Consider the following 70,180-nt stretch of genomic DNA (forward strand, 5'->3'; position numbering starts at 1 on the left):
GCCACTCCAGGACCTTGAAATGCTTCTTACGAAGCCACTCCTTCGTTGCCCTGGCGGTGTGTTAGGGATCATTGTCATGCTGAAAGACCCCACGCTTCATCTTCAGTGCCCTTGCTGATGGAAGGAGGTTTTCACTCAAAACCTCACGATACATGGCCCCATTCATTCTTTCCTTTACACGGATCAGTCGTCCTGGTCCCTTTGCAGAAGAACAGCCCCAAAGCATGATGTTTCCACCCCCATGCTTCACAGTAGGTATGGTGTTCTTTGGATGCAACTCTGCATTCTTTCTCCTCCAAACACGACGAGTTGAGTTTTTACCAAAAAGTTCTATTTTGGTTTCATCTGACCATATGACATTCTCCCAATCCTCTTCTGGATCATCCAAATGCCCTCTAGCAAACTTCAGACGGGCCTGGACATGTACTGGCTTAAGCAGGGGGACACGTCTGGAACTGCAGGATTGAAGTCCCTGGCGGCGTAGTGTGTTACTGATGGTAGCCTCTGTTACTTTGGTCCCAGCTCTCTGCAGGTCATTCACTAGGTCCCCCCGTGTGGTTCTGGGATTTTTGCTCACCGTTCTTGTGATCATTTTGACCCCACGGGGTGAGATCTTGCGTGGAGCCCCAGATCGAGGGAGATTAGCAGTGGTCTTGTATGTCTTCCATTTTCTAATAATTGCTCCCACAGTTGATTTCTTCACACCAAGCTGCTTACCTATTGCACATTCAGTTTTCCCAGCCTGGTGCAGGTCTACAATTTTGTCTCTGGTCTCCTTTGACAGCTCTTTGGTCTTGGCCATAGTGGAGTTTGGAGTATGACTGTTTGAGGTTGTGGACAGGTGTCTTTTATACTGATAACGACTTCAAAAAGGTGCCATTAATACAGGTAACGAGTGGAGGACAGAGGAGCCTCTTAAAGAAGAAGTTACAGGTCTGTGAGAGCCAGACATCTTGCTTGTTTGTAGGTGACCCAATACTTATTTTACCGAGGAATTTATAATGAATTCATTAAAATCCTACAATGTGATTTCCTGGATTGTTTCTCATTCTGTCTCTCATAGTTGAAGTGTACCTATGATGAAAATTACAGGCCTCTCATCTTTTTAAATGGGAGAACTTGCACAATTGGTGGCTGACTAAATACTTGTTTGCCCCACTGTAGATAATTATGAAATGTTTGTAGTTGAGACTAAACTTCAGGAGGGCTAACATTCAACTTATCACACCCTGCAGGTTCAGTCGGGGGACATTAATGCTCCTGATTTACAGAGGCGTGAAGACTTCAGATTTGACAGAACAGGTGTGTTTTTCTCATCCCTGAAGGAAGCTGGTCTCGTGTTCCTCGCAGGTTCTTCAGGTTCCTGTAGTCCAGGTGTTCCTCTTTAACAGGGGCCCCTCGTTCGGTTTGGCCCCCGGCCTCCAGAGACCTGAGTAACTGTGGTTTGTCTCTGAGGTGTGTGTGAGGTTTGTCTGAGCACTACGTTGCGATGTGTGTGTGCTGGTGTAGAGTTTCAAGGGGGGGGGGGGGGGGGTTCTAAGACAGAATCCTGAATTTAAGTTCTGAGTAAAAATGAGTCTCAGTTCAGGGTCTCAGTTCAGGGTCTCAGTTCAGGGTCTCAGTTCAGGGTCTCAGTTCAGGGTCTCAGTTCAGGGTCTCAGTTCAGGGTCTCAGTTCAGGGTCTGAGTGTACTGCCGAGTGTGTACTGCTGAGTGTGTGTACTGCTGAGTGTACTGCTGAGTGTGTACTGCTGAGTGTACTGCTGAGTGTGTGTACTGCTGAGTGTACTGCTGAGTGTGTACTGCTGAGTGTGTGTACTGCCGAGTGTACTGCTGAGTGTGTACTGCTGAGTGTACTGCTGAGTGTGTACTGCTGAGTGTACTGCTGAGTGTGTACTGCTGAGTGTGTGTACTGCCGAGTGTACTGCTGAGTGTGTACTGCTGAGTGTGTACTGCTGAGTGTGTGTACTGCTAAGTGTACTGCTGAGTGTGTACTGCTGAGTGTGTGTACTGCTGAGTGTACTGCTGAGTGTACTGCTGAGTGTACTGCTGAGTGTGTGTACTGCTGAGTGTGTGTACTGCTGAGTGTACTGCTGAGTGTGTACTGCTGAGTGTACTGCTGAGTGTGTGTACTGCTGAGTGTGTGTACGCTGAGTGTACTGCTGAGTGTGTACTGCTGAGTGTGTACTGCCGAGTGTACTGCTGAGTGTGTCTGAGTGTACTGCTGAGTGTACTGCTGAGTGTACTGCTGAGTGTGTACTGCTGAGTGTACTGAGTGTACTGTGAGTGTACTGCTGAGTGTACTGCTGAGTGTGTACTGCTGAGTGTACTGCTGAGTGTACTGCTGAGTGTACTGCTGAGTACTGCTGAGTGTGTACTGCTGAGTGTGTACTGCTGAGTGTGTACTGCTAGAGTGTACTGCTGAGTGTACTGCTGAGTGTTGTGTGTACTGCTGAGTGTGTGTACTGCTGAGTGTACTGCTGAGTGTGTACTGCTGAGTGTACTGCTGAGTGTACTGCTGAGTGTACTGCTGAGTGTACTGCTGAGTGTACTGCTGAGTGTGTACTGCTGGTGTACTGCTGAGTGTACTGCTGAGTGTGTACTGCTGAGTGTACTGCTGAGTGTACTGCTGAGTGTTGTACTGCTGAGTGTACTGCTGAGAGTGTACTGCTGAGTGTGTGTACTGCTGAGGTGTACTGCTGAGTGTGTACTGCTGAGTGTACTGCTGAGTGTGTACTGCTGAGTGTGTGTACTGCTGAGTGTACTGCTGAGTGTGTACTGCTGAGTGTACTGCTGAGTGTACTGCTGAGTGTACTGCTGAGTGTACTGCTGAGAGTGTACTGCTGAGTGTGTGTACTGCTGAGTGTACTGCTGAGTGTGTACTGCTGAGTGTACTGCTGAGTGTACTGCTGAGTGTACTGCTGAGTGTACTGCTGAGTGTGTACTGCTGAGTGTGTACTGCCGAGTGTACTGCTGAGTGTACTGCTGAGTGTGTACTGCTGAGTGTACTGCCGAGTGTGTACTGCTGAGTGTGTACTGCTGAGTGTGTACTGCTGAGTGTGTGTGTGTGTGTGTGTGTGTGTGTGTGTGTGTGTGTGTGTGTGTGTGTGTGTGTGTGTGTGTGTGTGTGTGTGTGTGTGTGTCCTGAGGCTGCGTGGTGTGTAAACAAGTGACACACTTACACTATTTATAACTTCATTCATTTATCTCTCTCTCACACACACACACACACACACACACACACACACACACACACACACACACACACACACACACACACACACACACACACACACACACACACACACACACACACACACACACATACACACACACACACACACTTCTCAGGCTGTGTAGAAACACACTATCAGAGTCTTCATTGATCAGCTGATCTGACAGAGTGTGCCGCCTGTTTACTGTCACACACACATCAATGATGATGTGATGGGTAAACACACACACACACACTCACCCACACACACACCCACACCCACACCCACACACACACACACACACACACACACACACACACACACACACACACACACACACACACACACACACACACACACACACACACACACACACACACACACACACATTTAAACTAAGTCCATTGAGACTGCAGAACACTCAGTGTTGATTAGCCTCTGTCTTTGAGCTGCAGCTTCACATGTTCATGATTGACGGAGGTTATTTAAACCAATCAGAACATCTTCTCTCACGGTGTGTGTGACGCCATAAATAACATGTGCACTCAACAGGAAATCCAGTTTGAGCCGGAAGTAAATCACATTTAATCCATTCCTTAATATTTAGTTGATTTCCTTTTTATTCCCTGGAGGTTTTACTGTATTTGTGACAAACCGACCAAGCCTGATGCCAGAGAGTGAACGTGAGGGAATGAACCTCTGACTGAGAGCGTTACGGCACTGACACATGAAGGAAAGGCTTTTTAATCCCCTATGTAAAACCCTTTGACTTTAACCCAGAGGAAGCCCTCTGACTGTCAGGAGATCAGAGGTTTCATTTCTGACCAGAATCACCTGCCATTGATTCGTCTAACCAGCTAACTAGTTACCTAGCCTCAGCAGCAGTCCCCGCTGTGCAAACACTGTTTTACATCCTGCTCTGGACTGTGTTTATCTCTGTTGATCTGGACTGTGTTTATCTGGACTGTGTTTATCTGGACTGTGTTTATCTCTGTTGATCTGGACTGTGTTTATCTGTTATCTGGACTCTGTTTATCTGGACTCTGTTTATCTGGACTGTGTTTATCTCTGTTTATCTGGACTGTGTTTATCTCTGTTTATCTGGACTGTGTTTATCTGGACTGTGTTTATCTGGACTGTGTTTATCTCTGTTTATCTGGACTGTGTTTATCTCTGTTTATCTGGACTGTGTTTATCTCTGTTGATCTGGACTGTATTTATCTCTGTTTATCTGGACTCTGTTTATCTCTGTTTATCTGGACTCTGTTTATCTCTGTTTATCTGGACTGTGTTTATCTGGACTGTGTTTATCTCTGTTGATCTGGACTGTGTTTATCTCTGTTTATCTGGACTGTGTTTATCTGGACTGTGTTTATCTCTGTTTATCTGGACTGTGTTTATCTCTGTTTATCTGGACTGTGTTTATCTCTGTTTATCTGGACTGTGTTTATCTCTGTTTATCTGGACTCTGTTTATCTCTGTTTATCTGGACTCTGTTTATCTCTGTTTATCTGGACTCTGTTTATCTCTGTTTATCTGGACTGTGTTTATCTGGACTGTGTTTATCTCTGTTGATCTGGACTGTATTTATCTCTGTTTATCTGGACTCTGTTTATCTCTGTTTATCTGGACTCTGTTTATCTCTGTTTATCTGGACTCTGTTTATCTCTGTTTATCTGGACTCTGTTTATCTCTGTTTATCTGGACTGTGTTTATCTGGACTGTGTTTATCTCTGTTGATCTGGACTGTGTTTATCTCTGTTTATCTGGACTGTGTTTATCTGGACTGTGTTTATCTCTGTTTATCTGGACTGTGTTTATCTCTGTTTATCTGGACTGTGTTTATCTCTGTTTATCTGGACTGTGTTTATCTGGACTGTGTTTATCTCTGTTGATCTGGACTGTGTTGATCTGGACTGTGTTTATCTGGACTGTGTTTATCTCTGTTTATCTGGACTGTGTTTATCTCTGTTTATCTGGACTGTGTTTATCTGGACTGTGTTTATCTCTGTTGATCTGGACTCTGTTTATCTGGACTGTGTTTATCTCTGTTTATCTGGACTGTGTTTAACTGGACTCTGTTGATCTGGACTGTGTTTATCTGGACTGTGTTTATCTGGACTGTGTTTATCTGGACTGTGTTTATCTCTGTTGATCTGGACTGTGTTTATCTCTGTTGATCTGGACTGTGTTTATCTCTGTTGATCTGGACTGTGTTTATCTGTACTGTGTTTATCTCTGTTGATCTGGACTGTGTTTATCTGGACTGTGTTTATCTCTGTTGATCTGGACTGTGTTTATCTCTGTTGATCTGGACTGTGTTTATCTCTGTTGATCTGGACTGTGTTTATCTGTACTGTGTTTATCTCTGTTGATCTGGACTCTGTTTATCTGGACTGTGTTTATCTCTGTTTATCTGGACTGTGTTTATCTGGACTCTGTTGATCTGGACTCTGTTGATCTGGACTGTGTTTATCTGGACTGTGTTTATCTCTGTTTATCTGGACTCTGTTTATCTCTGTTTATCTGGACTGTGTTTATCTCTGTTTATCTGGACTGTGTTTATCTCTGTTTATCTGGACTCTGTTTATCTCTGTTTATCTGGACTGTGTTTATCTCTGTTTATCTGGACTGTGTTTATCTGGACTGTGTTTATCTGGACTGTGTTTATCTCTGTTTATCTGGACTGTGTTTATCTCTGTTTATCTGGACTGTGTTTATCTCTGTTTATCTGGACTGTGTTTATCTCTGTTGATCTGGACTGTGTTGATCTGGACTGTGTTTATCTGGACTGTGTTTATCTCTGTTTATCTGGACTGTGTTGATCTGGACTCTGTTGATCTGGACTGTGTTTATCTGGACTGTGTTTATCTGGACTGTGTTTATCTCTGTTGATCTGGACTGTGTTTATCTCTGTTGATCTGGACTGTGTTTATCTGGACTGTGTTTATCTCTGTTGATCTGGACTGTGTTTATCTCTGTTGATCTGGACTGTGTTTATCTGTACTGTGTTTATCTCTGTTGATCTGGACTCTGTTTATCTGGACTGTGTTTATCTCTGTTGATCTGGACTCTGTTTATCTGGACTGTGTTTATCTCTGTTTATCTGGACTGTGTTGATCTGGACTGTGTTTATCTGGACTGTGTTTATCTGGACTGTGTTTATCTCTGTTTATCTGGACTGTGTTTATCTGGACTGTGTTTATCTGGACTGTGTTTATCTCTGTTGATCTGGACTGTGTTTATCTGGACTGTGTTTATCTCTGTTGATCTGGACTGTGTTTATCTGGACTGTGTTTATCTCTGTTGATCTGGACTGTGTTTATCTCTGTTGATCTGGACTGTGTTTATCTGGACTGTGTTTATCTCTGTTGATCTGGACTGTGTTTATCTGGACTGTGTTTATCTCTGTTGATCTGGACTGTGTTTATCTCTGTTGATCTGGACTGTGTTTATCTCTGTTGATCTGGACTGTGTTTATCTCTGTTGATCTGGACTGTGTTTATCTCTGTTGATCTGGACTGTGTTTATCTCTGTTTATCTGGACTGTGTTTATCTCTGTTGATCTGGACTGTGTTTATCTGGACTGTGTTTATCTCTGTTTATCTGGACTGTGTTTATCTCTGTTGATCTGGACTGTGTTTATCTGGACTGTGTTTATCTCTGTTTATCTGGACTGTTTATCTGGACTGTGTTTATCTCTGTTGATCTGGACTGTGTTTATCTGGACTGTGTTGATCTGGACTGTGTTTATCTCTGTTTATCTGGACTCTGTTTATCTGGACTGTGTTTATCTGGACTGTGTTTATCTCTGTTGATCTGGACTGTGTTTATCTGGACTGTGTTTATCTCTGTTTATCTGGACTGTGTTTATCTCTGTTGATCTGGACTGTGTTTATCTCTGTTGATCTGGACTGTGTTTATCTGGACTGTGTTTATCTGGACTGTGTTTATCTCTGTTTATCTGGACTGTGTTTATCTGGACTGTGTTTATCTGGACTGTGTTTATCTGGACTGTGTTTATCTCTGTTGATCTGGACTGTGTTTATCTCTGTTTATCTGGACTGTGTTTATCTCTGTTTATCTGGACTGTGTTTATCTGGACTGTGTTTATCTCTGTTTATCTGGACTGTGTTTATCTCTGTTTATCTGGACTGTGTTTATCTGGACTGTGTTTATCTGGACTGTGTTTATCTCTGTTGATCTGGACTGTGTTTATCTGGACTGTGTTTATCTCTGTTGATCTGGACTGTGTTTATCTGGACTGTGTTTATCTCTGTTGATCTGGACTGTGTTTATCTCTGTTGATCTGGACTGTGTTTATCTGGACTGTGTTTATCTCTGTTGATCTGGACTGTGTTTATCTGGACTGTGTTTATCTCTGTTGATCTGGACTGTGTTTATCTCTGTTGATCTGGACTGTGTTTATCTCTGTTGATCTGGACTGTGTTTATCTCTGTTGATCTGGACTGTGTTTATCTCTGTTGATCTGGACTGTGTTTATCTCTGTTTATCTGGACTGTGTTTATCTCTGTTGATCTGGACTGTGTTTATCTGGACTGTGTTTATCTCTGTTGATCTGGACTGTGTTTATCTGGACTGTGTTTATCTCTGTTGATCTGGACTGTGTTTATCTCTGTTGATCTGGACTGTGTTTATCTGGACTGTGTTTATCTCTGTTGATCTGGACTGTGTTTATCTGGACTGTGTTTATCTCTGTTTATCTGGACTGTGTTTATCTCTGTTGATCTGGACTGTGTTTATCTGGACTGTGTTTATCTCTGTTTATCTGGACTGTTTATCTGGACTGTGTTTATCTCTGTTGATCTGGACTGTGTTGATCTGGACTCTGTTTATCTCTGTTTATCTGGACTGTGTTTATCTGGACTGTGTTTATCTGGACTGTGTTTATCTCTGTTGATCTGGACTGTGTTTATCTCTGTTGATCTGGACTGTGTTTATCTGGACTGTGTTTATCTGGACTGTGTTTATCTCTGTTGATCTGGACTGTGTTTATCTCTGTTGATCTGGACTGTGTTTATCTCTGTTGATCTGGACTGTGTTTATCTCTGTTGATCTGGACTGTGTTTATCTCTGTTGATCTGGACTGTGTTTATCTCTGTTGATCTGGACTGTGTTTATCTCTGTTGATCTGGACTGTGTTTATCTGGACTGTGTTTATCTCCGTTCTGTTTTGCTTTCTTTGATTTATTTATTATTAATATTCACATATTCATTTATTTAGCGCAAACTTTTCATTCTTTCTTTTGTTATGTTTGACTTTATTTGCTGTGTTAAATAGTGAAAAGGTTTACTATAAAAACTCAAACCCAATTCTGTTTTGTTTATTTATATTAGATGTTTTTAATGTAATTTATCTGAATTTTTTGGACTCATTTTTTTCAAAATCACATTTTGATTTGTTTAATTTTACCACAAGCTTCAGGGGTCAGGGGTCAGGGGTCAGGGCCCCCTGACTTTATACTTTATGTTCTTTAAATGTTCTAAAACATTGACGTTCGATGAGTTAATTTATGAAAAACAGGATCAGGTTTTTTTGGAAGTTTTTTATTCCAACAAAACATTCACTCCTTTTTTACGTTAATGAAAATATAAGTACACGTTCCGTACCGCTCCCAAAAATAAATAATTAAAACAACAACAACAACAACAATAATAATAAGGATGGTCCGGGCGTCTCAGGGCTGGAGCCCCGGGGGGTAAAGGGGGAGTTGGTCAGAGAACCCGCCTGGAAACAGGGCCTCGCTCTGGGCCTGCAGCAGCTGCTGCACCTCCTGCAGGTCGGGCAGCAAACTGCACGCCTGCAGCTCCGTGTACAGCGGGGGGGAGGAGTCATAGAGGGGGCGGGGGGAGCTGCAGGAGTTATAGAGGGGGGGGGAGGAGCTGCATGTCTCCCACTGTGGCACCACCGCGCCGGGGGGGGAGGCCGGCAGGTAGAGCGGGGGGACGTAAGATGGCATCGATTGCTCCTGCAGGAAGCTGCTCAGGTGGGGGGGGGGCGTCTGACACAGCAGGGACGCCATCGCGGCCGCTGCAATGCATCTTGGAAAGTTTGGGGCAGGGTTCAGAGGAGAAGGAGGAAGAGGAGGAGGAGGAGGAGGAAGGGTTCTCGTCAGACTTCCTCTTCCTCTTACGCCGGAAGTTCCCGTTATCGAACATCTTCTCACAGTTTGGATCCAGAGTCCAGTAGTTCCCTTTACCTGGAGAGGAGGAGGAGGAGGAGGAGATATTATAACCACTGTTTTCTAAACCTCAGCCCTCAAACCCTCTCTGTTCTGCTCAGATATTCCTAAAGCTGAGCTTTAAAGTTGAGTTTATCCCTCCGACACACTGCACCTGATAGGCGGGACATCTCTAAGAGGTTGACCAATCACAACGTAGCTGGCTCACCTGGATCGCTGCTGCTGCGCTCTACCTTCCGGAAGCAGTCGTTGAGGGACAGGTTGTGTCGTATGGAGTTCTGCCAGCCCGCCTTGCTGCGGCTGTAGAACGGGAAAAGCTCGCAGACGAAGGCGTAGATCTCGCTGAGGGTCCGGCGCTGCTGGGGGGCGCTCTGGATCGCCATGGCAATCAGCGCTGAGTACGAGTAGGGGGGTCGAACCGACAGAAGTATGGCATCCGAGAACCAGGGGCCCTGCATGGGGTACATGGGGGGCAGGAAGAGGGTCCCCGACCAGGTGTCGCTGCTGGGGGACCACGGTGAGGCCTCAGGGTCGGGGGGGCCGTAGAGGCTGAAGTCGGAGGGGTCGATGGCCAGAGAGGTGAGCTGCTGCTGGGGCAGGGGCCCTCCAATCAGGGTGTGGGAGGGGCCACGCTCCTGGATGAAAGACGACATCATCGAATCGATTCTTCTTCTGCTGTGTAAACCTGAGAGTGTGTGAGAGTGTGTGTCCTGTGACTCTGCTCACCTGACCTCTTATACTCTCACCTCCACTGTAGCCCCGCCCTCTGGGCAGCTGATTGGCTGCTGTCTCACACACACATTTACATGCGTAAGTGTGTGTGTGTGTGTGTAAATGTGCAAGTGTGTGTGTGGTGGGGCTGATTTGAATAAAACAGGTTGTTGAATTCCTCCCCCGGGCAGATTAGAGCCTGAGGATTTAATGCTGAGATATGACACACACACACACACACACACACACACACACACACACACACACACACACACACACACACACACACACACACACACACACACACACACATCACAGGAACGTGAAAAGTAGGAATTTGCAGTTTCTTTATTATTTACAATAAATATAATGAAATGTTCTGAAGCTCACTTTGTATTAGTTCCCATCACATGACCTTAGCATGTGATCATGGATCAGTCTAGGTCTATCACCATATCAGATGTTCACTCCACGAAAATCGTGGCAAAATAATTCACGATAGCGATATAATCTCGATATCTACAGGAAATAACAACACAATAATAATAATAATGCTATCAGTCAAATTCATCTCAAGTTCATTGGGTTATTGTGCATTTTGTGTCGAGCGTCCAAAAACAGCAACACAAACTGTTGTCTTCTTGGGGTTTTGTATTTTGGAGCAACTGTTGTCCTCAGTGCTTTAAACCCTGGCCTCTCTATAGGATTTAGTGATGGCTTCATTCTGACATGCACTATCCATGTCTGCTCTCCTTTTCTTATCCATTGACTCAAACACCGTCAGCTGACCTGAATCCCTGGCTCTGTGTCGCTTCTCTGACGCTGCCTAACAATAACCAGGGGAGAAAATACTATTCAGTCCAACGCCGTGATAACCAAGCTTTAACACAACAAAGACCGTAGCATCTACCGTCTCTGGGCTAGCAAACTAACTGCAGCTTACTCTCTCTACCGGGGAGAAGTCTGCAGGGGGATCGACGTGAAGGTGGGTGGTAGGGATGAGCGGATCGATACTGCGGGATTGATACTTCGATACCCACAAGCTACTCATTTGGTATCGATTCCTTAAAAAAAAATATCGATAATAAAGTTATACAAATACATAACGTGGGTGGCTGCATCAAACGCTTTCAGTACTTTTCAGCCCTTGTTTTGTTCTTTGTTCCAATAAAGAATCTTTTTTTATATTACTCTATTAAGTCCGAGCTGGTTCTAGCTTGTATCTGAGATTTCTTACTCTGCGTAAGCATGAACTAACTTATATCTAATTTAGTACATTACTGACAACTAATGACAGAGATTGGTACTACGAATCATCACAGCCCCTTTCCGAGAACCAGCACCTTATCGTGGTGGAGAGGTTTGTGTGCCCCGATGAACCTGGGGGCTGTGTTGTCTAGAACCTTGTGTTCCTGGTAGGGTCTCCCATGGCAAATTGGTCTCAGGTAAGGGGCCAGACTAAGATTGGTTCAAAAAGACTCCATGAATGAACACACTTGGAAGCAAAGATACCCGGCCCGGAGGAAGCCTGGGGTCCCCTTCTGGAGCCAGGCCCAGAAGGGGACTCGTCAGCGAGCGTCTGGTGGTCGGGCACAGCCCGAATAAGCAATGTGGGCAACACCTCCGCTTCCCCGTCCCGCGGGCCCACCACCTACGGGAAACAGCGATGGGGTCGGGTGCGCTGCCAGAAGGGTGGCAGTGAAAGCAGAGGGTCTCGACGGACCAGACTCAGGCGACAGAAGCTGGCTTTGGGGACGTGGAATGTCACCTCTCTGGGGGGGAAGGAGCCGGAGCTTGTGCGGGAGGTGGAGCGTTACCAGTTGGATCTGGTGGGGCTCACCTCTACGCACAGCGTCGGCTCTGGAACCTTACTTCTGGATAGAGGTTGGACTCTATTCTTCTCCGGAGTTGCCCAAGGTGTGAGCCACCGAGTGGGTGTGGGGATACTCACAAGCCCCCAGTTGAGTGCCGCTTTGTTGGAGTTTACCCCAGTGGACGAGAGGGTCGCCTCCCTACGCCTGCGGGTCATGGGGGGGAAAACTCTGACTGTTGTGTGTGCTTATGCACCAAACAGCAGCTCAGAGTATTCGGCCTTCTTGGAGACCCTGAAAGAAGTCCTGTATGGGGCTCCTGAAGGGGACTCCTTAGTCTTGCTGGGAGACTTCAACGCACACGTGGGCAATGATGGAGACACTTGGAGGGACGTGATTGGGAGGAACGGCCCCCCTGATCTGAACCGGAGTGGTGGTTTGCTACTGGACTTCTGTGCTAGTCATGGATTGGCCATAACAAACACCATGTTCGAACATAAGGATGCTCATAAGTGTACGTGGTACCAGAGCACCCTAGGCAGAAGGTCCATGATCGATTTTGTTATTGTATCATCGGACCTGAGGCCGCATGTTTTGGACACTGAAGAGAGGGGCGGAGTTGTCAACTGATCACCATCTGGTGGTGAGTTGGGTCGAGTGGCAGTGGAAGCCTCTGGACAGACCTGGTAAGCCCAAACGTGTAGTGCGGGTGAACTGGGAACGTCTGGAGGAGTCCCATGTCCAGGAGGCCTTCAAGCTTTTCAGGCATCCCTGTGGAGGCTGGGGACATTGAACCAGAGTGGGCAGTGTTCAAAGCGTCTAATGCCGAAGCTGCGGCGGGGAGCTGAGGTCTCAAGGTCTTAGGTGCCTCAAGGGCCGGTAACCCTCGAACCTCCTGGTGGACACCGGTGGTCAGGGAAGCCGTCCGACTGAAGAAGGAGGCCTTCCGGGATATGTTATCCCTTGGTACTCCTGACGCAGTTGCAAGGTATCGACAGGGCCCGAAGGGCAGCAGCCTCAGCCGTGGCCGACGCAAAGCAGCGGGTGTGGGAGAAGTTCGGAGAAGTCATGGAGAAGGACTTTCGGTCGGCACCAAAGTTGTTCTGGAAAACCGTCCGTCACCTCAGGAGGGGAAAGCAGGGAACCATCCAAGCTGTGTACAGTAAGGATGGGGCGCTGTTGACCTCAACTGATGTTAGGGCGGTGGAAGGAACACTTTGAGGAACTCCTGAATCCGACAACTCCGCCCTCTATGTTAGAGGCGGAGCTGGAGTATGAAGGGGGATCAACTCCAATCTCACGGGGGGAAGTCACTGAAGTAGTTAAACAGCTCCACAGTGGCAAAGCCCCGGGGGTGGATGAGATCCGCCCAGAAAGGCTGAAGGCTCTGGGTGTTGAGGGACTGTCATGGTTGACACGTCTCATCAACATTGCGTGGAAGTCGGAAACAGTACCGAAGGAGTGGCAGACCGGGGTGGTGGTTCCTCTTTTTAAAAAGGGGGATCAGAGGGTGTGTGCCAATTACAGAGGCATCACATTACTCAGCCTCCCCGGGAAAGTTTACTCTAAGGTGCTGGAAAGGAGGGTCCGACCGATTGTCGTACCTCAGATTGAAGAGGAACAATGCGGTTTTCGTCCTTTACCGCACCGTTGTGACGAAAAGAGAGCTGAGCCAGAAGGCAAAGCTCTCTGTCTACCGGGCCGTCTTCGTTCCTACCCTCACCTATGGTCATGAAGGATGGGTCAGGACCGAAAGAACGAGATCGCGGATACAAGCGGCCGAAATGGGATTTCTCCGCAGGGTGGCTGGCATCTCCCTTAGGGATAAGGTGAGAAGTTCATTCATCCGGGAGGGACTCGGAGTAGAACCGCTGCTCCTTCGCGTTGAAAGGAGCCAGTTGAGGTGGTTCGGGCACCTAGTGAGGATGCCACATGGGCACCTCCCTAGGGAGGTGTTCCAGGCACGTCCAGCTGGGAAGAGACCGAGGGGTAGACCTAGGACCAGGTGGAGGGGTTATATCTCTTCGGTGGCCTGGGAGCGTCTTGGAATCCCCCAGTCAGAGCTGGTTGATGTGGCCAGGGAAAGGAAAGTTTGGGGCTCTCTGCTGGAGCTGTTACCTCCGCGACCCTGACGGAAAAGCGGGAGAAGATGGATGGATGGATGGATGAATCATCACAGCCCTGATAGCTGACCCGTGTCCCATGACTGTGGAAACCGTGACATCAGAACCTATCACGCAGCCACCGGCCGCGCAGGCGCGCACAGTCCCACACTTCTGCAAACATGTGAGAGAATGGCAGAAAGCAAACGTAGCGTGGTGTGGTGCTACCTCTCAACTGTAGATAACACTAGCAGCAACACGAGTAACCTCTTCAAACGTTTCAAAACAATACACCCGAAAGTTATAAGGAGGCCGGACAAAAGCAAGAAGATGCCCTTACATCCAGGTCTCCTCATCACCCTCTGTGCGACAGAAGACGTTGCAGGAGAGTTTTCAAAGAGGCAAAGCATCTCCAGGTCAGGTAGCGCCGTTATTAGCTACCTCTGCCAAGGAGATTATTTTTGCCGTGTCTGTCTGTCTACCCTAAATTCCTAAACATCATCATCACATTCTCATTTTAAATGTTGTTGTTACATGAAGGTTATCAGAATAAAAATATTCAATTCAACTTTATTAATCCACAAGGGCAAATAGATTTTGGGCATACGTAAAAACAGACATTTACAAGCAAAATAGCTCTTTGGGACTGTGTCAAGCTGATAATGCAATTACATTTAAAAACTAATAAAAGTCCTAAATATAACTATATTGTGACTATTGGAATTCAGCCTCCCTTTTGTAATGGTAACCCTTAATCCTTTTCAGATGATTCCCAAACAGCCCGAGACTTCACAAGGAGCCTAGCCAAGACGGTTGTTACTGACTTGCAACCCGTTTCAGTGGTTGAGGATGCAGGTTTCAATCTTTTTATGAAGGAGGTTGATCCCAGATACACAATCCCTGGTAGGAAATCCTTGATGTCAAGTGAAATTCCAAAGCTATATGAGCAAGTCAAAACAATACTGAAAGACTCCCTAGAATCTGCGAGCAGTGTGGTTTTAACAAGTGATATGTAGGCAGCAAGAACAACTGAAGCTTATTTGACTGTGTTAGAATTGGCAGACGCAGGCTTGCCATCTTGAGACAGTCCATGTAGCTGTGCAGCACACAGCGCACAATATATCTGAACTCCTCACAAAAATATCTGATGACTGGGGCATTACCAGCAAGGTCCATGCTGTTGTTACAGACCATGGAGCTAATATGGTCTCAGCTGTACGGAAAACCCACTGGAAACACATTCCGTGTTTTTCGCACACCCGCAACTTAGTTGTGAAGGACTCCATTAAGGCTGACAGGAGTTTGGAGTCCTGGAGAAATGTGGTGCTATCGTTCGGTTCTTCCACCATAGCACCAAAGCTCCTGACAAGCTAAAAGAAGTACAAATTCAGTTGCAAATGCCAGAGCACAGACTAATCCAAGCAGTAGAGACGCGATGGAATTCAGTACTGTACATGCTGGAGAGACTGTATGAACAACGACAAGCAGTGATAACAGCACTTTGTCTTCTTGGGAGAAACACCTTGTGCTTGAATGAGGGAGAATGGTCCCATGTCAGCCAAGCCGTTGAAGCCCTAAGGCCCTTTGAAAAGGCCACTAAGGAAGTTTCAGCAGAGAAGTATGTAACCATTTCTAAAGTCATACCTCTAGTCTCTCTTCTCCAAAGAGCAACCATGTCTGCTGGGCAGAAGGGTAACACTCTGGCTTCCCAGCTTGCAATGCAAGCGGCTGCTTTTCCTGAACACCAATCTAAAACTTGAGTAAAATGCCGGTATATCTCTAGAAAGCACTAAAGAAACGTGAGAATGTAGGGAAATGTAACTTCCCCAAACACTGCTATTAGGGGGTGTTAAATGTTCTTTACAAAGCGGAACTCATTATGTAAAAGATAACTGTTCATGTAGGTTTAAGACGATCAGGAAATCTTTATGAACAATCAAAATTAAGTAAATGAAAGGCCAAGCTCTTTCTGTTTGGAAAGAAAGACAGTGCACATGTTTTATGTTGTGGGTATTTTATTCATATTCATGCTGTAATTATGTGTTTAGTCACAGCATTACTGTACAATACTGCACTGTTGGTGTTTTACACTTGTTAGCAACAGTGTTATTTAATTGCACTCATATTTCCTTTTGAAATGAATTTGTAATTAATGGCCAGTTCTTATCACGTGATTTGTTTCATGATCTTTCTTTCCTAAAAATGACCATTATTTGTGCGTTATCTCCACCTACTGCTTGGAGTTTGAGCCAGATTGGATTATGATTGATATTATCATATGTGTATTATTTACATACCGTCAATATTTCGTTTCTTAAATATCACGGTTACCGTACATACCGGTATATGGTGACACCCCTAGATCAGTCGATGCCGTGGGGGACGACACGTGAATGTTCAGTGCTTTTATTTTATTTCACTGCTTTTGTGCCGCTTGCTAAACCAAATCTAAAGCAACAAACACATTGGATCACATTTCATTCTTCTCACTGAGTTTGAAGATTTCCTGAAATCAGAAGTTCAGAGCGGACCCCACAGCGCTCTGAGGGGGGGCAGAGACATCCTGAACATTTGGGGTGCAACACCTGGGTGACATGTGATCACAGGTACGTTTAAAATGTGATTCAAGGAGAGATTTATAGATACTGTCAGGCTGCAGAGGCTTCAGGTGAACATTTGAGAACATAATTGAAAAACAAGGTTCAAAATTCTGAGCAAAAAGTCTGAATTCTGAGATTTTCAGCAAAAAAGAATTCTGACAGTCTTTACTTTCACTAACATTTTCTCAGAATTCCGAATTCAAATGAAAAAAATGGACAGTTTTTGACTTTAGATCGACATTTAAAATGTTGACTTTTTTTCAAAAATATTGAGTTCTTAACATTTGAACTTCCTCAGAGAGAAGATCTGTCAGAGTGTGTGTGTGTGTGTGTGTGTGTGTGTGTGTGTGTGCAGACAGCGGTCTGACAGCTGCTGTTTGAGGTGTCGCCGGCTCTATTGTTGACTGAAAACCCAAACACACGACACTCTCATTAGATATTCCACCCGTTGCTCTCTGATGTAAATGCTGCTGAATGTCTTCAGATCAGAGGCCATTGGTCCACAAAGAGAGCAGGGTCTCAGAGAGCAGGGTCTCACAGAGCAGGGTCTCAGAGAGCAGGGTCTCAGAGAGCAGGGTCTCACAGAGCAGGGTCTCAGAGAGCAGGGTCTCAGAGAGCAGGGTCTCACAGAGCAGGGTCTCAGAGAGCAGGGTCTCACAGAGCAGGGTCTCAGAGAGCAGGGTCTCAGAGAGCAGGGTCTCACAGAGCAGGGTCTCAGAGAGCAGGGTCTCACAGAGCAGGGTCTCAGAGCCCAGCTGACGTCCTTTTTGTTTTCTCATGTACATCTGACCGTCACAATGCACCAGTCTGGAGTCCAGTACCGAGTGGTTTCCATCAGAGATATACAACACCTGCAGGTCCACAAATTAAAACTCATCGGAGGAGAGCCACTGAAATGTAATCCTGATGAAGGGTTAGTGCTCATTCATTCAAAGAGTAAAAACAATCTAAACCTTAGTGAAAATACCCGCTTCAAAATAAACAGACATGACTAAAAGTTAAAGAACACAATCTGCAGAATATAATATATACAACCCTTTACAGCACGTCTCAAAGTAACAAACTCCATGAGGTGTGTGTGTGTGTGTGTGTGTAACATAACATCTCTCTGTCTGAAGTGTAACTGACTGATGAGGGTATTATCGGGGGGGGGGGGCTCATGGGAAATACTCTGAAGCGGTCAGCGAGCCCCACGGGCTCCCCTTTAATAAAAAGCTTCGTTAACTTCAGCTTTAAACAGCTTGCAGAATCAGGAGGAGTCGGACTCAGAAGTCGGTCAACACTTATTTATTGTTCACAGATATTTCGGAGCTTTTCTGTTTGAAGGAGTTTCTTTTTTAAAGATTTTTTTGGGGGCTTTTTGCCTTTAATCGGATCGGACAGTGGAGAGCGACAGGAAAGTGGGAGAGAGTCGGGGTGGGATCCGGAAAAGACCACGGGTCGGGAATCGAACCCGGGTCGCCGGCTTACGGTGCACGGTGCAGGTGCCCCAGCCAGTTGCGCCATGGCCGGGGCTTTGAAGGAGTTTTTAATGAAAGCATTTAAACTGCAGAACAGAGAGCGACACACAAATAACAGAGAGGAGGACTTGGCTCTGGACCTGATCAAAACATCCTGTAAGTCTTTACTGAGAAACTCTACCACATATAAAGAGGACAAACTAAGTCCTTATTCTGACAAACTAAGTCCTTATTCTGACAAACTAAGTCCTTATTCTGACAAACTAAGTCCTTATTCTAACAAACTAAGTCCTTATTCTGACAAACTAAGTCCTTATTCTGACAAACTAAGTCCTTATTCTAACAAACTAAGTCCTTATTCTGACAAACTAAGTCCTTATTCTGACAAACTAAGTCCTTATTCTGACAAACTAAGTCCTTATTCTAACAAACTAAGTCCTTATTCTGACAAACTAAGTCCTTATTCTGACAAACTAAGTCCTTATTCTGACAAACTAAGTCTTTGTTCTGACAAACTAAGTCTTTGTTCTGACAAACTAAGTCCTTATTCTGACAAACTAAGTCCTTATTCTGACAAACTAAGTCTTTGTTCTGACAAACTAAGTCCTTATTCTGACAAACTAAGTCCTTATTCTGACAAACTAAGTCCTTATTCTAACAAACTAAGTCCTTATTCTGACAAACTAAGTCCTTATTCTGATAAACTAAGTCCTTATTCTGACAAACTAAGTCCTTATTCTGACAAACTAAGTCTTTGTTCTGACAAACTAAGTCCTTATTCTGACAAACTAAGTCCTTATTCTGACAAACTAAGTCCTTATTCTAACAAACTAAGTCCTTATTCTGACAAACTAAGTCCTTATTCTGACAAACTAAGTCCTTATTCTGATAAACTAAGTCCTTATTCTGACAAACTAAGTCCTTATTCTGACAAACTAAGTCCTTATTCTGACAAACTAAGTCCTTATTCTTAATAATTGACTCACAGGATGGTTCCATCACGTTGTTTTAAATAAACTGCAGTTTGAAAATGTTCAGAATAAGAGAAGGAGGCCTCGTGTTCTGGACCCTCGTCTTGATTCTGGTCCCGGTCAGCTCCAGTGGTTCTGGTCCCGGTCAGCTCCAGTGGTTCTGGTCCCGGTCAGCTCCAGTGGTTCTGGTCCATGTGGGGCCCAGCGGGGGCCGACAGCAGGCACTGGTTCTGCTGGCCGGAGCCGCGGTTCTTAGCATCGATCAGCAGCAGGGGGGAGTGGGAGTAATGGGAGATGATGTCGCTCACCGAGGGGAAGGACTGCACACAGAACAGTTGTCAGTTACTCTGAGCTCTGATTTACAGTCCAGAGTGAATCAGAACAGGTTCTGGCTCCACTCCTCTCATGATGGTTTGTTTACCTGCAACCCCCCCACTCGTTTACCTCTTTGACCTTGAGCCCGGTCCCCAGCAGGAAGTGCCCCCCCTGCTCTCGGATCTGGATGTTGAAAACCTTTTGCTGGAACAAAACCATCATAGTGAACGGCTGCTGGGCCAGCTGCCGAGTGCTGTCCCTCACCAGGTAGGCCCCGTCCTACACACACACACACACACACACACACACACACACACACACACACACACACACACACACTTATAGAAACGGAGAGCCTATGAAGCAGATAATTGCTTTAGTAATGATGTTTGTTGCTTACCTTGTTGACTCGCTGCAGACATCCCTCCGCCTGACCTCGGGTCACTTTACCCACGTACCAGCTCGGGTCCAGATCCTGCTCACAGGGTTCAATGTATCTCTAATGTCTCTCTATATATTCTACTTATAATGTGGCTAACAGCTCCACCTGTTGTTCACACCATGGAGTCACAACAAATAATATTGAAAGATAAATAAAAAGGTAAGAATATTGAAGTATCAACACAAACGAGGAATCACTAATAAAAGACATGAAACGATTAATAGTTCAAAACAAAGTTTAAAAAAAGATCATGAGAGAAATAAAGACTGCAGAGTAAACACACGTGAAAACAGAGATACATATAAGTGCATATGACGGATAAGGAAAAGTGTGTGTGTGTTTATTACCTGTACGTGTGCTGTTGTAGGTAGAGTAGGACGAAACGATTGTCTGTCTGATCCTCCGAAGCCTGCACGCACACACACACACACACACACACACACACACACACACACACACACACACACACACACACACACACACACACACACACACACACACACACACACACACACACACACACACACACACACACACACACACTCTCTGTAAATTGCAGTAGGTCAGCGGTTCCCAGACTTGTTCTTGCGGCGCACCCCCTTCTACGTCCCAACGGGGTTGACGCACCCCCCAAAAAAACGCAACAAAAGAAAAAATGCATCAAAGCTTGGTTTTAGCGCCACATAAACACTCGTGTTTAATCATGCACACGCATGACGACAACCACATCAACAAAGTTTCAATATAATGCAACAAAGAAAAACAGCTGTCTTCTTCTACGTTTCTACCAAAAACTAATGAATGATAGTTTTTGATTTAAAATAAAAGGGATTACAAAGGAAGTGTGTGTTGTTCCTGTTTCTATTGTAGCCTATGGAACAATCCCAGTTAAAAAACAACACTGTGATATTTGTACACCAGACCACCATTACATGTTTCATCTCCGCACCCCCTGGTGGCAGCTCGCGCACAAGTGATAGGGCGCCCTCTAGTGTTCACACAGGGTCAGCACAGCATTTGATTAATAACGTGAATAATATTCATACAATATTTATCAAACTATTGTTTAAAGGTTCATTACAAACCCATGATTGTGCATCAGTTCATATGGGAACACGCTGGATTAGCTGAATTACTTTAGTATAATTATTATTACTGAGTGTATATAAATACTTAAATGATGATACTAAAACAAGCTTCTTATTAACTAAATTAAGACCGCAGAATTAAAATAAAACACCATTCAAATATAAAGAGGAGGGGGTTTCCGGAAAATAAAACACTGTTAAAAAATTGAGTTACAAGCAAATAAAAAAGATGTAAATGTGCTTTAATAATACGACTTCTTTTATAACAAACACTTATACTGTTGATATTTTCTCACCAGATTGCAGTTTGTGTGGCAGAGAGCCGGCAGTGGGAACAGTGGGAGGCAGGCTGATCAGGAACAGAACAAACACATCGTTATTTCTTAAGAAATAAACGAACATTTTGAATTAAATTCACGTTTCTGTTATTGTGTTTCCTGAGCTACTGTTTTGTTACGTTTGTCACCGTTATTTTTATTTAGTTCTTATTAAGTCTAACAACTTGAGTTGAATTTTAGTTTAAGCTTTTTAGCTTCCTGTTAGGATATAGTTACTTTATGGGGCTTTTATTTTGAAAAACAAGCCTCGCCCTGAGCTTCCTGTTAGGATACAGGTACTTTACATTTGAACTCTGTGGTGCTGGTAGGAAGCCTGTCAATCACTTAAAGGTGTTTCACCTGTCTCCTGGGCGAGAGGGGAGTCCAGGACGTGGGGGTTGACTTTTATTTTGAAGGGGAAAGGTGTTGTGTTTAGGAGCTAAAAGAAAGAAGAGTTTTTAAGAATTAGACCGATAAGCCGGATATGCTTTTGTTTATGAAATGATAATACTAATCTCACCTTCAGTGTGTGTTTGCTGATAAAAGAGAAGAGAAGAAGAAGATCAGAGGTCACTCAGGACAAACTCACCTTCAAAATAAAAGTGTCAAATCGAGACTTACCTCTTTCCTCGTGTCAAACCTGTCAATCCAAACCACCAAAAAAGCTTTTGTTAACCACAAACCTTATTTCAGACTTACAACAAAAACACATTCAGCAAACATTGAAGAGAGCAGGGGACAGGAAGTGAGGGAATGCTGACTCATGTCAGGGTTTACGACTATAATGCTGACTCATGTCAGGGTTTACGCTTCATAATGCTGACTCATGTCAGGGTTTACGACTATAATGCTGACTCATGTCAGGGTTTACGATTCATAATGCTGACTCATGTCAGGGTTTACGACTATAATGCTGACTCATGTCAGGGTTTACGACTATAATGCTGACTCATGTCAGGGTTTACGCTTCATAATGCTGACTCATGTCAGGGTTTACGATTCATAATGCTGACTCATGTCAGGGTTTACGATTCATAATGCTGACTCATGTCAGGGTTTACGACTATAATGCTGACTCATGTCAGGGTTTACGATTCATAATGCTGACTCATGTCAGGGTTTACGACTATAATGCTGAGTCATGTTAGGGTTTAGGATTCATAATGCTGACTCATGTCAGGGTTTACGACTATAATGCTGACTCATGTCAGGGTTTACGACTATAATGCTGACTCATGTTAGGGTTTAGGATTCATAATGCTGACTCATGTCAGGGTTTACGACTATAATGCTGACTCATGTCAGGGTTTACGACTATAATGCTGACTCATGTCAGGGTTTACGATTCATAATGCTGACTCATGTCAGGGTTTACGACTCATAATGCTGACTCATGTCAGGGTTTACGACTATAATGCTGACTCATGTCAGGGTTTACGATTCATAATGCTGACTCATGTCAGGGTTTACGATTCATAATGCTGACTCATGTCAGGGTTTACGACTATAATGCTGACTCATGTCAGGGTTTACGATTCATAATGCTGACTCATGTCAGGGTTTACGACTATAATGCTGACTCATGTCAGGGTTTACGACTCATAATGCTGACTCATGTCAGGGTTTACGACTATAATGCTGACTCATGTCAGGGTTTACGACTATAATGCTGACTCATGTCAGGGTTTACGACTATAATGCTGACTCATGTCAGGGTTTACGACTATAATGCTGACTCATGTCAGGGTTTACGACTATAATGCTGACTCATGTCAGGGTTTACGACTATAATGCTGACTCATGTCAGGGTTTACGACTATAATGCTGACTCATGTCAGGGTTTACGACTATAATGCTGACTCATGTCAGGGTTTACGACTATAATGCTGACTCATGTCAGGGTTTACGACTATAATGCTGACTCATGTCAGGGTTTACGACTATAATGCTGACAAAATTAATATTTTGAGGGTTATATGTCGGACCTGTTGGCAGCAGGTCTGGCGGAGGAGTTGCTCCGACTGACGGAGGTTGAGTTCGGGGGAAGAACTGCAGGTTTGTTCCAGGCTGGAGGATCTGGGTCGTCCTGCTGAAGCCTGAACACAGTAAATTCATTGACGTCTACTTTAATACAACACTCATTACCTCTGTGGACGTGGAATAACATTTTCCACGGTTGATCCCAGAATTATTTTTCTATATAAGAGGACCAAGCACGAGCCTTGTGGTGCCCCCATTATTTATTATAGAATATGATGAAGACAACATCTGTACTCACCTCCAAGAATTAGTGCCCGGCTGTAGGAAGCAAAAGACAAAATTAGAAACGCTCCATTTGACCCCTTTGTTTACTACCAGAACACAGTGACATCATTATGGAACACCCTCGCTCCTATTGGATAGCGCTCCAACACATTGTCGGTGATAGGCTGAACATATTCAAAAAGAAAATGTCACCTTTTCCACTGTGTTGCGATGAGGTCCTGCGGAGACGAGGAACCAAAATTAAAACGACATAATCAGACGAGTAAATTGATATTCTTCATACCAAAGTCTTTCAAACCTGAAAGACTCTCTAGCCTTACCTCTGACGGGGGACGGGTTGGGTCCCGAGTCTCGGCCCGGTTTGTTTGCTCGAAAGATCTTCGGCGGCCCCGGAGGAACTGAACACAACGGAAGTAAAAAGTCTCCATTAAACGACATTCAGATTCATTTTGAACAGATCCTTTGTTTCCTGCATAGTTACAGAGACACAGAGACAGAGACAGAACTAGAGACACAGAGACAGAGACAGAACTATAGACACAGAGACAGAGACACAGAACTAGAGACACAGAGACAGAGACACAGAACTAGAGACACAGAGACAGAGACACAGAACTAGAGACACAGAGACAGAACTAGAGACAGACAGACAGACAGAACTAGAGACACAGACAGAACTAGAGACAGAACTAAAGACAGAGACAGAACTAAAGACAGACAGACAGAACTAGAGACAGAACTAAAGACAGAACTAGAGACAGAGAGAGAACTAGAGACAGAGACACAGAGACAGAACTAGAGACAGAGACAGAACTAGAGACAGAACTAGAGACAGAGAGAGAACTAGAGACCGAACTAGAGACAGAGACAGAACTAGAGACAGAACTAGAGACAGAGACAGAACTAGAGACAGAACTAGAGACAGAGACAGAACTACAGACAGAACTAGAGACAGAGAGAGAACTAGAGACAGAGAGAGAACTAGAGACAGAACTAGAGACAGAGAGAGAACTAGAGACCGAACTAGAGACAGAGACAGAACTAGAGACAGAGACAGAACTAGAGACAGAGACACAGAGACAGAACTAGAGACAGAGAGAGAACTAGAGACAGAGACAGAACTAGAGACAGAACTAGAGACAGAGACAGAACTAGAGACAGAGACAGAACTAGAGACAGAACTAGAGACAGAGAGAGAACTAGAGACCGAACTAGAGACAGAGACAGAACTAGAGACAGAGACAGAACTAGAGACAGAGACACAGAGACAGAACTAGAGACAGAACTAAAGACAGAGAGAGAACTAGAGAAAGAGACAGAACTAGAGACTGAGACAGAACTAGAGACACAGACAGAGAACCAGAGACACAGACACAGAACTAGAGACAGAACTAGAGACAGAGACAGAACTAGAGACAGAGACAGAACTAGAGACAGAGACAGAACTAGACAGAGAGACATAACTAGAGACAGAACTAGAGACACAGACACAGAACCAGAGACACAGACACAGGACTAGAGACAGAACTAGAGACAGAACTAGAGACAGAGAAGGAACTAGAGACAGAGACAGAACTACAGACGGACAGAACTACAGACAGACAGACAGAACTAGAGACAGAGACAGAACGAAAGACAGAGAGACAGAGACAGAACTACAGACGGACAGAACTACAGACAGACAGACAGACAGAACTAGAGACAGAGACAGAACTAGAGACACAGACAGAACTAGAGACAGAGATAGAGACAGACCTAGAGACAGAGACAGAACTAGAGACAGCACTAGAGACAGAGAGACAGAACTAGAGACAGAACTACTGACAGAGACGGAACTAGAGACAAAACTAGAGACAGAGACGGAACTAGAGACAGAACTAGAGACAGAGACGGAACTAGAGACAGAGACAGAACTAGAGACAGAACTAGAGACAGAGAGACAAAACTAGAGACAGAGACGGAACTAGAGACAGAGACAGAACTAGAGACAGAACTAGAGACGGAACTAGAGACAGAACTAGAGACAGAGACAGAACTAGAGACAGAGAGACAGAACTAGAGACAGAGATGGAACGAGAGACAGAACTAGAGACAGAGACAGAACTAAGACAGAGACAGAACTAGAGACAGAACTACTGACAGAGACGGAACTAGAGACAAAACTAGAGACAGAGACGGAACTAGAGACAGAACTAGAGACAGAGACAGAACTAGAGACAGAACTACTGACAGAGACGGAACTAGAGACAAAACTAGAGACAGAGACGGAACTAGAGACAGAACTAGAGACAGAGACGGAACTAGAGACAGACAGAACTAGAGACAGAACTAGAGACAGAACTACTGACAGAGACGGAACTAGAGACAAAACTAGAGACAGAGACGGAACTAGAGACAGAGACAGAACTAGAGACAGAACTAGAGACAGAGAGACAGAGACGGAACTAGAGACAGAGACAGAACTAGAGACAGAGACAGAACTAGAGACAGAGACAGAACTAGAGACAAAACTAGAGACAGAGACGGAACTAGAGACAGAGACAGAACTAGAGACCGAACTAAAGACAGACAGAACTACTGACAGAGACGGAACTAGAGACAGAGACAGAACCAGAACTAAAGACAGAGACATAACTAGAGACAGAACTAAAGACAGAGACAGAACTAGAGACAGAACTAAAGACAGAGACAGAACTAGAGTCAGAACTAGAGACAGAAGTAGAGACAGAACTAGAGTCAGAACTAGAGTCAGAACTAGAGACAGAACTAGAGACAGAGACAGAACTAGAGACAGAACTAGAGACAGAACTAGAGACAGAACTAAAGACAGAGACAGAACTAGAGACAGAACTAGAGACAGAACTAGAGACAGAGACAGAACTAGAGACAGAGACGGAACTAGAGACAGAACTAGAGACAGAGACGGAACTAGAGACAAAACTAGAGACAGAGAGACAGAACCAGAGACAGAACTAGAGACAGAACTAGAGACAGACCTAGAGACAGACAGAACTAGAGACAGAGACAGAACTAGAGACAGAGAGACAGAACCAGAGACAGAGAGACAGAACTAGAGACAGAGAGACAGAACTAGAGACAGAGCCAGAGACTAGACAGAGACAGAGACAGAACTAGAGACAGAACTAGAGACAGAACCAGAGACAGAGAGACAGAACTAGAGACAGAGAGACAGAACTAGAGACAGAGACAGACAGAACTAGAGACAGAGACAGAGACAGAACTAGAGACAGAACTAGAGACAGAGACAGACAGAACTAGAGACAGAGACAGAACTAGAGACAGAGACATTACTAGAGACAGAGACTACAGAGACACACAGACAGAACTAGAGACAGAGACAGAACCAGAGACAGGAGCGACAGAACTAGAGACAGAACTAGAGACAGAGACAGAACTAGAGACAGAGACTACAGAGACACACAGACAGAACTAGAGACAGAGAGACAGAACTAGAGACAGAACCAGAGACAGAGAGACAGAACTAGAGACAGAACTAGAGACAGAACTAGAGACAGAGACTACAGAGACACACAGACAGAATTAGAGACAGAGAGACAGAACTAGACACACAGACAGAACTAGAGACAGAACTAGAGACAGAACTAGAGACACAGACAGAACCAGAGACATAGAGACAGAACTAGAGACAGAGACTACAGAGACACACAGACAGAACTAGAGACAGAACCAGAGACAGAGAGACAGAAGTAGAGACAGAGACAGAACTAGAGACAGAACTAGAGACAGAACTAGAGACACAGACAGAACCAGAGACATAGAGACAGAACTAGAGACAGAACTAGAGACAGAGACTACAGAGACACACAGACAGAACTAGAGACAGAACCAGAGACAGAGAGACAGAACTAGAGACAGAGACAGAACTAGAGACAGAACTAGAGACAGAACTAGAGACAGAGACTACAGAGACACACAGACAGAACTAGAGACAGAACTAGAGACACAGACAGAACCAGAGACAGAACTATAGACAGAACTAGAGACAGAACTAGAGATACAGACAGAACCAGAGACAGAGAGACAGAACTAGAGACAGAGAGACAGAACCAGAACCAGAGACAGAACTAGAGACAGAACTAGAGACAGAGAGACAGAACTAGAGACACAGACAGAACCAGAGACAGAGAGACAGAACCAGAGACAGAGAGACAGAACAAGAGACACAGACACAGACAGAACTAGAGACAGAACTAGAGACAGAGACAGAACTAGAACCAGAGACAGAACTAGAGACAGAACTAGAGACAGAACTAGAGACAGAGACAGAACTAGAACCAGAGACAGAACTACAGACACAGACAGAACTAGAGACAGAACTAGAGACAGAACCCACGCTGTTTAACTCAGATAGCAATGCAGAACAAACCAAGTAAAGACATTTATTATAAACTCACGTTTCCTCCCCCCGCCGTGAGGGGAGGGGTCTCTTCTGGAGGAGTGCTCTCCTGACTACACACACACACACACACACACACACACACACACACACACACACACACACACACACACACACACACACACACACACACACACACACACACACACACACACACACACACATTAACATAATAATCTGAGCAGTATAAAATGAATTATTTAAATTGAAACTCACTGGTACGGAGAGGGTGGCGGCGGGGGGGCGGGGACACACAGCAGGGGCAGGGCCTCTTGAGGGAACATGGCTGCCTACACACACACACACACACACACACACACACACACACTTTATACTTAGAGCAGTCTTTGGGTTCCCCTGCTGGCCACAAAGGGAAACACAAATGTAAAATAACTTTTAAGGCAATAAAAAGAAAAATGATCTCTGAAAAACTTGAATAATCGTAAAGGGGGCTCCAGGTGTTACCGATGTAGATTGTGTCCTCCAGCGGTCGGGGGGGGCCCAGTTTGAGGGCCATGTTCTCGGAGGGCTCGGAGGGGGGGGGCTCGTAGTCGTTGTTTCCGTCATCATCGTCGTCGTCCATCGGAGACTCGTAGTCGCTGCCCCCCCCATCCCCCCCACTGTCCGGATCCTCGTAGTCATCGTCAAACTCGTCATCCGTCTGAAGCAGGACGTAGCGTTACTGCAGTACTTGTATATATATATGTTTAATTTAGCAGAAATAGATATAAGCATTAAAATACGATTGAGTTAAATTATATAAAAAGGGAGAAAAATAAAACGTACAAACTCGCCTGCACCCCAACCCTGAACCTCAGCCGCTGCTTCTGCATGGAGCAAAAATGATATATCTAATAAATGCATTTATAAAAATAGGGTTCAACCCAAACAAGAGGAGGTTAAAGTCAAACCTGGTTCATGATATTTGGTCGGTCTGCAATAGAAAAAAATAAAGTGGTTATGAATATAATTATATTTAAATACACTTTATTTCTATTTCTCATTATTTCAAATTTGTATTCGTAAAAAGGATTTTTAATCCGTATTAATGTTTTATTTTTGCCTCTTTTAAATTGTAATGCAACAAATAAAAGCTTCACTTTATCCCGAACAGGCTCCTCTTCTCCTCCTTCTTGCTGATCTGAGAGCTGATCTTAGTGATCATCCTGAGGACACAGGGTTTAAATAAAGGTTACTCAAACTCCATCAGGAATATTTGAGTCTTTAAATGAACCTCTCAGCGGTCGATACGTACGGAGCGTAGAGTTTGGGGAATTTCTGCAAATCGTTTTCGCTCAGATTCTGCGAAACAGAGAAACGGGAACGTGTTTTTAAAGTCTTTACCCTTTTACTATCACTAACTATCACTAACTATCACTAACTATCACTAACTATATTTAAATGTAAACTCACCACAAATCTTGAGCCGCTGATGGAGTTCTTCAACACCACTTTATCACAGCCGCTCAGACTCATCTGCAATTACAAACAATTCATTAAAACGTGTCTCAACATAAATACATGTTTACTGCATCTCACATGTTGGGTTTGTTCTCTTCTACTTTGACCGCAGCTGAAGCGTCATCGAGACGATGGAATACAACCATTAAAATATCCACCTGTATGCGACAGCGTTTGTTACCCTGCTGATTTGATTGCGGCTCTTTGTGGCTTGTTTTTGGGACAGATTTTTATGAAACTTTTAGGAGTTAGGTCTCACGGGCCGAGGACGAACACATTACGGTTTGAAGACGATCCAAATCACTCTTCATGTTTCAGGTGTTAAAACGGTCAGAGCCTTCTTTCGCTCAATCACCATAGCAACCGAGCCCTTATAAGAACTTCCTGGTCGGTCACGTGACGTCATTGTGGCGATCAGACTGATTTACAGACGTAAAAAGCTGAGGTTCCTAACGAGTGTTGGATGCGGTTCTGTTTAACCGAGCCTCCAGGGAGATTGTCGGGATTGGAAGTCGTTTTTCGTTTGGGTCAAACCGTGAAATCACTTCAGATCCTTTCCCCAAAGACATCAGGAAACCAAATTGTACGTATGAACACTTCTGTCGTGTTTCCGGTGGACGGTAACGTCGGTTTGACTCTGCTAGCTCTTCTTTGGTTTCCACTTGGAAAAGTTCTCGAGATGCTACATTTTTTAGCACCACCCCAGCCAAGGCTCCAGTTTAGAGTAAAAGGCGGGGTTAAAACATTGCGGCCAGGAGCTTTAAGAAACTGGACATGCAGAAAGAAAGAAGTCAGAGACAGAGGACAGGTTTGAGGACGTTTAGAGACAGACGGTGCGTTCAAGGCCTCACGTTAAGAAGTCAGAGACAGAGGACAGGTTTGAGGACGTTTAGAGACAGACGGTGCGTTCAAGGCCTCACGTTAAGAAGTCAGAGACAGAGGACAGGTTTGAGGACGTTTAGAGACAGACGGTGCGTTCAAGGCCTCATGTTAAGAAGTCAGAGACAGAGGACAGGTTTGAGGACGTTTAGAGAAATACGGTGCGTTCAAGGCCTCACCCGGTTCAGGTAATCGGCCAGCTGCTGAGGGCTCCACCCCGTCACCTCGGCTCGGCTCGGCACTCGCTCGCCGCTCATCTTGAACCCGGCCTGAAGTCAAACTTCACCTGGAGGACGAAAACATCTGCAGCTGACCTCTCCTTCCTGCTGATGCAAACGTCTCTGAAACACAGAAAATAAAAGCTGCCAGCCGTCCTCGAGTTTCACTTCCTCAAAACGAAGCACTAAGACGCCGCCGAGGAGCAAAAATGGCTTCCTCCTCTTGCCCCCCCCCCCTCTGACAGGAAGCAACTATGCACCATCACCCCCCCACACACACACTTTGGTGTGACCACAGAAAGGAAACAGGAAGTGGATCAGCTTCTCTGCAGAGGCTTTAACTCGTCACCCTGCAGCTCTGTCACTGAGGGGGGAAATGTTTAAATTTAGCACACATTTAAAGATCAGGGATTCAATGTGGCTTTAAAACACCAAAACTAATATTGAAAATACACAACGAGCATAATTAAGTTTTAGTCATATTTTTTGTAACTTTTTTATTAAATGTATTTCCTTTTGCATGGAGTGAGTGAACTGCAGTTTCAAAATAAAACTGACAAAAACGGAGAATTCATATTTGTTTCAAAGTTCATTTCTGTCATTTAATATTTCATTGTATTTTTCATTATTTTGCATTTCTTTCTGTTTTGAATCTATCCATCCACTTATGTATGTTTTCCTTTTCAGAGTCCTTCTCTAATGTTCATGCAGGGATTTTGTATTGAGTCTTTTTTTTGTAAAACTGCAATGACAGTCCTGCACAGTTCATTTATTACTCATATTTAATATATATAATTATACACTCCATGAAACTAATGCATGATTTTCTATTTATATATGTACCTTATATTTCGTGTATCTTTTATTTGTATTTTTATTGTAACTCCTTATCTTTATCTAAATATCTGTTAAAACATTGTTTTGTTTATTTACATTTTGGTATGTATATTTGACTTAGTTCTGATATTTGAATAACATTTCATATGTTTATATTTCCCCTTATTTATTGGGAAGATGAAATCTATGTTATTTTACTTTTAAATGTATTTCATTAGTCTGACAGTTCATACTTTATTCCTTTGGGACCAGAATGGAAGGATTACTGCAGACAGTAAAATGAATAAATGCAATTTTATATTATTTGGAATAAATATGTTTCATATCCAGGACACAAAGTTAAAATACATTGAAGTGTATTTCTTATTTCTGTTTATAAAAAAGTTAAATTCCAAAACTCAAATAAACTGTAGCTCAAGTTTACAGAAGGTCCCTGAGGGCAACACAAACTGATGATGCATTCAATGACAGAAACAGAGCGGGTAGGAAAAAAAACGTATTTATTAAAATTTCCCCGAGAAACGAAACATGATGAAATAAAAACATGAAGATAAACGGTTCAATCTGCAGGCAATAATATCCAGCTCTTAAATAACCTGTTGGACTTCCTGTAACACTTTGAATCTACTTTATTTACATTTCACCAACGACAGCCTGACCCCTGAAGAGCAGCTCATCTTGAAGCTGACAAATACGGATTTGTCTGCGAGACCCTGAAAGTGTCGCACTTTTATTTTTTGGTCCATTATTTGTCTCGCCTTCACTTCCTCTCCATCAGGAAGCTGCACTACCAAAATAAGAGCCTGACGGGATGTTCAGTGGGTCTTCTTGGAGGAGCCGAAGCCGGAAAACCCCATCACCGCCGCCATCTCGTCGTCTTCCTCCAGATCCCCGTCGTCCTCCGCCCGGCGCTTCCTCTCCTTCTGCTTCTCCTTCTTATACGCCTTCGCCTTCTCCTCCTGGAACAAGGACAGAACGTTAAATAAACTACAGGGAGAACTACAAAACCACAGAGCAAACTACTGAGAGAAACTACAGGAAGAAGGACAACACTGCGGAGAGACACTACAGGGAGAACTACAACACTACAGAGAGAAACTACAGGAAGAACTACAACACTACAGAGAGAAACTACAGGAAGAACTACAACACTACAGAGAGAAACTACAGGGAGAACTACAACACTACAGAGAGAAACTACAGGGAGAACTACAACACTACAGAGAGAAACTACAGAAGAACTACAACACTACAGAGAGAAACTACAGGAAGAACTACAAAACTACAGAGAGAAACTACAAAACTACAGAGAGAAACTACAGGAAGAACTACAAAACTACAGAGAGAAACTACAGAGAGAAACTACAAAACTACAGAGAGAAACTACAGGAAGAACTACAACACTACAGAGAGAAACTACAAAACTACAGAGAGAAACTACAGGAAGAACTACAACACTACAGAGAGAAACTACAAAACTACAGAGAGAAACTACAGGAAGAACTACAACACTACAGAGAGAAACTACAGGAAGAACTACAAAACTACAGAGAGAAACTACAGGAAAAACTACAACACTACAGAGAGAAACTACAGGAAGAACTACAACACTACAGAGAGAAACTACAGGAAGAACTACAACACTACAGAGAGAAACTACAGGAAGAACTACAACACTACAGAGAGAAACTACAGGGAGAACTACAGCACTACAGAGAGAAACTACAGGAAGAACTACAAAACTACAGAGAGAAACTACAGGAAAAACTACAACACTACAGAGAGAAACTACAGGAAGAACTACAACACTACAGAGAGAAACTACAGGAAGAACTACAACACTACAGAGAGAAACTACAGGGAGAACTACAACACTACAGAGAGAAACTACAGGAAGAACTACAACACTACAGAGAGAAACTACAGGAAGAACTACAAAACTACAGAGAGAAACTACAAAACTACAGAGAGAAACTACAGGAAGAACTACAAAACTACAGAGAGAAACTACAGAGAGAAACTACAAAACTACAGAGAGAAACTACAGGAAGAACTACAACACTACAGAGAGAAACTACAAAACTACAGAGAGAAACTACAGGAAGAACTACAACACTACAGAGAGAAACTACAAAACTACAGAGAGAAACTACAGGAAGAACTACAACACTACAGAGAGAAACTACAGGAAGAACTACAAAACTACAGAGAGAAACTACAGGAAAAACTACAACACTACAGAGAGAAACTACAGGAAGAACTACAACACTACAGAGAGAAACTACAACACTACAGAGAGAAACTACAGGAAGAACTACAAAACTACAGAGAGAAACTACAACACTACAGAGAGAAACTACAGGAAGAACTACAAAACTACAGAGAGAAACTACAGGAAGAACTACAACACTACAGAGAGAAACTACAGGAAGAACTACAAAACTACAGAGAGAAACTACAACACTACAGAGAGAAACTACAACACTACAGAGAGAAACTACAAAACTACAGAGAGAAACTACAACACTACAGAGAGAAACTACAGGAAGAACTACAACACTACAGAGAGAAACTACAGGAAGAACTACAAAACTACAGAGAGAAACTACAACACTACAGAGAGAAACTACAACACTACAGAGAGAAACTACAACACTACAGAGAGAAACTACAGGAAGAACTACAACACTACAGAGAGAAACTACAACACTACAGAGAGAAACTACAGGAAGAACTACAAAACTACAGAGAGAAACTACAACACTACAGAGAGAAACTTCAGGAAGAACAACAAAACTACAGACAGAAACTACAGGAAGAACTACAACACTACAGAGAGAAAATACAGGAAGAACTACAAAACCACAGAGAGAAACTACAGGAAGAACTACAACACTACAGAGAGAAACTACAGGAAGAACTACAACACTACAACACTACAGAGAGAAACTACAGGAAGAACTACAACACTACAGAGAGAAACTACAGGAAGAACTACAAAACTACAGAGAGAAACTACAAAACTACAGAGAGAAACTACAGGAAGAACTACAACACTACAGAGAGAAACTACAAAACTACAGAGAGAAACTACAGAGAAACTACAGGAAGAACTACAACACTACAGAGAGAAACTACAAAACTACAGAGAGAAACTACAGGAAGAACTACAAAACTACAGAGAGAAACTACAGGAAGAACTACAACCATACAGAGAGAAACTACAGGAAGAACTACAAAACTACAGAGAGAAAACTACAGAGAGAAACTACAAAACTACAGAGAGAAACTACAGGAAGAACTACAGCACTACAGAGAGAAACTACAGGAAGAACTACAAAACTACAGAGAGAAACTACAGGAAGAACTACAGCACTACAGCGAGAAACTACAGGAAGAACTACAAAACTACAGAGAGAAACTACAGGAAGAACTACAAAACTACAGAGAGAAACTACAGGAAGAACTACAACCATACAGAGAGAAACTACAGGAAGAACTACAAAACTACAGAGAGAAACTACAGGAAGAACTACAAAACTACAGAGAGAAACTACAGGAAGAACTACAACCATACAGAGAGAAACTACAGGAAGAACTACAACACTACAGAGAGAAACTACAGGAAGGACTACAAAACTACAGAGAGAAACTACAACACTACAGAGAGAAACTACAGGAAGAACTACAACCATACAGAGAGAAACTACAGGAAGAACTACAAAACTACAGAGAGAAACTACAGGAAGAACTACAACACTACAGAGAGAAACTACAGGAAGAACTACAACACTACAGAGAGAAACTACAGGAAGAACTACAAAATTACAGAGAGAAACTACAGGAAGAACTACAACACTACAGAGAGAAACTACAGGAAGAACTACAACACTACAGAGAGAAACTACAGGAAGAACTACAACACTACAGAGAGAAACTACAGGAAGAACAACAACACTACAGAGAGAAACTACAGGAAGAACTACAACACTACAACACTACAGAGAGAAACTACAGGAAGAACTACAAAACTACAGAGAGAAACTACAGCACTACAGAGAGAAACTACAGGAAGAACTACAACACTACAGAGAGAAACTACAGCACTACAGAGAGAAACTACAGGAAGAACTACAAAACTACAGAGAGAAACTACAACACTACAGAGAGAAACTACAACACTACAGAGAGAAACTACAGGAAGAACTACAACACTACAGAGAGAAACTACAGCACTACAGAGAGAAACTACAGGAAGAACTACAAAACTACAGAGAGAAACTACAACACTACAGAGAGAAACTACAGGAAGAACTACAACACTACAGAGAGAAACTACAGCACTACAGAGAGAAACTACAGGAAGAACTACAACACTACAGAGAGAAACTACAGCACTACAGAGAGAAACTACAGGAAGAACTACAACACTACAGAGAGAAACTACAGCACTACAGAGAGAAACTACAGGAAGAACTACAAAACTACAGAGAGAAACTACAACACTACAGAGAGAAACTACAACACTACAGAGAGAAACTACAGGAAGAACTACAACACTACAGAGAGAAACTACAGCACTACAGAGAGAAACTACAGGAAGAACTACAACACTACAGAGAGAAACTACAACACTACAGAGAGAAACTACAGGAAGAACTACAACACTACAGAGAGAAACTACAGCACTACAGAGAGAAACTACAGGAAGAACTACAAAACTACAGAGAGAAACTACAGGAAGAACTACAAAACTACAGAGAGAAACTACAGGAATAACTACAAAACCACAGAGAGAAACTACAGGAAGAACTACAAAACCACAGAGAGGAACTACAGGAAGAACAACAAAACTACAGAGAGAAACTACAGGAATAACTACAAAACTACAGAGAGAAACTACAGCACTACAGAGAGAAACTACAGGAAGAACTACAAAACTACAGAGAGAAACTACAGGAAGAACTACAAAACTACAGAGAGAAACTACAGGAATAACTACAACACTACAGAGAGAAACTACAGGAAGAACTACAACACTACAGAGAGAAACTACAGCACTACAGAGAGAAACTACAGGAAGAACTACAAAACTACAGGGAGAAACTACAGGAAGAACTACAAAACTACAGAGAGAAACTACAGGGAGAAACTACAACACTACAGAGAGAAACTACAGGAAGAACTACAAAACTACAGAGAGAAACTACAGGAAGAACTACAAAACTACAATGTGATCTTGTCAAATGATCTATACGTTTCTCACCTCTTCCCTGAGCTCCTTCATCCGCTCCTCAAAGTCGTACTCCTTCTGTTTCTCCTCCATCTTCTTCTTGTTGGCCTCGAAGCGCTTCTTCACCTGATCCAGAGACGAGCGCTCGACCCGCATCGACATGCCCAGGTTCCTCTGATCTGCAGTCAGAGAGGATCATGGGATTTGACCACACACAAAACCTGCAGGACTGTTAGTGGAGGTAGACCTGCATCCAGTCTGTGAGGGAGACCTGCATCCAGTCTGTGAGGCAGACCTGCATCCAGTCCGTGAGGTAGACCTGCATCCAGTCTGTGAGGCAGAACTGTATCCAGTCTGAGGTAGACCTGTATGCAGTCTGTAGACCTGTATCTAGGTAGACCTGTATGCAGTGTGTAGACCTGCATCCAGTCTGTGAGGCAAACCTGTTTGCAGTCTGTAGAAGTGTATGCAGTGTGTAGACCTGTATGCAGCTTGTAGACCTGCATCCAGTCTGTGAGGGAGACCTGTATGCAGTCTGTAGACCTGTATGCAGTGTGTAGACCTGTATGCAGTTTGTAGACCTGCATCCAGTCTGTGAGGCAGACCTGTATGCTGTCTGTAGACCTGTATGCAGTGTGTAGACCTGCATCCAGTCTGTGAGGTAGACCTGTATGCAGTGTGTAGACCTGTATGCAGTGTGTAGACCTGTATGCAGTGTGTAGACCTGTATGCAGTCTGTAGACCCGTATGCAGTGCGTAGACCCGTATGCAGTCTGCAGACCTGTATGCAGTGTGTAGATCTGTATGCAGTCTGCAGACCTGTATGCAGTGTGTAGACCTGTATGCAGTCTGTAGACCTGTAGACCTGTATGCAGTCTGTAGACCTGTATGCAGTCTGTAGACCTGTATGCAGTCTGCAGACCTGTATGCAGTGTGTAGACCTGTATGCAGTGTGTAGACCTGTATGCAGTCTGTAGACCTGTAGACCTGTATGCAGTCTGTAGACCTGTATGCTGTCTATGGACCTGTACCTAGGCAGACCTGTACTCACGTTTCTTGCCGTTGATGTGGTCCAGGAAGTTGATGGAGTCTTTGACCACACAGTCACACACGTTGCAGTAATACCTGCAGAGGATCAGCAGATCAACAGAAGAGACTTTTATTCTATCAATTAAATCAGAAAACGGTATTAAAATAAAAAGGTTTAAAACAATACGACATGTTACATTAAATCGTTTTTAAAACATATATCAAATGAAGGGTTCTTTTCTGAATGCATAGACGAAAGAGTCACTAAAAAAAGAGAAGAGAAGAGAGAGCATACCCCCCCATCTCGGCCTGGGGGGTGGTCTTTGTGATGACGATGGTCTTCCCCAGTTTGGACTCCAGGTCCACCTTATAGTCTCTGTGCCGTAGCATGTCCCGCTTAACGGGGGGGGGCAGCTTCCCTAGAACACAGGGGGGAAACATGTCAGTCGTTAATGAGGGACTACAGAAGAGGACTCCAAATATGGAGGATGAAACGGACCAATCACAATCACTCAGTGATGACCTCACCATCCCTCCTCTCGCGGTCTCTCTCCTCCGACAGACGCTTCTGAGCCAGGGTCTCATACTCGTCTTTGTCCCACTTCCTGCGGAAGTCGTTCTTATTCTCGTTCTTACTGGACTACAAGAGGAGGAGGAGGAGGAGGAAGAAGAGTTAATATTGGTTTGATATATGACAATGAATGTATGCTCCTGCAGGATGAAGCATTGTTAATGACGTCACAGATTGAACGGACTCCCCTTTGGACGAGGATGAAGACCTCCGTGATGACCTCCTCTCATAAAGACCTCTTGTCATTGTCCTCCTTTAACCTGAACTCTATTATACCCTAGCTCCTCTCATTAGCTGTGTCTGCTCCTCCTCATGATCCCCTTCAGCTGGTAGAGCCGAGCTACAGAACATGAGGTCACTGTTTTCTTACTTTAAAGTCTAGTTTCTGAAAGGATGGTTGATTTTATAACACACAGATTGTTGTTAGATGTCGACAGAAAGCTCAGACTGAATCCCTCTGTCTCTCTGGGTGATATTTAAACATGAATTCGTGCTTAAAGAAACTTTTCTGATGAATGTGTTCTTTGTTTATCTGTTAGCGTCGTTAGCATCGTTAGCTTCAGCTCCGGTTCGGTCGGTTTTTAAAGATAGATTCACCCCGTTAAACCGGGTCTGAGTGACCCGGGATCCGCTGTGTGGATCACAGACTCCTCACTTCACCCAAGAGTCAGAAAACATTGAAGTCATTTCATGTGTTTATTGATAAAAAACCTCCAGAATCTGAAAAACTCACCCCGCTGCCGGACGCCATCTTGTCTGTCATGAAAAGATACAGACTGTCGTAAAGTCAGATGCTTTTTACGACAGGGAGCAGCGCCGCCTGCTGGAGACTTTGAGGAATAACATAATAATTAACATTTCCGATTTGAAATGTAGAAATTTCTAAACTGTTTTTTTTATGAACTGTTGTCAATGTTTAGGTTAATAGTATTTTAATATATATGTTTTTATCTTTTCTGAATTGTTTTTACAATTTATTTTCTATACTGTTATATAATTATATAGGTATGTTTTTTGAAGGTATGTTTGCCTTTATTTATTCATTTTCTAATATAATATTTAAATATATTTAATGATCTAAATCTATGTTGTTGTGGTTTATTTTTAATATTTAAAATCAATCTTTATGTTTTTGTATAATTGTGTTTTATAATTACACTTTCATTCAAATCTAAATATTTTGAATATTTCTAATTGTTATTGTAAAGTTTTCCTATTTATCTGGCTGTATTCATTTCCTGTTATTATGTCTTTTATTTGGAAAAGCTCCAATAACAAACTTTATTCTGTCTCTGGGGAACAGGACGTGGTGCAGGCCCCGCCCCCTCATGCCCCGCCCCCCTCAGGTGCGCCTCATTAAAGGTGAGGAAGCGGAACGATGGAGTTTACAGAGAAACTCGATCCGGCAGCATGTCATCGATCTGCGGAGAGACAGCCACGCAGAGCCCGCTGCAATCCTCCAGGTCTGTCCTCATTTAACATCAGTTTTAGTATGTTACCTGTGCACAGCCTCAGGTGTAAATGATCTGCAGGCTAATTGGCTCTCTGGGAACACACGGAGAAATCCTGCACCTTAATTAACCAACAGTTAGATTTGTTTTATTTAAACAGGAATATAAATAGTTTTTCTTGCTGATTGAAACTAAAATCATCCCTGCTTCTCAGGTAAATATACCTGGGAAGCAGGGATGATTTTAGGTGTGTATTCAGGGTAAGGCGGGCAGAAGGTGACCTGGATGCAGCTCTGCTTCACCTGTACTGAGTTTACCTGAAAATGGAAATAACTTTCTGTCATGTAAATATTTAATCTGTATTTATCACTCGTATAAAATATTAATTGTAGTGATTTAAATGTTTAAATAAATGCCATTAAATATAAACAAAAGGTGCGTTAAAGGCTGCAGATCTGCAACCTGTTTTTAATTGTACATTAGTGAAACTCTGCTCTAAATGTTCACTTTAAACACTTTTAGGTGAATTAAATGTGGCTGTTTCAGAGCAGCAGGGAAACTAGTGTTCCAGCTACTTCCCTGGTGCAGTGCATTGTGGGAGATGCAGTTCCTCACAGTGTGTTTGTGTGTTTAGCCTGTGTCTCGGACCCTGGTCCTGTGTATGTGTGACGGGCTGGGGGGCCTCGGTGTGGAGCAGCCCCCCGGACCCCTTGCTTAACCCCCCCGAGCCCTGGCTGCTGCCGGGCTGCAGCTCTGTGTTCGACAGCCTGGTCAGGTCAGCAGATTGTTGTTGTTATAATATATTTAGTTATTTCGCTTTTTATTTGTATGTAAACCTGTGGAAAATAATATATTTGTGTTTTTATTTTTATAGAAATATGACATATTAATAAAAAGTTGTTGAACTGATTTCATCTTCTTTAGTAATGTGTCTCCGATGCCGTCCCCTCCCCCCTCCAGAGGACGAGAGCGAGCCACCAACAAACCTCGCAGGTTGTTGTTGTTGTTGTTGTTATTATTATTATTACTCGGGATTTAAGTGGGATGCATTTTCTCTTCTGTACTAGATTTATTGTTTTTATATAAATATGTTTTGAGGAATTGACAGATTCTTTAAACGACTGAATTTTCTCACTTTCCACATTTCTCTGAAAATAAATCTGATTAAAATAAATGTAGACTTTTTAAACTTGAAGAACTTTTACTGAATGGTTGGCATTGTGTCTCCTTGCAGGCCGTCCATCTTGGAGCGCTGCATCCTCAAAGTGTCGAACAGCAGCATTGCCGTGGGGACGGATGACCTGGACCTCAATAGGTCAGGGGTCAAACCAAATATAAATAATAAAACGATAAGAATTAAATGTGAACCACCTGGGAAGAAACCCAGAGTTAAGCTGCTTTAATAAAAAGCATTTTATTATCTGTAATGAAACCCTTTAGACCCTCCCTGGAGCGCTGCCCCCCCCGCCTGCCGGACCCCTCCCACAGCGAGACCAACGGAGCGGTCCTGAAGCGCCGGCAGAAACAGATCCAGTACGGCAAGAACACCACCGGGTACCAGAACTACCTGCAGCAGGTGCCCCGGTAATGCTATAGTTGTTGTTGTTGTTTTTTAATTTGTTATTATTATCTTGTATTACATTTTAAAAATATTGTTGTTGTTGTTGTTATTATTATTGTTATTATTATCTTGTATTACATTTTAAAAATATTATTGTTATTGTTATTGTTATTGTTGTTATTGTTGTTGTTGTTATTGTTGTTATTATTGTTAATTGTTGTTGTTATTTTTATTGTTATTTTTATTGTTATTATTGTTGTTTTGAACATTTCTTGAGACGGGTAAGTCTCGACTCCGCCTCGTGTCCTTTCGGTCGATCATGTTCTCTCTAAGTCAATATTTAGTTCAAGTTTATCAAACTTTACTTTTAAATTTGATTTTAAACAAAAGTTTGTACAAAAGATGCATTTAAAGATCAAATCCTAAATCCCAACTTTGAGTTTTTCCTGATTTTTTTTCTCCCAGTTTTACATTTTAAAGTTTTGTTTCTCTTATTTATCTTTCCTTCAGACCCCTGCGGGACGCTAAGCTCCATCCCTCAACCCCCAACAAGTACAGGAAGTACAGCCGGCGCTCCTGGGACATGCAGGTGCGTCTGTGGAGGCGGGCGCTGCACCTGTGGGACCCCCCCACCGAGAACCTGCAGGACTCTTTTGACACCCAGGACCCCGTGGAGCAGCTGTACGGCTTCATCAAAGTGAGAGAGATTTCTGTCTGGCGGTCATGTGACGTTAACGTGTTGCCGTTTCCAGGCAGAACCAGCTGGCCAAGATGACCTCTGACCTCTGTGAGGACGGAGACAGGCAGAGAGAGAGAGCGCCTCCTGCTGCCTCTAAAGCCGAGCCGCCCAGACCCTGGAACTGCCCGCTGACCCCGGTAACACACACCTGTTTACGCCCGCTGACCCCGGTAACACACACACCTGTTGACCCCCGCTGACCCTGGTAACACACACCTGTTGACCCCCGCTGACCCTGGTAACACACACCTGCTGACCCCGGTAACGCACACCTGTTGACCCCCGCTGACCCTGGTAACACACACCTGTTGACCCCCGCTGACCCCGGTAACACACACCTGTTGACCACGGCAGTGTTTTCAGAATAACGTTAAAATGTTGAAAACTTTTTCAAAAACAAAGTCGAAATGTTCTGAATATTTTCAAAATAAAGCTGAGTGGCTGAAATATTTTCAAGATGAAGAACTGATGATGAAGACCATGGTTCAGGGCATAACTCTGGTATGTCGTCTACAGGAGGCGGAGCTGACCCTGCGGACGCTGCGCTGCCCCCCCGGCCTCGGATCCTTCAGAACCCTGAACTCCAGAGACAACATGGCCGACTGGCTGCAGCTGCTGCTGGAGGCCGACAGCCAGCAAGGTGAGCAGCGTCTGCGGACCCCGGGGCGTCTGCGGGGTTCAGGATGCAACAGAAGCTTAAGTGCTGGAGGGTCTGCAGCAGCACAGGAACACCAACACACTGTACCACTGATGACGACGAGACTCTGTTTCAGCTGACTCTGTATTGGATGAATATGCTTCATGTGTAAATGGGATCAATAGTAAACCTTGTTCTCCGTTTCAGATCTTCCTGTTTTTCCGTTAGACTTCGGCTCTGATGACCAGCAGGTTCCTGATTTCTCCGACCAGCTGTGGACTCCGTACTGAAGCCTTCTGAGTGAACACTGTTGGGTCCAGTTCTTGATCCAGGTCTCGATTCCGATCAGGAGACTCAGAGTTTGTGTTAGTCGTTTTTAAGCTGGTTGAAGGTTTCCTAACGACAGCAGGGATGTGATTGGTCCTGAAGAGCACGTAGGCCCCGCCTCCTCTCTCAGCCTCGCCCTATCACGCTCCTTTAGTTTGTGTCACATTGTTTGTGTTTATCTGGAGCACTTCTCACCTGCACACCTTCAGGACTCTCTGAAGCGGTTTGTTTTAGTCGCACCTGTCCTTCACTCGGTCTCCGGTCCACCGTCACGCTCTGCTGTCCCCCCCCCCCCCCCAACATGTTTTTTCTAAAAAACAAAGCCCTGGTTAATGTGTGTGTGGGGGGGGGGCTGTCACTTTGTGTTGTTGTTTTACTTTGTTTGTTGTCTTTTGCTGAAATATATGTGATTTAATAAAGATTGAAATAAAGTGTTAAATGCACCTGCTCGGCTGTTTCCTCTTTCTGCTGGTTTTTAAATGTGGCATACCCTCTGGAGAAAAAGGCGGGACCTAAATGGGGTTTTAAAAAAATTGACCAATGAAAACTAAGCGACAACTAATGTGTAAAGATTAGAATATAAAAGGGCCTTAAAGAAACTCCCAGAACACAATTAATGTGTGCGGAATAATAAATGTACAGATTTTGAGAAACTGGTCCTTTTACTCAGAAATCACAATATGTCCTCTCGCCTCCCCATTGGCTGCGGCGGGCTCCCATAGCACAGACCGCATGTGCTGTAAACAACCTCAGCCTCTGAACTACATCTCCCATCAGCCCCAGCGCCCAGCTCTTGTGTTCTTTCTGCTGAATTGTATTTAAAACGTTTTATTTCTGGAGTAAATAAACCCCTCGGTTATCAGCGGGCTGTTTGTGATATAAATCCGTTGACTGTGGCAGGTGCGGTGCGGGGTGATGCGGTGTAGCCCCCCCCCTTCCCCCAGCCTGGCACCGTAAACGTTATTTATGAATGCCTGCCGCTCACGGGCGTGTGCACGCAGATCCGTTATTATCATGCTGTAATAGTCACCGGAGACCGGACAGTTTCTGCAGCCGGTGTTCAGGAGCATCCCGGACCCTGATGAGCGCGAGGAAATCTGGACTTTGATTCATTTCGCTGCGTTTTGGTGCTGAGCGGTGGCGGAGCGGCGGAGCGGCGGAGCGGCAGGCGGAGCGGCGCTTCAGTAATACTGGGTCACCGAGAGCCGCTGTCCGCACATACCGGACCCACACCGACCAGCACCGACACCCCGGTAAGGTAAGCCTGAAGCCGAGGAGAGGGAGCAGAATAACCCGCTGGTATGCCGCTGCAGCACCGCGCTGTTCGCCGCGCACAGAGCGCACAGGCCGGACACACGCTGCCCCCCCCCCCCCCCCGCCCCCCCTCGGTGTTATTATGGTTGTTATGTGGTTCTGGTTCTGTTCAGGTATCAGCCTTTAGACCTGGGGATCTATTCAGATGTAATGATGTGAGGTGTGAGGAGAACCGGGGAGATCCCATGTGATTTCACCGCGTTTGTTTCTAACGCTGCTAGCATGCTAACCTTAGGTCAGTTAGCCACCGTTGGCTGAACCGGTGAAGCCCATATTTGGAACGTCTGAAGTGGCCAAATGGGGGTACTACAGCTCGTGTGACGTCATTTTGGCCCAAAAAGACTTTTCCCCGTTAATTTACATCCGGAAAGAGACGTCTGTAAATCAGTGGATTTTTTTTGTTTTGTTAAATGAACTCCACAGCACGAACTGTTTTATAGCCCTTATTTAAAATGTTTTATTGTAAAAGTTGTAAAATGCACTTAAAGCTGAATTCAGAGGTATTTTCTCTCCATTCATCTGACTGACAGAGGGAGCTCGAGGACGGGGTTTAAGGGAAAACGCCACTGCGCATGCTCAGTGGGCCCACATACGGGTACTTGTCGCTCCTTTTTTGGCTCCACGCGCTTCTGAGCAGCTCTCATAGGAATGAACCAGTTCTCTTTAAACCTCCATGGTTTCTGCCCGTTAGCCCCGCAGTGCGGAGCAGAGCAGCCGGGATTCAGTGCCTCTGAAGCGGGGAAACAATCCTCCGTGAGCCGGTCTGTTCCAGAGAGCAAAATGGCTGAGTTTATTGTGCCGACCTTGAAAATAATGATGACATATTATTCATAGTGACTGCTCAGGTAATATCAGCGGTTGCTTTAAAATCACATGTTCATTATTTTGATTTTGTTGTAGTTTATATTTTTATTCGCTCATTTATTCTGCTCTCTAACGGGGGGATACAGCCACATCGGGTGTGTTAGCATCACTCATTGAAAACAATGGGATGAGTTAGCAACGAGCTAAGAGCAGCCGAAGGCCCTGAGCAGGGATCTACAAAATAAAGCGAAATGTGGGAATCGTTTCAAAATAAATTCTAAAGGCTCGAATATTTGCAAAATAAGGTAAAAATCATAGGAATATTTTCAGAATAAGTCTAAATGTAAGGTAATATTTTCAGAATAAAGTCTGTTAGGAATATTTTAAAAGTAAAGTAAATCTGTTAAGAATACTTTCAAAATAAAAGCCAAAATGTAAGCTCTACTTTCAAAATAAAGTCAATCTGTTATGAACATTTTTAAAATAAAGACTTAATGTTAGAATTATTTTCTGAATAAAGTAAAATCTGAATGTTTTTAAGGCAGAAACCCTCAAATTTAAACGGATGTTTTTCTACATAAAAACGCTCAAAAATGATTTTGTTTTAGGACAGAACTTATTTTAATGATTTATTCATCTGCAGATTATTTTCTGCATTAATATCAGAAAATGTTGAAAAATGTCCCTAAGTGTTTCAAATCCAAGCTGATGTGTTTCAAGATATTAAAGATATTCACTATAATATGATATTACAAATCACATTTGCATTATATTTTGACTTCAAGCGCTTTATCAAGCAACCCAGTCTACAGATACCAACATCTCCCAATTTACACTGAATTCAAACAAAGGAAATTCATGTTGTTGTTTACGCCACAACGTCGGAGCTCTGTGAAAATAAAGCTGTCCCTGCCGTCTGATGCTCTATATCAGTGTCTCTACTTTAAAGAGTCCTCTCCTGCTGATGTTCAGGTGTATATCAGTATGTAGAGTCTCTACTTTAAAGAGTCCTCTCCTGCTGATGTTCAGGTGTATATCAGTATGTAGAGTCTCTACTTTAAAGAGTCCTCTCCTGCTGATGATCAGGTGTATATCAGTATGTAGAGTCTCTACTTTAAAGAGTCCTCTCCTGTCTCTACTTTAAAGAGTCCTCTCCTGCTGATGTTCAGGTGTGTATCAGTATGTAGAGTCTCTACTTTAAAGAGTCCTCTCCTGCTGATGTTCAGGTGTATATCAGTATGTAGTGTCTCTACTTTAAAGAGTCCTCTCCTGCTGATGTTCAGGTGTATATCAGTATGTAGTGTCTCTACTTTAAAGAGTCCTCTCCTGCTGATGTTCAGGTGTATATCAGTATGTAGAGTCTCTACTTTAAAGAGTCCTCTCCTGCTGATGTTCAGGTGTATATCAGTATGTAGTGTCTCTACTTTAAAGAGTCCTCTCCTGTCTCTACTTTAAAGAGTCCTCTCCTGCTGATGTTCAGGTGTATATCAGTATGTAGTGTCTCTACTTTAAAGAGTCCTCTCCTGCTGATGTTCAGGTGTATATCAGTATGTAGTGTCTCTACTTTAAAGAGTCCTCTCCTGCTGATGTTCAGGTGTATATCAATATGTAGAGTCTCTACTTTAAAGAGTCCTCTCCTGCTGATGTTCAGGTGTATATCAGTATGTAGAGTCTCTACTTTGAAGAGTCCTCTCCTGCTGATGTTCAGGTGTATATCAGTATGTAGAGTCTCTACTTTAAAGAGTCCTCTCCTGCTGATGTTCAGGTGTATATCAGTATGTAGTGTCTCTACTTTAAAGAGTCCTCTCCTGCTGATGTTCAGGTGTATATCAGTATGTAGTGTCTCTACTTTAAAGAGTCCTCTCCTGCTGATGTTCAGGTGTATATCAGTATGTAGTGTCTCTACTTTAAAGAGTCCTCTCCTGCTGATGTTCAGGTGTATATCAGTATGTAGTGTCTCTACTTTAAAGAGTCCTCTCCTGCTGATGTTCAGGTGTATATCAGTATGTAGTGTCTCTACTTTAAAGAGTCCTCTCCTGCTGATGTTCAGGTGTATATCAGTATGTAGAGTCTCTACTTTAAAGAGTCCTCTCCTGCTGATGTTCAGGTGTATGTCAGTATGTAGAGTCTCTACTTTAAAGAGTCCTCTCCTGCTGATGTTCAGGTGTATATCAGTATGTAGAGTCTCTACTTTAAAGAGTCCTCTCCTGCTGATGTTCAGGTGTATATCAGTATGTAGAGTCTCTACTTTAAAGAGTCCTCTCCTGCTGATGTTCAGGTGTATATCAGTATGTAGTGTCTCTACTTTAAAGAGTCCTCTCCTGCTGATGTTCAGGTGTATATCAGTATGTAGTGTCTCTACTTTAAAGAGTCCTCTCCTGCTGATGTTCAGGTGTATATCAGTATGTAGTGTCTCTACTTTAAAGAGTCCTCTCCTGCTGATGTTCAGGTGTATATCAGTATGTAGAGTCTCTACTTTAAAGAGTCCTCTCCTGCTGATGTTCAGGTGTATATCAGTATGTAGAGTCTCTACTTTAAAGAGTCCTCTCCTGCTGATGTTCAGGTGTATATCAGTATGTAGAGTCTCTACTTTAAAGAGTCCTCTATACATTAATGCTCTGCTCCCTCTGCAGGTGCGTTACCGGGGGCAACATCTGACTGAGGATGTGTTTGTGAGAGTGGGCGGGGCTACCTGGCCCTGAGGTAGGGAGGAGGCGGAGTCTCAGCCCCCCCCTCCCCCCCCATCCGACTCACCTTACGGACACACAAGGGACGTGGCTCCCCCCACCCCTCCTCCCCCCGTCTCTCCCCCGCCTTCTCTCCCCCTCCCACCCTGGCCCCCCACCCCGCCACCATGTTGTGGTCTCTCTGCTGGGGGAGAGCCTGAGGACGCAGGACTCTGGAAGGAAACCCTGCTCCGCCGGGGGACTCACACCTGGTGAGACACACCCACACACACACACCCACACACACACACCAAACACCTGCATCACACACACACACACAGCTGCAACACACACACACACACACACACACACCCACACACACACACCAAACACCTGCATCACACACACACACACACAGCTGCAACACACACACACACACACACACACACACACACACACACACACACACACACACACACACACACACACACACACACACACACACACACACACACCTAAAGCATCACAGCTGGCTTGAGATCTGCAGGAGAGGTTAAGGTTAGCAGTTAGCATCACAATCCTGCCTGGCTCAATAATGACGCTAACAGAGATTGCCTAAAGTAGGAATTGGTCATTGGGTGAAGGTGAGTAATCAGGTACTGATCTGATTGTCCTGTAGCTGCTGTGTTATTAACATGCTGTGTGTTTGTGTCTCAGTCCCTGCTGGACCCCAACACCCTCGCAGAGTGCAGGACCCCAGATGGCTTGATGCCTGGTGAGTGTTCAAGCAATATGAGTCCTGAACCTGTCATGAGTCAGCACATATGCCCCTTTTCCACCAAACCGGATCCGGTTCACGATCCGATCTTTGGCTTTTCTGGTTCTAGCCTGTAGCACCCCTTGTGCTTCCTCCGCTCAGAGGCCGAGTGGAGCTCAAGTGGAGCTTTGTCATTGCGTCATCGTTTGCGTCATGACGTAACTGTTTGCGTGCCCTCTGACTGATTCATGTTCACTGTCTGACTGTCACACAAGCAGCTGATGCATACGTAGTTCAGAATGGGCTCAGCCCTCCCACTGCGCTGCGCGTGTGTTTGCCACAGAGATACATTAAACAACATGGCAGCGAGCAGGGAAGCACTCATTCCAAAGAAAGGCACAGTGTCATCCGTAAATTGGAATTGGTTTGCGTTTACGGCGACAGCCTTATATCAAACAACACCCCGCTGCAAAGTGTGTTTGAAGGCTGTTGCTAGCACCTCAAACAGAAGCATCCTGCCTAACGGAATGAAAAAGACGGCGGCACCACAAGCTCACCCGCCAGAAAACAATCCACCGTTTTACAAACATTTCCTAGCTGCATTCCATACGAAAAGAATAGGCCCCGCTGGACAGCGATTACAGATGTGGTCGCAATGTATAGCAAAGGATATGGTGCCCATGTATACGGTGGAAAAGCCGGGGGTTTATTCGCATGCTAAAAGTTTTGCACCCCAGGTATGTGGTACCAAGCCGAAAGTGCTTCTCTGAAATGGCCTTACCTCAGCTTTATAATAGCACACGACAACGGGTCGCAAAGGAGCTGGAGGAGGTGTCCTTTTATTCTGCCACCACAGATTTATGGTCGAGTCAGACGATGCAGCCGTAGATGAGTCTAACTGCACTGTATAACAACGACTGGACTCTGCGTGTAAGAGAAAATCGATTTAAATCGTAAATTAATTTATTGCACTGTAGTCATTTTGCTCAGCGATACTGCTGTTACAACTCGTACTCGCTGTACTCGCCATGAACTGTTATTGCTCAGGTTAATCTCCCCCCTCCGAAGTAAGCGTGACGTATTGGTTCGTATTGGATCTTGGATCTTGCCGGGCAGCCGAGCCGGGCCAGAAAGATCCGGTTTTTTGGTGCTTAAAGCCGGCTCCGGGTTGGTGGAAAAACGGCATATGAGTGCTGAACCTGTCATGAGTCAGCAATATGAGACCTGAACCTGACATGAGTCAGCACTGAGTCCTGAACCTGACATGAGTCAGCACTGAGTCCTGAACCTGTCATGAGTCAGCAATATGAGACCTGAACCTGACATGAGTCAGCACTGAGTCCTGAACCTGACATGAGTCAGCACTGAGTCCTGAACCTGTCATGAGTCAGCAATATGAGACCTGAACCTGACATGAGTCAGCACTGAGTCCTGAACCTGACATGAGTCAGCACTGAGTCCTGAACCTGTCATGAGTCAGCACTGAGTCCTGAACCTGACATGAGTCAGCACTGAGTCCTGAACCTGTCATGAGTCAGCACTGAGTCCTGAACCTGACATGAGTCAGCACTGAGTCCTGAACCTGTCATGAGTCAGCACTGAGTCCTGAACCTGACATGAGTCAGCACTGAGTCCTGAACCTGTCATGAGTCAGCACTGAGTCCTGAACCCGACATGAGTCAGCACTGAGTCCTGAACCTGACATGAGTCAGCACTGAGTCCTGAACCTGACATGAGTCAGCACTGAGTCCTGAACCTGACATGAGTCAGCACTGAGTCCTGAACCTGACATGAGTCAGCACTGAGTCCTGAACCTGACATGAGTCAGCACTATGAAACCAGTGTGTTGAATGAAAATGGAACTGTTTTATTTTATGTATTTTGTTCTGGAAACCAGTCTGAACTCAGAATGAATCAGGGTCTGCAGCTGTTAGTGGGTCAGGGTCTGCAGCTGGTAGTGGGTCGGGGTCTGCAGCTGGTAGTGGCTCGGGGTCTGCAGCTGGTAGTGGGTCGGGGTCTGCAGCTGGTAGTGGGTCAGGGTCTGCAACTGTTAGTGGGTCAGGGTCTACAGCTGGTAGTGGGTCGGGGTCTGCAGCTGTTAGTGGGTCGGGGTCTGCAGCTGGTAGTGGGTCAGGGTCTGTAACGTGTGGGTCCTCTGTGTGTTTCAGAGAGCAGTTACTGGCAGCTCTGCCCTCCCTCTAAGTCTGGCCTGCAGGGGGGGTTACTGAGCTCTAGTTTCCCCCCCGGCCCCGATGCTCACCTGCAGGAGGGGGGCGACCCCCTGGATCCCCCCCCTCTGGCTCCTCCCCCACCTGGGCCCCCGCCCCCGCCCCCCCCCGCCCCCAAAAAGGCACTGCCGCTCGCTGTCGGTGCCGGAGGACCTGTCGCGCTGCCGCTACACGTGGAGGCCAAGCGCCTCGCGGGTTTGGACCCCTGTCAGCCGGACGGCCTGCCTCGCAGGGGCGGTGGGCGGGGCCTCTGGGGGAGGGGGAGGAGCCTGTCGGGCCCCCAGCTCTTCCCTGAACTCCTCCCTGCACTCCTCGTCTTCGCCAACCTTCTTCAGCCTGGCGCTGTCCCCTGACTCTCCCCTGCCCTGGAGCTTCCCCTGGGACCCCAGCGAGGCGGCGGCAGGGGGGGGCACCTGCTGCTGCTTCTTCCCGTCCTCCTGCAGCTCCTCACCCTCCCCCCTGCACCCGCCACCCCCCCCCCAGAGGCGTTTCTCCCTCTCACCGGTGCTGATCAGAGACTCGGGGGCGTCCACCTTCTTGCCGCCCCACCCACCCCAGGTGAGACCCCGCCCCCCGAGCTGCACCGCGGGGGCCGGGGCGGTGGGAGGGGGAGGAGGTCCGGTTCCTGCCTCCCCCTCGTCGGCCTGCAGCACCCCGTCCTCCCTGCGCCGCAGTCTCCCCCCCCAGCTGCCCCGCTGCCACTCGCAACCCTGCGACCTCCTGCTGCTCAAACCGGGTTTGAAAAGGCGCCGGGACCCCGACCGCCCCCCTGCCCGACCCCTGCTGGACTTCACCAAGATGACCCAGGTACAGAACATCATGTCTCCTCATGTCACACCCCCCCCCCCCCTGCACGTGGCTCAGTGGAATACTACATTCTGATTGGTCAATGTAGACGTTTGTCCAGCGATCAGGGAGATCCTGAAGCACATCTCCCCCCCTGAACCCTGATCCTGTGAGGAGTCAGAACCTGCTGTTCATCAGACGGGCTGTCATCGACCAATCAGAATCAAGCTTTCATCAAAGCCCTGCGACTCATGTTTTCATATTTTCTGTTAAAACAGTTTAAAGCGATCGGACCAGGAAACCAGTCAGAGCTTTTATTTTGAAATTCCACATCAGGATATCCTGGCTTTTCTTTAAAGTCGGATTTATATTTGAAATGTTCTCTCTATTCTTACATCAGGGTAATGTTTCCAGGCTGTGGTTGTAGTTTACGGTCTCCTCTTTCAGCTGGTCTGTTGTTGTGTGTTGAACTGGTTCTGATGGACCTCCTGCTCCTCCCCAGACGCGAAGCATGGACCCTCAGGCTCTGGAGCGATGCGGCGGGCGGCTGGTCTGCGGCGGTGACCTCTCCCTGGGCATGGAGTCCTTCCTGGGAGACTTCCGACGCTCCTGCTCCCCGGCCGAGTGTTTGGGCCGGACCAGCATCGGGCCGCTGAGCGAGAGCGACGAGGAGTGCCGCGAAGACGAGGAGGACGAGGAGGATGACGGCGAAGAAGATGAGGCGGCGGCGGCGGCGCAGCAGGCCGTCTTCGAGAGGGACTGTACAGAACTGGACCTGAACTTGATAGAGGAGAACTGAGGCGTTTGTAAATGAAGGCTGTCTCTGTTTTTTTTATTTGGTTTTTAAGAAACCCCCCCCCCCCCCCCCTTCATTGTCTCCTTGCCACCAATCAGCAAGGCTCTCAGGAACAACGCCTCCTCTCATTGGATGAGCCGGGGGAACAGGACGACAGTGATGATGTGAGGCTGCCGCACAGAGAGGCTCGGCGGGAAAAAAAGGGTTTACAGTCAGAGTAAATCTGGGGGCCCGAGGACCTGCAGACCCCTGCAGCGCTAGCATTAGCCTGCAGTGTTAGCGTGCAACGTTAGCATGCAGGGTGCGTCTAGCATGGATGAGAGCAGCCCTACGTCACTTCCAGTTTGATAACTGTTTGATGAAAAGCTCAGATGACAGCGAGTGTGTTCACCCCAAAAGGGGTGGGGCCTAACATAGAGGGAGACGATGGGCTGCTCTCATCTGTACTGCAGGATGTGTGCAGCGTTAGCGTTAGCATGCAGGTAGCTTAGCCCGGGCATCCCGGTGTCTTCCAACATGCTGCTGCTGAGTCAGTAACACACTTCTGTCTGAGGAGGCGCCAACCCCCCCCCCCACAGCACCCGCCATCACACACACACCACATACACACACACACACCCACCACATACACACACACAAACACACAAACACACACACACACACACACACACACACACACACACACTGGGCGTGGTGTTGCGTTCAGGGTCGCTGTGTGGCGCCGGCCCTCAGACTGCAGGCAACCACTGATGCTGTCGTTCACCTGAGTGTTCACACATTCCTGTTCATCCACTCACTGTGTGTGTGTGTGTGCGTGTGTGTGTGTGTGTGTGTGTGTGTGTGGGTTGGTCATGTGACTTGTGTCCAGATTAAATCCAGATATTTATTTTTATATTTATTCATTTCTTGTAAGATTTCAGGATGTCTTTGATGATTATTCATTGATTTACAGACAAAAGGCACATTGTTTCAGATCGCTGCATCATATTTATTTTCACTGCTAAACTTGAATTGATGACTTAAATCACTGCATTTTAATATCTTATTTATATCATTTTAAATATATTTGAGTAGGCCAAACATTCAATGCTTATTTTTGGCCTTTTCTTTTCTTTAACATTTCTAATTGACAGAAACCCTCAGATCTGTTATAGTTGTTATTCTCTGGGTTTGATCTGGACTTGGACTGACTGCAGCTGTGATTTCTGATTATTTTTCCCCTAAAAAGAACAAAATGCACGTCTAAGGTGTCTGAGCGTCTGCTGCACTGAACTTATTTACATGTTTTTCTACTGAGAATCACATTCCTGCTGACACTCCCCCGACCTGCAGAGAGATGGTCCGTCGCAGCCTGTCTATTTACCTTTTCTACAGGTGTGTTCATGGGGAATCTAATACATCCAATAATCTGCACAACATGTGTTTAAAGTGGATGCAGGCTTCAGGTGTTGTTTGAGCAGCATTTGTGAAATAATTAAGCCTCTTTTATCTGTCGTTCATCATCACGTTAGCTTAATATTTCTGGTTGGACTTAAAGTTCATTATAGGAGATGTAACGGCAATTTCTTTACCTACACTAAACATGACGTGATGCTTTCAAGAACACTCAGGATGGTCTGCTGCTGGAAATAAAAGGTTAATTGACTGAAACCCCAGCAGACAATCAACAGGTAAACATAATTAAAACAACAAATGGATCATGTTTGAAAGTGTCAGATGTCCAATTGTCTCTGAATGCACCTAAAGGGGGATTTGATTCCGGCTGTGACGGGTTATCGTCATTAATTTATAATCGTGGCGACTTTACTGTTAAATTTACAGACGTTTAGTTCGAGCGGCAGTGACGTCACTTTGTAAAGGATTGTTTTTCTTTCTTCTCTCTAATGTCGGCGTCACATCAGTGGGGGGGGGGGGAATGTACAAAAAAATGATGAAGTATTTTTGAACTGAAAAACATCCTCGATGTTAAAGGGAGCAGTTCAACATTTAGAGACACTCTTCTTAATGTGAGGTCAACGTTTGGTAAGAGCTAACCTGATAGCGCCACGGACTACCCGATAGCGTCCATGCTACCTGTTAGCGTCACGTGCTGAAAATCTGAAATCATAAATAAAGGCTCAGTTCAAAGTAATCTACAAAACAATTACGAATCAAACATACTTTTAAAAAACTGCAATGTTTTCCAGGAATGTCCCTGTAACACACACACACACACAAAACAGTGTCCCTGTAACACACACACATAAAACAGTGTCCCTGTAACACACACACCACACAAAACAGTGTCCCTGTAACACACACACATAAAACAGTGTCCCTGTAACACACACACACAAAACAGTGTCCCTGTAACACACACACACAAAACAGTGTCCCTGTAACACACACACACAAAACAGTGTCCCTGTAACACACACACACAAAACAGTGTCCCTGTAACACACACACACAAAACAGTGTCCCTGTAACACACACACATAAAACAGTGTCCCTGTAACACACACACATAAAACAGTGTCCCTGTAACACACACACACACAAAACAGTGTCCCTGTAACACACATACATAAAAGTGTCCCTGTAACACACACACACACAACAGTGTCCCTGTAACACACACACACACAAAACAGTGTCCCTGTAACACACACACACACAAAACAGTGTCCCTGTAACACACACATACATAAAACAGTGTCCTTGTAACACACATACTCACAGCATCCCGTAGCATTCATTGTTTTTCCAGCTAACTTTAGATAACACTATGCCACTTAGTGTTATTCTTATGTTTAACGCAGCTTAATACGCACTCAAGACTAAAAAACAGGTCACATTAAAACGATTAACCCTTTCAAACTAGCTACTTGTGAATTGGCCATGCTAATCGCTAATGCTATTTGCTAGCATACACATTGCATGTAAACTGAAATTCACAAATGTAAATTATAGTTGATACTGTATTGATCACAATAACAGACCATTTACAGCACTTTTACCGAAACAAAATCTTCAATAGTTGGCATGCTAGCAATTAGCGGTAGCTTTCAGCATAAGCGTTTTTCAAGCCAATTGAAAGGGCATGGCTAACATTAGCAGTAATTTCAATCTAAAGCTAAACCTGAGAAACAGACGTAGCCTGGACGTTCATGTGGTGTTTTAAAATGCTTCTTAAACCAGGGTAGCATGAAAGCATGGTGCAATTAGCAAGCTAGTTAGCTAGCTAGCCACCTGCTAAATTAGGTAATAAAAACAAACACTAGCCAATCTGAGCCCGTTCAACACTGCGGCAGGTTAATACATCTAGCTGCCTGTAAATCAGATCAATGCATCCCTGTAACACACACACACACACACACACACACACACACACACACACACACACACACACACACACACACACACACACACACACACACACACCTGGTTTCATGGGTTTGTTTGTGTCCATCGCTCCATAACGCAGCCTTACTGAACATATTATTCTGTAAATCAAAACGTTAAAAATGGACCGCTATGATCGGAGAGGAGGTGTTTACTGTAGCTGTTTTTAGTCCCTCTGTTCATTGTTTTCTGCTGTTCTTTCTTAATATTTCTAATCTGATGTCTGAGCACGACGACGTGTCGGCGATGAAACGCATCGGGAGAAAATACAAACAGAAGCTTCCGGACGTTAGCGGAGCTTCAGGCGGAGGATCGGGGTGTACAAAGTTAGCTGAGAGACTCGGACTTCTCTTCTCTTTTAGAAATGTTTTTTATTGTATGTGATTAAAAAAAAGAACAACACGGCAATTTGAAAAAGCAGTTTGTGAATAAATTAAGTTTATTGAGAATTATTTTACAAAGAAAGGGGAAAACTGGTGTCCTGTGTTTATTTCCATCAGTTATTAAATCAGTAAAACCAGCAGGAGAAGTTATGAGGTTCAACGCAGGTCAGAGGGTTAGAAAAGCAAATCATTTACACATAAATTCAACATTTTACAACAAAGATATAATATGAAAATAAACACACTTTATTCAAATGTGCAAAGTAAGTAGCGTTGTTTGAGAAGAATCCTGATTTAAGTGAAGAGGTGTATTACTAAATATATATTGTGCTATAAAAAAGGGTTAAACGGTGTAAAAACAAGTTGCAATGAAAAAAACGTATTTTGGGACAAAATAATTGATGAAAAAAGATTCAATTTTGAAGAAAAATATAATTTCGAAATCAAATTTTGATGCGAAGACAAAACTCTTCAAATCAAAATGAGGAGTCTCGATCCTGCTGAAGTTCAGGTGTACAGTGGGGCAAACAAGTATTTAGTCAGCCACCAATTGTGCAAGTTCTCCCATTTCAAAAGATGAGAGAGGCCTGTAATTTTATCATAGGTACACTTCAACTATGAGAGACAGAATGGGGGAAAAATCCAGGAAATCACATTGTAGGATTTTAATGAATTTATTTCAAATGATTGTGGAAAATAAGTATTTGGTCAATAACAAAAGTTCATCTCAATACTTTGTTATATACCCTTTGTTGGCAATGATAGAGGTCAAAGGTTTTCTGTAAGTCTTCACAAGGTTTCCACACTGTTGCTGGTATTTTGGCCCATTCCTCCATGCAGATCTCCTCTAAAGCAGTGATGTTTTGGGGCTGTCGCTGGGCAACACGGACTTTCAACTCCCTCCAAAGATTTTCTATGGGGTTGAGATCTGGAGACTGGCTAGGCCACTCCAGGACCTTGAAATGCTTCTTACGAAGCCACTCCTTCGTTGCCCTGGCGGTGTGTTTGGGATCACTGTCATGCTGAAAGACCCAGCCACGCTTCATCTTCAGTGCCCTTGCTGATGGAAGGAGGTTTTCACTCAAAATCTCACGATACATGGCCCCATTCATTCTTTCCTTTACACGGATCAGTCGTCCTGGTCCCTTTGCAGAAGAACAGCCCCAAAGCATGATGTCTCCCCCCCCATGCTTCACAGTAGGTATGGTGTTCTTCGGATGCAACTCTGCATTCTTTCTCCTCCAAACACGACGAGTTGAGTTTTTACCAAAAAGTTCTATTTTGGTTTCATCTGACCATATGACATTCTCCCAATCCTCTTCTGGATCATCCAAATGCCCTCTAGCAAACTTCAGACGGGCCTGGACATGTACTGGCTTAAGCAGGGGGACACGTCTGGAACTGCAGGATTTAAGTCCCTGGCGGCGTAGTGTGTTACTGATGGTAGCCTCTGTTACTTTGGTCCCAGCTCTCTGCAGGTCATTCACTAGGTCCCCCCGTGTGGTTCTGGGATTTTTGCTCACCGTTCTTGTGATCCTTTTGACCCCACGGGGTGAGATCTTGCGTGGAGCCCCAGATGGAGGGAGATTAGCAGTGGTCTTGTATGTCTTCCATTTTCTAATAATTGCTCCCACAGTTGATTTCTTCACACCAAGCTGCTTACCTATTGCACATTCAGTTTTCCCAGCCTGGTGCAGGTCTACAATTTTGTCTCTGGTCTCCTTTGACAGCTCTTTGGTCTTGGCCATAGTGGAGTTTGGAGTATGACTGTTTGAGGTTGTGGACAGGTGTCTTTTATACTGATAACGAGTTCAAAAAGGTGCCATTAATACAGGTAACGAGTGGAGGACAGAGGAGCCTCTTAAAGAAGAAGTTACAGGTCTGTGAGAGCCAGACATCTTGCGTGTTTGTAGGTGACCAAATACTTATTTTACCGAGGAATTTATAATGAATTCATTAAAATCCTACAATGTGATTTCCTGGATTGTTTCCCCCATTCTGTCTCTCATAGTTGAGTGTACCTATGATAAAATTACAGGCCTCTCATCTTTTGAAATGGGAGAACTTGCACAATTGGTGGCTGACTAAATACTTTTTTGCCCCACTGTATATTAGTGTCTGTGGCATGTCTCCATGCTTTAATGTACAACAAGATCTTTATTTGTTAATAATAGGACATAAAAGTCACTTTATTAGAATTTTTGAAATAATATTCAAAGTAAGTTTCATATTTAAAGTTCAAAATGACATATAAGGTCACAATATTTAGGTGAACAGGGGAAATGTATTACAACTCACCTGGAACAAATCTGTATTTTATGAGAAGTTAAGTTACATTTCAAAAGTTGCAATTAAGAAAACAGGTGATTTGATGAGAAGGAACTCCCTCTGGAGGAACACAGGGAGTCTAGTCTTTGCTGACCATTGAACTACCAGCTACAGAAAGGAGAGAATAATAGGACCTCTTAAATAAAACTATGTTTATTAAAAAGTCCAACTCAACAAGTCAACATGTTGTTTCATTGAACAGGGAGAGTTCATATTAATAGAAACATGTCACCTCACACTGAAATATATTTATGTAGTTTATAAGCAGGGTGCAAAAGTTTTGAACTTTTAAAACCACTGTTGGTTTTTTGTACTTTAAAATTAAAGCAGGAATATAATTGTCAATATTTTGTCACCTAAATAATATAGCATCAGTATTGTTGACATTGTTTGTCAACAGAAACAACGTGTCACATAAACAAAACTGGAAAAACAACTTTATTATAAACTTCTTTTCAATATAAAGGAAAGTGCAGGTAATTCATGAACTACAAAGATATGTTATCAGACAGGATGCATCACTCGGATCAGTTTTTATCGGCCGGGTCGCTCTCTGAAGAGGTGATGGCGGGCAGAACGTTGATGGGAACCAGCCTCTCCTTCCCATCATGCACCGCTTTCTCCCGTGGCACCTGGATCTGCAGCCGCCCCCCTGTCAGCGAGCATGTGACGGCCTCTGGTTCAACATCGCCTGGCAGATCCACCTCCTGCCTGAACTCCTGGCAGCGATACGAGTACGAGCCCTTCTCGCCCTCCTGCTTCTTCTCCGAGCGACCGCTGACCCTCAGCTTCCGGCCGACCTGCGTCACCTCCAACTCCTGAGGGGAAAACGCCGCCGTGTCCAAACTCAGAGCGAAGACGTCGTCCCGCCACAGCTCCTGGAAGGCGATGGGCTTGAAAACTGCAGACGGCGAGGTGTGGTCGATCTCCTGGAAGATCTTCTGGTGCAGTTGCTCCATGAACTCCATGTTCTGACGCATCTCCTGCAGGTGGCGCAGCATCTCCTGCTCCATGTGGAAGAAGAGCGGCTGAACGTCGGGCCACAGGCGGCGAACTGGCCAATGAGTATCCAGGAAACACAGCCTGGAGGGGGAGGCCTGCGGCGGGAAAGCACTGGGACACAACATCCTGTTTCTGGGGAGGTTCCGTAGCTTCAGAGAGACTGAGCTTCAGACTGTCCGAGGGCTGCTGCCCGACCCCTTATATACACACACACCCAGACGGAAAGTTCCAGCTGCTTTCCCGTGTGTGTGTGTGTGTGTGTGTGTGTGTGTGTGTGTGTGTGTGTGTGTGTGTGTGTGTGTGTGTGTGTCTGTGTGTGTCTGTGTGTGTGTGTATGTGTGTCACAGTCTAAATGCAGCAGGTATTTCTGCAGCTTGACGACACATGCCGACGGATCTCAGCTTTGTTCTATTTCTGCTGCAGGACATCATGTCACACACACAACATGAGTCACTTTACAATTATTAATTATTACGACTCTTTAAAAAATGTTTTTGTGACAAGAGAGGCTCCGTACAAGGTACAGAACTACACATTCACAAACAATTTCACTCAAAACTGACTGTGTTTACTCACAGGAGAGATGAAACCACGACCCAAGAAGGTCATAGGAACGGTGATGAAAAACCAAGAAGCCAAGACGGACAACCAAAAACCTGCCTACAACTTCTTTGTCAGATTTTCTGAGTTGACTGGAGTGGCCGTGAGTGGCAGCCTGTTTAAGCAGCTCTCCTTTGTTTCCACTTTTTCTTCTCTTTTCTCTATTTTTTCTGCACTACTGCTACTTTTTATTTTTAATGATATTTTTTATTTATTTTCTATGGATATCGACGGCAGGACTATCTCTTACTCAAGAGAGGCGCTCCTCTCCCTCCGGGGCCGAGTTGCAGCGCCACCGAGGGATTTACCAGCTGTTATACGCAGACACAGACGGGGGACACGCGCTGGAGCCCGCGTGAGGCAAAAGAGGGCAAATAATAGGAGGAGATTTAAACCTTATTTGCCCTCCGAAATCATGGGGAACCTCAGGTCGCTGGGAAACAAGACGGACAAACTCGCAGCACCTGTTCCGGGAGTCTGGTTTGCTGTGCTTTACGGAGACATGGCTTAACGGGGAAACACCAGACTGTCTGGTGGAGCCGGACGGCTTCACTGTGGTTCGAGCAGACAGAAACAAGCAGAGAGGCGGAGGACTGGCCGTCTTTATTCACACACGATGGTGTAACCCAGGAACCGGATCGGTAAAGGACAGTATTAGTACTCCGGACATTGAGCTGTTGGCGCTGAGTTTGAGGCCGTACTGTTTACCTCGGGAGTTCTCACACGCCATCGCTGTTGTTGTTTACATCCCACCAAGTGCTGCAGCGTCGCAGGCCAATGATGTCCTCCACTCCTCCACGCGGGGGTACAGACGGGCACCCCAGTGCATTTATGTAAAAGTCTCCAAAAGTCTTTCAAACTTCACCCAGTGTGTGACCGGTGGCACTAGGAACAGTAAGACACTGGACCTGCTGTATGCCAATGTTAAGGAGGCATACAGCTCCACCATCCTCCCCCCCCTTGGCAGTTCAGACCACAACCTGATCAGGCTTGTTCCCAAATACAAGCCCCTTGTCAGGAGACAGCCTACCACCATCCGGACTGTACAGCAGTGGTCTGGTGGGGTCGAGGAGGAGTTGAGGGAGTGCTACAGGACAACAGACTGGGACATGTTTCAGAGAGTTCATGGGGAGGACATTAATGGACTCTCACAGAGCATCACGGACTACATCAGTTTCTGTGAGGAGAGCATTGTACCCACCAAAAAGGTTTGATGCTTCCCAAACAATAAACCCTGATCAACGGGGACATTACAACCTGCTGAACAAGAAAAAAACGCTTTCATGGCAAGAGACGCTGAGGGGGCTCAAGCTGTACGGAAGCAGCTGAAGAAAGAGCTAAAGGCAGCCAAGGAGAACTACAAAGCCAGACTGGAGGGACGTCTGGAGGCCCACAGCTCAAGAGAGGTGTGGGGAGGGGTGAGGAACATCACAGGCTCCAAACAGTCAAACACGGCTATGGAAGGGACCCCTGAAGGTGGGAATGAGCTGAACCTGTTCTTCAACAGGTTTGATCTTCCCATCTCCAGCTCAACAGGGCAGCAGGGGTTCTCTGGCACCATTTCCCACCTCCTTTACTTCTTCTCCAAACATACCCGACACCACTCCACAGGGGACAGCAGCCTCTCCCCATCCAACCGCACTCTTGGGTGACACTTCCAGCAGCTTCACACCTCCGATAATCACCACCGGACAGGTCAGGGATCAGCTCTCGAAGATCAATGTGAGAAAGGCCAGGGGGCCATACAACACCAACCCCAGGTGCTCAAGGTGTGCTCCGGACAGTCAGCAGGAGCTTTCAGCACCTCTTCAGTCTCTCTCTGGAGCTGATGAAAGGGCCTGAGATCTGGAAGACTTCCTGCATTGTCCCGGTGCCCAAGAAAACACGCCCCAGCACTCCAGGAGACTACAGGCCTGTTGCTCTGACCCCTCCTGTCATGAAGATCTTTGAGAGACTGATCCTGCAGCATCTCAAACCCCTCGTGTGTGACTCCCTGTACCCTCTACAGTTTGCCTACCACGCCCACATCGGTGTAGAGGAGGCCCTCTCTACATGCTGCACAGAGCCAACTCACACCTGGAGAAGCCGCACAGCTCACTAAGAACCCTGTTGTTCCACTTCTCCAGCGCCTTCAACACCATCCAGCCACACCTGCCCTCTGAGAAGCTGTCCTGATGCAGGTGGATCACAGCTTGGTGGCCTGGATCACTGACTACCTCACCAGCAGACCTCAGTATGTCAGACTGCAGGGCAGCGGGTCTGATGTGAGCAACACTGGAGCCCCCAGAGGAACTGCGCTGTCACTCTTCCTGTTCACCCTCTACACCTCTGACCTCTGCTTCCACTCCGGCTCATGCCACCTACAGAAGTTCTCCGATGACTCCTCCATCGTCAGCTGCATCACAGATGACAACGAGGAGGAGTACAGGGCCCTGGTGGAGAACTTCGTAGGCTGGAGTGACAACAACCACCTCCAGCTCAACATCAGCAGGGCTAAGGAGCTGGAGGTGGACTTCAGGAGGAGCACGAAGAGGTCTCTAACCCCCATCACCATCAGGGGGGAGGAGGTGGAGGTGGTGAACAGCTACAAGTTCCTGGGAGTGCACCTGAACAGTAAACTGGACTGGAGAGACAACACTGATGCTCTCTGCAGGAAGGGACAGAGCAAGCTGTTCCTCCTGAGGGGGCTCAGGTCCTTCAGCGTGTGCACGAGGCTGCTGCAGACGCTCTACCGGTCTGTGAGGGCCAGTGTGCTCTTCTTTGTGCTGGGGGGGACACCAACCAAAGGGATGCTGACAGGCTGAACAAGCTGGTGAGGAAGGCTAGCTCTGTAGTTGGAGTTAAACTGGACAATCTGGAGGAGGTGGCTGAGGGGAGGATGAGGAGGAACCTGCACAGTATCCTGGATAACCCCCCCCCCCCCCCCCCCCCCTCCCCCCGTCCATGCAGAGCTAGTGAAGATGAGGAGTACGTTCAGCCACAGACTCCTCCCACCTCGGCACAGCACTAACAGCTGGGGAACTCCTTTGAGCCTGTAGCCCTCAGACAAATATATTTAACAGTCCGGATACAAAATAAATAAAGTTCCATTGAACTGAATCTACAGCCTGTGATGAAAAAAACGTCTTTCAATAATACATTTTAAATTAAACTTCTCTATCATTTACAAGACAAACAGCTTTACTCTCCGGGTATTTTAAAATATCTTGCATTGTATTCATTTTAACATCGTCCCTGTACTTCTACAATCTTTGAATATAAATACGTTTCTAACATTAAACATATCTAATTAGTCAGCCTCCCTGTTTTAGTGTGGCAGCAGTTTGTCCGGTAAGTCTCCGATCGTTTGTATTCTCTACCACAACATTCAAATTCTCTCCTGAGTCGACCCGATCATCATCGGGGGATTAGCTCAAATGGTAGAGCGCTCGCTTAGCATGCGAGAGGTAGCGGGATCGATGCCCGCATCCTCCAGCACACATTTTGTGTTGAAACTGGAAAAGACAGAAACTTGTTTTACTGTGTTTTAACATATATTAACCCACCGTGATAAGGGTTAAACGAATTGGTAAAATTACGTTTGGTCGTTTTCAAATTGAAGGCGATATTTTATATTAATAAGACCGGAATCTTTTTAACCAATAGTTGAAAGCGTTGCAAGATATTTGAACTACAGTGCAGGGAGTTAAAAGGAGTTACGAAGGAGCATGAGTGTACATTGAATCTCTGATTGTATAAAGTACTTCAGCTGCACACTTACTACTTTCAGATCAGCTGACCGGAACTCTCCCATATTAGGCTCTAGGAAGTGATGATGCCACTGGCCGACCTCCACGTGACACCGAGCATTAAAAACAAACTGATCCAAGCTGTGACGTGTCTCTGTGCTTCCGGTTATGTGTGCTCCCGGTTGTTGTGCTGCAGTCCTGCGCCCCCCGGTCTGGGAAGAGGTCCTCTCTCCGCCAGGGCTGCTGCTCCACACACCGCAGGCACTGGGAGCACCGGAGCCTAAAGTCCGGCGTGCGAATCCTCGCTGTGACCAAATATGGGCTTCCTCCTGTGCCTTGTTTGGTAGTGATGGGAACCCCGGCTCTTTTTGGTGAGCCGGATAATTTGGCTCGGCTCACCAAGCTCTTCATTTGAACACATATACCTTTTATAATCAATCAAATTTAGCCCTGTTTTTACTAATGATTTATATGTGTACGCATATACCACTTAATTTATTTAATACATTCCTTGTACTGAAATATTCAAAAGTAAAAATTACATTTTTAATATAAATGAATTGCTGTGGCCAATTGTTTTCATTGCATTTACAGACCCTTGTAACGCTCTAAAACCACACAATGAATGCACAGACTTGTAGAATCACTCTATATGAGAGCTTAATTTAGAAAATTCTGCATTCAGTCTATGTGCTTGCGCAATTTTTCAAAAGCAGCCTAATGCTGCTTCTTCTCCTGCTGCCACTCATGATCGTATAAGCGCGACACAAACTGACACTCCTCCGCGCACTCCCCCCCTATTAAATACGTTGGCCTGATCTGTTCTAATCCCTCACGGTGGTGGTGAGGTACGCATTTATGATCTGTAATGAAATTTAATGTCAAATGTTCGAAATGGGAAGTGCCAATTTCCAAACACCAAACTTTTGCTCACCCCACTCCCCACCCCACTTTCCACAAGGGTCCCAGGACCAAGGTGCTCCCGCAGGTTTCGGGAGCACAATTTATATGCGCCTATCTTGCTCCACAAAATGTCATGGGACTGAGGTGGGGATGGGGACTGAGGTGGGGATGGGGACTGAGGTGGGGATGGGGACTGAGGTGGGGATGGGGACTGAGGTGGGATGGGGACTGATGTGGGGATGGTGACTGATGTGGGGATGGGGACTGAGGGGGGATGGTGACTGATGTGGGGATGGGGACTGAGGTGGGAATGGGACTGAGGTGGGGATGGGACTGATGTGGGATGGGACTGATGTGGGATGGGGACTGATGGGGGGATGGGGACTGATGTGGGGACGGGGGACTGAGGTGGGGGATGGGGACTGAGGACTGATGTGGGGATGGGGACTGAGGTAGGAATGGGGACTGAGGTGGGGACGGGGACTGAGGTGGGGATGGTGACTGATGTGGGGATGGGGACTGAGGTGGGGATGGGGACTGAGGTGGGGATGGGGACTGAGGGACTGATGTGGGGATGGGGACTGAGGTGGGGATGGGGACTGATGTGGGGACGGGGACTGAGGTGGGGATGGGGACTGAGGGACTGATGTGGGGATGAGGACTGAGGTGGGGATGGGGACTGATGTGGGGATGGGGACTGAGGTGGGGACGGGGACTGAGGTGGGGACGGGGACTGAGGTGGGAATGGGGACTGAGGGACTGATGTGGGGATGGGGACTGAGGTGGGGATGGGGACTGAGGTGGGGATGGGGACTGAGGTGGGGACGGGACTGAGGTGGGGATGGGGACTGAGGGACTGATGTGGGGACGGGGACTGAGGTGGGGATGGGGACTGAGGTGGGGATGGGGACTGAGGTGGGGATGGGGACTGAGGGACTGATGTGGGGATGGGGACTGAGGTGGGGACGGGGACTGAGGTGGGGATGGGGACTGAGGTGGGGACGGGGACTGAGGGACTGATGTGGGGATGGGGACTGAGGTGGGGACGGGGACTGAGGTGGGGATGGGGACTGAGGTGGGGACGGGGACTGAGGGACTGATGTGGGGATGGGGACTGAGGTGGGGACGGGGACTGAGGTGGGGATGGGGACTGAGGTGGGACGGGGACTGAGGGACTGATGTGGGGATGGGGACTGAGGTGGGGATGGGGACTGATGGGGGGATGGTGACTGATGTGGGGATGGGGACTGAGGTGGGAATGGGGACTGAGGTGGGGATGGTGACTGATGTGGGGATGGGGACTGAGGTGGGAATGGGGACTGAGGTGGGGATGGGGACTGAGGTGGGGACGGGGACTGAGGTGGGGATGGGGACTGAGGGACTGATGTGGGGATGGGGACTGAGGTAGGAATGGGGACTGAGGTGGGGACGGGGACTGAGGTGGGGATGGGGACTGAGGTGGGGATGGGGACTGATGTGGGGATGGGGACTGAGGTAGGAATGGGGACTGAGGTGGGGACGGGGACTGAGGTGGGGATGGTGACTGATGTGGGGATGGGGACTGAGGTGGGGATGGGGACTGAGGTGGGGATGGGGACTGAGGGACTGATGTGGGGATGGGGACTGAGGTGGGGATGGGGACTGATGTGGGGACGGGGACTGAGGTGGGGATGGGGACTGAGGGACTGATGTGGGGATGAGGACTGAGGTGGGGATGGGGACTGATGTGGGGATGGGGACTGAGGTGGGGACGGGGACTGAGGTGGGGACGGGGACTGAGGTGGGAATGGGGACTGAGGGACTGATGTGGGGATGGGGACTGAGGTGGGGATGGGGACTGAGGTGGGGATGGGGACTGAGGTGGGGACGGGGACTGAGGTGGGGATGGGGACTGAGGGACTGATGTGGGGACGGGGACTGAGGTGGGGATGGGGACTGAGGTGGGGATGGGGACTGAGGTGGGGATGGGGACTGAGGGACTGATGTGGGGATGGGGACTGAGGTGGGGACGGGGACTGAGGTGGGGATGGGGACTGAGGTGGGGACGGGGACTGAGGGACTGATGTGGGGATGGGGACTGAGGTGGGGATGGGGACTGAGGTGGGAATGGGGACTGATGTGGGGATGGGGACTGAGGTGGGGATGGGGACTGAGGTGGGGATGGGGACTGAGGTGATGATGGGGACTGAGGTGGGAATGGGGACTGATGTGGGGATGGGGACTGAGGTGGGGATGGGGACTGAGGTGATGATGGGGACTGAGGTGGGGATGGGTCAGTAATTGTGGATGGGGAACCAGTTTGCCATTTGTGCGGCCGTGGTGTTGGCTCTATGGCTGAGTTGGTCTAAGGTCTTGCCCTTCTTTGACATTACGTCCGCACTTTTCCATGCTGACGATTATAAACGGCCGAGCATTGGCGACTCCATCTTCCCGCCCTTTCGTTGTTCCTGCCTTACATTTTGCCGCAACACTTTATTGCCAACTTTGAAGTAGTCATCATGGCCCTGCTCCTCCCTCTTCCGCTTCACTTTCGCCCTTACCTTTTCTGTGTTCTCCTGGGCAGCAGTGTAGTGCCCAGGTAGGTTTTGAACACCTGGTGACAGGGATTCCTGCCCAGCAAGGTGTTCCAAATGCTCATCAGTTATCTGTGGCAACAACGAATACACATGGCACAATTTCAGCACATCAGATGGGCATCTATGCAGTCAGACTTCATAATCTCATACACACAACACAGATATGGAGCACTTTACTACACACCTCGTACGCTTCGGGAACCTCAGTGGGATACCTGGGCTCCCGACCAAACATCAGAAAGTAAGGTGGCCGGGAGGTGGCTGTCCCAACTATTAGGTTTCTCCGCCACCAACTTTGTCCAGGTCCTGTAAGGTCATACATACACAACAAAGTCACTTATAGGATTGGAAAGTGTATAAAAAAAACAAACCATATAAATTTACAATACCTTTGAATAGTCCCATTCATCTTCTCGACCAAACCATTCGTCTGGGATGGTAGGGCGAGCACAAACTCCTTTGATCCCCAGTTTGTCACATATTTGATATCTGACAGAAAAGGTTGAAACGTGAATATAGACCCCATGAGAATGAAGACACAGATGGTATGAAAAGGTGTGCTTACTTGATTGACAAACTCTCGTCCATTGTCGGTCAAAATCCTTTTGGGTGCACCGAATTTGTAAAAAAAAGTCTAGAATATATTCAGTGACCTCACTGGCATTTTTACTCTGCAGTGGATAAGCCTCTGTCCACTTCGTAAAGTCATCAATCATCACGCAGATGTACTGGTGGCCCTTTGCTGTTGGGGTCAGTTTGCCCACCAGATCCATCCCCACAAGCTCTAGAGGCTCATTGATCTAAGGAAAGAGGGCACGTTATATGGAAATATGTCCTCACTGTTGGGCGAAAAAAATAACGTTTTTATTCTGTCCCCTCCATTGGGATGCAGGCCTTCTTAATTTTCAAGACATTCCTTCTGGCCTGGCATTCGGGACACTCAGATATCTAAACAGAGGAGTCAACAGGGAAAATGGAGATGCATATAATCGTTGTGAAAGTAAATCCTGCACAGAGATCACTTACAAATTCAGATAAAGCTCACCCATTTTCTTATGTCCTTCTCCATCCCAGGCCAGTAGTACCGTGAGGCAATGGCATCGACCGTTTTCCCATGCCACAATGGCCTCCATGCCCGCTAGCATGGAAACCCAAATACACCTGGTTTGCCTCCTCTGGCGAGGTGACCACTTTGGCGAGATAGTCACCCTGCTTCCTTCAATCTAAATGAGTGAAGTATGGTTTGAAATGACCAGCCCTATCACTTACCCTTAATGCGGTAATTCTCACATCTTCTCTTTATTACAAAGCTCTCCTTGGACGTGGCGCCCACAGGATAGGCATTACGCCTCAGGAACACTTCTACCTCGCTCACCAATCGTGGGTCCATTTCAAAATGAGGGGGAACTCAACTTGGTGCTTAGTTTTCGTATTGACGATTTCGCCTACACTGTTCATGTCACGTCTGATACGCTGAGATGTTTTGGATGTGGAGCTCAGGGACATCTGATCCGCGCGTGCCCTGGGGGAGCGGGTGGCGGTCCGGCTGCGGGTCCGGCTGCCCCTGCTCCAGCGGCGGGCCCGGGTCCGGCTGCCGCTGCTCCGGCGGCGGGTCCGCCTGCCGCTGCTCCGGCGGCGGGTCCGGCTGCCGCTGCTCCGGCGGCGGGTCCGGCTGCCACTTCTCCGGCGGCGGGTCCGCCTGCGGTTGGGTCGGTGGCGGGTGCGCCTGTCGTTGGGTCGGTGGCGGGTGCGCCTGTCGTTGGGGCGGTGGCGGTGCCGCCTGTCATTGGAGCGGTAGTGGTGCCGCCTGTCGTTGTGGCGGTGGCGGTGGCGCCTGTCGGTGCTCCCGTTGCTGTGGTGGGGGCTGGGAACGCTGTGGAGGGGGCGGGGCCGGCTGTCGCTTCACTCAGTAACTCACTCGGGGACAGTGGGCACACCGCAGCTAGGGTGGCTGAATCTGTTTTGGAGGAAGTCATCATGGATGAGGAGTTGCTCAAATTACCGGTTAAAAGAAAAAGTGCAGAGGTGTGCAACAACAACGGGGCCCAAACAAAAAAGGTGTTGAAGACAGAGTCGCTGTGTTCCTCTCAGCCAGAGGGACTCTCAGAGGACTCGGAGGACAGTGACAGTGACAGGGAGGCTTTCAGTGAAAGTATGCAGGTAGACAGGGGTGAGGAGTATTCCTTCCAGAGGATCAGAGGCTTCCTGAAGGATACTAAAGGGAGGAAGGCGGTAAGGGTGCAGGATTCTTTTGTTGATCAGCTGATGTTTCATGACTCTGCTAGGGCTCTCATGCGGCGCACAGCAGGCCTTGGGCAGCTTACTTTCAGCGAACAGGAGATCTACAGGCTGAGGAAAATACTGCAGAAGATACGAGAAGAAACTGCTGGAAGTCATGATTAAGTACACCTTGTTTGTCTTTTCTCTCCTTTCCTTTTCTTCAGTTATCGTTTTGACTTGGTTAGGATGCAGCTATACTTTCATTATGGGGGACATAAAGCTGGGCTCTCTGGATATTAACGGTGCTCGAGGGGATGCCAAGAGAGCATCTTTGTTTTCTTTAATAGAGAGTAAGAATCTGAATGTGACGTTTCTCCAGGAGACTCACAGCACTGCTGAGCAGATGTCGCTACTAGGTGCAAATTTCATTTAACTTTATACGACAAACAAACTGCAACATTATGGTTATTGAAAACCATTTTGCTCACCATTGGTTTACTGGTCACCAAAGTAAGTATGCTGACATCCATCACAAAGGGTAACTCCTAATCTTATTGTAGTGTTTAAACTTGCGTGACTCCAAAATGGTTGCTTTTCCGGACAGTTTTATAAACAAAGACACAGCACAGGACCAATGTGAGGGTTCTCTAATTCTTTATTTCAAACAAGAATTTTCTTCCTTCTCATTAAGACAATACACGCAAGCGCAGTTTCAAATGAACACCCAGTAAATCAGCGAATGCGGTTCAAATATTCTCATGTTATAAGGTGTCATCACAGCATCCTACTGAAGACCAAAACGTCCTTTTAAAACCGTAACACCCG

At 45.7% G+C, this 70,180-nt stretch overlaps 7 protein-coding genes and 1 non-coding gene across 12 annotated transcripts; 4 read left to right on the forward strand and 4 right to left on the reverse strand.

The window, feature by feature from the left end:
* Positions 1 to 8,913: 8,913 nt before the first annotated feature.
* On the reverse strand, positions 8,914 to 10,070 carry foxi3a (forkhead box I3a). Its single transcript, XM_063895275.1, is given in 3 exon segments — positions 8,914 to 9,231; positions 9,233 to 9,435; positions 9,626 to 10,070. Coding segments are annotated over 3 exon segments (966 nt in total).
* A 7,842-nt stretch (positions 10,071 to 17,912) lies between these two features.
* On the reverse strand, positions 17,913 to 30,741 carry lcp2a (lymphocyte cytosolic protein 2a). Of its 4 annotated transcripts, none has more exons than XM_063895484.1 (21): positions 30,457 to 30,740; positions 29,351 to 29,413; positions 29,193 to 29,239; positions 29,038 to 29,103; positions 28,849 to 28,871; positions 28,724 to 28,764; positions 28,403 to 28,598; positions 28,154 to 28,227; positions 27,936 to 27,990; positions 23,820 to 23,897; positions 23,692 to 23,717; positions 23,513 to 23,532; positions 23,220 to 23,330; positions 21,856 to 21,874; positions 21,755 to 21,770; positions 21,595 to 21,673; positions 21,214 to 21,266; positions 20,177 to 20,238; positions 19,788 to 19,862; positions 19,517 to 19,666; positions 17,913 to 19,392 (listed from the first exon to the last, which is right to left on the reverse strand). In XM_063895484.1, the coding sequence occupies exons 1-21, from the start codon at positions 30,532 to 30,534 to the stop codon at positions 19,243 to 19,245; spliced, it is 1,482 nt and encodes a 493-aa protein (XP_063751554.1). In that variant the 5' UTR covers positions 30,535 to 30,740; the 3' UTR covers positions 17,913 to 19,242. The 4 variants fall into 4 exon arrangements, with proteins under 4 accessions (XP_063751554.1, XP_063751555.1, XP_063751553.1 ...); XM_063895485.1 differs by having other exon boundaries at positions 28,154 to 28,294; positions 30,457 to 30,478; XM_063895483.1 differs by lacking the exon at positions 27,936 to 27,990 and having other exon boundaries at positions 28,154 to 28,294; positions 30,457 to 30,741.
* Positions 30,742 to 31,815: 1,074 nt separating this feature from the next.
* zmat2 (zinc finger, matrin-type 2) lies at positions 31,816 to 38,977 on the reverse strand. Its single transcript, XM_063896117.1, has 6 exons — positions 38,899 to 38,977; positions 38,123 to 38,234; positions 37,890 to 38,013; positions 37,617 to 37,690; positions 36,599 to 36,744; positions 31,816 to 32,291 (listed from the first exon to the last, which is right to left on the reverse strand). Exons 1-6 carry the CDS (start codon positions 38,926 to 38,928, stop codon positions 32,148 to 32,150), a joined length of 630 nt encoding a protein of 209 aa, XP_063752187.1. The 5' UTR covers positions 38,929 to 38,977; the 3' UTR covers positions 31,816 to 32,147.
* slbp2 (stem-loop binding protein 2) lies at positions 38,252 to 43,319 on the forward strand. 2 transcript variants are annotated; one of them, XM_063896115.1, is made up of 10 exons: positions 38,261 to 38,519; positions 39,469 to 39,628; positions 40,251 to 40,391; positions 40,541 to 40,609; positions 40,851 to 40,931; positions 41,057 to 41,200; positions 41,688 to 41,858; positions 41,930 to 42,053; positions 42,433 to 42,556; positions 42,761 to 43,319. In XM_063896115.1, the coding sequence occupies exons 2-10, from the start codon at positions 39,576 to 39,578 to the stop codon at positions 42,841 to 42,843; spliced, it is 990 nt and encodes a 329-aa protein (XP_063752185.1). In that variant the 5' UTR covers positions 38,261 to 38,519; positions 39,469 to 39,575; the 3' UTR covers positions 42,844 to 43,319. The 2 variants fall into 2 exon arrangements, with proteins under 2 accessions (XP_063752186.1, XP_063752185.1); XM_063896116.1 differs by lacking the exon at positions 41,930 to 42,053 and having other exon boundaries at positions 38,252 to 38,519; positions 41,688 to 41,874.
* Positions 43,320 to 46,928: 3,609 nt separating this feature from the next.
* On the forward strand, positions 46,929 to 53,933 carry fam53c (family with sequence similarity 53 member C). The gene is given in 5 exon segments (XM_063894356.1): positions 46,929 to 47,936; positions 48,382 to 48,439; positions 50,590 to 50,750; positions 50,752 to 51,456; positions 51,938 to 53,933. Coding segments are annotated over 4 exon segments (1,170 nt in total). The 5' UTR covers positions 46,929 to 47,936; positions 48,382 to 48,432; the 3' UTR covers positions 52,235 to 53,933.
* Positions 53,934 to 58,746: 4,813 nt separating this feature from the next.
* Positions 58,747 to 59,515, reverse strand: hspb9l (heat shock protein, alpha-crystallin-related, b9-like). The gene has a single exon (XM_063894429.1). The coding sequence runs from the start codon at positions 59,451 to 59,453 to the stop codon at positions 58,854 to 58,856; it is 600 nt and encodes a 199-aa protein (XP_063750499.1). The 5' UTR covers positions 59,454 to 59,515; the 3' UTR covers positions 58,747 to 58,853.
* Positions 59,516 to 59,694: 179 nt separating this feature from the next.
* LOC134872481 (uncharacterized) lies at positions 59,695 to 62,820 on the forward strand. The gene is made up of 2 exons (XM_063895804.1): positions 59,695 to 60,031; positions 60,166 to 62,820. The coding sequence occupies exon 2, from the start codon at positions 62,103 to 62,105 to the stop codon at positions 62,730 to 62,732; it is 630 nt and encodes a 209-aa protein (XP_063751874.1). The 5' UTR covers positions 59,695 to 60,031; positions 60,166 to 62,102; the 3' UTR covers positions 62,733 to 62,820.
* Positions 62,821 to 63,329: 509 nt separating this feature from the next.
* Positions 63,330 to 63,402, forward strand: trnaa-agc (transfer RNA alanine (anticodon AGC)). The gene has a single exon. It is a non-coding gene; the product is annotated as a tRNA-Ala (tRNA).
* Positions 63,403 to 70,180: the final 6,778 nt, after the last annotated feature.

The sequence above is a fragment of the Eleginops maclovinus genome, chromosome 11, assembly GCF_036324505.1.
Source record: "Eleginops maclovinus isolate JMC-PN-2008 ecotype Puerto Natales chromosome 11, JC_Emac_rtc_rv5, whole genome shotgun sequence".
Lineage (NCBI taxonomy): Eukaryota > Metazoa > Chordata > Actinopteri > Perciformes > Eleginopidae > Eleginops > Eleginops maclovinus.

Bases quoted from the DNA above. Each gene is read 5' to 3' on its own strand.
- LOC134872481 (XM_063895804.1), top strand. From the start codon at position 62,103: ATGCAGGTGGATCACAGCTTGGTGGCCTGGATCACTGACTACCTCACC.
- lcp2a (XM_063895483.1), bottom strand. From the start codon at position 30,534: ATGAGCGGCGAGCGAGTGCCGAGCCGAGCCGAGGTGACGGGGTGGAGC. The intron at 28,599-28,723 runs GTACGTTTTATT...GTCCTGCTTCAG, and splicing joins GTTGGGGTGCAGGCGAGTTT to ACGGATGACGAGTTTGACGA. The intron at 23,331-23,512 runs GTGAGTACAGAT...TACTGTGTTCAG, and splicing joins CCGGGCACTAATTCTTGGAG to GCTTCAGCAGGACGACCCAG.
- hspb9l (XM_063894429.1), bottom strand. From the start codon at position 59,453: ATGTTGTGTCCCAGTGCTTTCCCGCCGCAGGCCTCCCCCTCCAGGCTG.
- zmat2 (XM_063896117.1), bottom strand. From the start codon at position 38,928: ATGACAGACAAGATGGCGTCCGGCAGCGGG. The intron at 37,691-37,889 runs GTATGCTCTCTC...GATCCTCTGCAG, and splicing joins CCCCAGGCCGAGATGGGGGG to GTATTACTGCAACGTGTGTG. The intron at 36,745-37,616 runs GTGAGTACAGGT...CTCTGACTGCAG, and splicing joins CCACATCAACGGCAAGAAAC to ATCAGAGGAACCTGGGCATG.
- slbp2 (XM_063896115.1), top strand. From the start codon at position 39,576: ATGTCATCGATCTGCGGAGAGACAGCCACGCAGAGCCCGCTGCAATCC. The intron at 40,610-40,850 runs GTTGTTGTTGTT...GTCTCCTTGCAG, and splicing joins GCCACCAACAAACCTCGCAG to GCCGTCCATCTTGGAGCGCT. The intron at 40,932-41,056 runs GTCAGGGGTCAA...GAAACCCTTTAG, and splicing joins GATGACCTGGACCTCAATAG to ACCCTCCCTGGAGCGCTGCC.